General features: G+C 46.1%; 4 protein-coding genes, 1 long non-coding RNA gene and 3 pseudogenes across 6 annotated transcripts in view; 3 read left to right on the top strand and 5 right to left on the bottom strand.

Annotated features, from left to right (window-relative positions):
* LOC125534517 (uncharacterized) overlaps positions 1-299 on the top strand; it is a 1,339-nt pseudogene extending 1,040 nt beyond the window's left edge. Inside the window, exon 2 of the transcript XR_015615304.1 lies at positions 1-299. This exon is cut by the window's left edge and continues 652 nt beyond it. The product of XR_015615304.1 is annotated as an uncharacterized LOC125534517 (transcript).
* A 3,281-nt stretch (positions 300-3,580) lies between these two features.
* On the top strand, positions 3,581-4,187 carry LOC147987655 (uncharacterized; annotated as a pseudogene).
* Positions 4,188-17,888: 13,701 nt separating this feature from the next.
* Positions 17,889-20,527, bottom strand: LOC147987654 (uncharacterized). The gene is made up of 6 exons (XM_087540391.1): positions 20,461-20,527; positions 19,698-19,969; positions 19,370-19,582; positions 19,190-19,282; positions 18,954-19,058; positions 17,889-18,263 (listed from the first exon to the last, which is right to left on the bottom strand). Exons 1-6 carry the CDS (start codon positions 20,525-20,527, stop codon positions 17,889-17,891), a joined length of 1,125 nt encoding a protein of 374 aa, XP_087396517.1.
* A 4,084-nt stretch (positions 20,528-24,611) lies between these two features.
* LOC147987653 (uncharacterized) lies at positions 24,612-25,845 on the bottom strand. Its single transcript, XM_087540390.1, has 3 exons — positions 25,643-25,845; positions 25,472-25,559; positions 24,612-25,385 (listed from the first exon to the last, which is right to left on the bottom strand). The coding sequence occupies exons 1-3, from the start codon at positions 25,843-25,845 to the stop codon at positions 24,612-24,614; spliced, it is 1,065 nt and encodes a 354-aa protein (XP_087396516.1).
* Positions 25,846-26,573: 728 nt separating this feature from the next.
* Positions 26,574-28,191, bottom strand: LOC147987652 (uncharacterized; annotated as a pseudogene).
* Positions 28,192-49,456: 21,265 nt separating this feature from the next.
* Positions 49,457-50,687, top strand: LOC125540310 (uncharacterized). The gene is made up of 2 exons (XM_048703916.2): positions 49,457-49,815; positions 49,921-50,687. Exons 1-2 carry the CDS (start codon positions 49,720-49,722, stop codon positions 50,461-50,463), a joined length of 639 nt encoding a protein of 212 aa, XP_048559873.1. The 5' UTR covers positions 49,457-49,719; the 3' UTR covers positions 50,464-50,687.
* Positions 50,688-51,466: 779 nt separating this feature from the next.
* Positions 51,467-54,321, bottom strand: LOC147987651 (uncharacterized). Its single transcript, XR_015617702.1, has 5 exons — positions 54,293-54,321; positions 53,738-53,793; positions 53,599-53,650; positions 53,052-53,135; positions 51,467-52,212 (listed from the first exon to the last, which is right to left on the bottom strand). It is a non-coding gene; the product is annotated as an uncharacterized LOC147987651 (long non-coding RNA).
* On the bottom strand, positions 54,166-59,248 carry EOL1 (ETO1-like 1). Its single transcript, XM_048703915.2, has 5 exons — positions 58,427-59,248; positions 56,498-58,207; positions 55,961-56,252; positions 54,911-55,220; positions 54,166-54,565 (listed from the first exon to the last, which is right to left on the bottom strand). The coding sequence occupies exons 1-5, from the start codon at positions 58,561-58,563 to the stop codon at positions 54,345-54,347; spliced, it is 2,670 nt and encodes an 889-aa protein (XP_048559872.1). The 5' UTR covers positions 58,564-59,248; the 3' UTR covers positions 54,166-54,344.
* Positions 59,249-70,964: the final 11,716 nt, after the last annotated feature.

Genomic DNA, 70,964 nt, shown 5'->3' with positions numbered 1-70,964 from the left:
GTACATCTCCTGTAACCAACTACACCACACTAATTGTCTGATTACCTGGCTCGATTCATTTCAGGTTATATTTGCATGTATCAATGTATGGACGTGGCTAGCAAGCGCATGAGTATCAGGCAAGTTGTTCTAGATACTTTTCCTCGTGATTTCCAATGTTTTGGTGTTCTAGATAAACCTCATCAGTGACGGAATAGTAATGCATGCAACTTGAGTCGAGCAACGTTTGTGATTAGTCAAGCAATGGCGTTTTTCTTCTTCCAACTGTAGTAGTGGTGCTCAGTCAGTGACCGGATAGAAGAGAAAAGGAAAAACGTGACCCAATTGGACTTCTCATATTATTCTTATACGTCCGGACTGTCCGTGAACCCTCGTATACATCTCAAATATGAGAAGGATATGAGGGCTCGCGGACGCGCCCGGACATTCCGCCACGTAGGAAGCGACCCCATCCCAGACCATCTTTTCTTTTTTAATCATTATTTTATTTCTCTTTTCATCTCCATCAATCACGTGCAACCAGCCGAGCATATGAGAAAGAAAAATGAGAATTTTGGCTGCGCAGATGGACAAATATGGGCTTAAAATAGACACGCCCGGTCACTGACCGGACGCGTCCGCGATCGTTTGATAGATCGAATTAGAGGTACATGACTGAAGATGCTCTTAGCCAAGTGAATCGTCAAAAGGGGCACAAAATGTTAAACATGGCTTTTTTTTCTACGACACCACGTGAACACCTTTACATTGTGCAATCCTACTCGTATGTTAACAAAGAAAAAGGAATATGATGCGGCCACGACTAATGTCAGTGGGTTAAAGGAACTATTTTTTGTTACAAGAAAACAAGATGTTGCTTCATTTGATCTTTATGCCAACGAGAAGAAAAAGAAGTCCCTGGACGTGCATGTATTGAAGGGAGGTTATTTTTTTATGAAATAAACACGATATGTTTTTCAAGGGTAGACACCCGTATCAAATTTTGAAGGGATCTTTACAAAACCTCTGTCTTGCGATTTCTCTTCGTGGAAATTGTTTTGCGCGTGAGTACCTTCGTCGAGATTGGTTTTCTCATATTGGGCCGCAAGGCTCAAATCCTCTACCCTGTGTACATCGCGTGCGCGGGTAAGAGGTTGCTGCTACTAAAGGTGTTGTGTCGTGAAGGATCGGGCCGCAACAAAAGATCGAATCTCGCCACGAGGTTCGGTCCTTATCAGTTGGTATCAGAGCAAAGGTTTTTCATGGTACAATATTTTTCTTCGAGTTCTATTGAATCTTTTACCATGAGGAAAGATTGTAGCTCGCAAATGATGATGTCGGCGAAGAAGGATTGATTGCGTGCCTTGCCGTGGTACCAATGCTTTACGCGTGTGCGTGTAGGGCTGGTGAGTTGTGCAAACTTGATGAATTGCTATTCTGGGATGAATTTAGTGAGTCAGACTATGGTTGATGCTTTGAACCTGCCGTTGATTGAACATCCAGAACCGTATGAGCTTTGGTGGAAGGACAAATTTGTCAAGATCATGCATCGCTTGGAGGTACGGTTTATTCTATGTGGATATGGTGTCATCGTGACGTGCTTCCTATGCACATGCATACTTGTTCAATACTGCTAGGAAAACCATAGACAGATAAAAGATAGTTGACATATCATTCAGTTGGAGAATTTTCTTTTGTTCGTGGAGGACAATTCGTACCACTTGATTCGTACACATCAGAGAAGTATATGGCTGATCGCAAGAAGCGGGATATTGCTCAAGCTACATCAGAAGTAAAGAAGAAGAAGCTTGAGGCTGCTGAAATTTTTCCATGTGTCGTTGTAAACAGCTCAGGTTATTGTTTATGAAATAGACACGATTTGTTTTTTCAGGGTAGACACCCATATCAAGTTTTGGAGGGATCTTTATAAAACCTCTATGTTGTGATTTCTCTTCATGGAAATTGTTTTTCATGTGGCTACCTTCGTCGAGATTGGTTTTCTCGTGCTGGGCCGCAAGGTTCAAACCCTCTACTTTGTGTACATCGCTTGCACAGGCGAGAGGTTGCGGCTATTGGTGGTGGAGTGTTGTGAAAGATCGGCCGCAACAACAGATCGGATCTCGCCATCGAGGTTCGGTCTACATCAGGTGGTATCAGAGCATCAGGTCGTTCACGACAATATGGAGATGATGGTGAGGGCATCGTCATTCAGTAAGTTAAGCTATGGATTTCAGTTGGAGGAGAAAGGTCGCTAGACCGGGCTTTTTCATACTCGTGTTGTGGTACAGGAGAGATCATGTGCCATGACAATTGACCACATGAGTTTGGTCAACGCTGCAAGCATCGAGATGGTGGAGAAGCTAGATCTACCAATGACACCACGAGCACAACCATACTTGTTTCGTTGGGGTCATGAAGAGCTCGGTGTCACACATCAAACAAAGGTACCGTTTTTGTTGGGAAAATATTTTTGCATGGTTTTGTGTGACGTGATTCCGGCACCGATGGTTTCATGTCACTTATTGTTGGGCAAGCCATGGTACAAAGAGCATGATGTTGTGTATGATTGTCAAACGCACATATATACCGTCAAGAAGGGTAAGAAGTACGACCTCGTGCCCATGGGTTTGGATCGTTTTATTGCTTGAAGGGAAGAGAGAAGATAAAAGAGCAAAAAGAAGAAGAAGAAAAGAAGGTCGAAGGTGCTAAAAATTTAATGGTCATCGTTCAATCTGCACATGAAGATATAACTGAAGAGATTGACTCGAAACCGAGGACCGTTTCGCTTCAAGGAGGAGAGGATGATGCGGTCACGACTAGTTTCAGTGGGTTAAAGGAACTATTTTCTGTTACAAGAAAACAAGATGTTGCTTCATTTGATCTTTATGCCAACAAGAAGAAAAAGAAGTCCTTGGACGTGCATGTATTGAAGGGAGGTTATTTTTTTATGAAATAAACACGATATGTTTTTCAGGGTAGACACCCGTATCAACTTTTGGAGGGATCTTTACAAAACCTCTGTGTTGTGATTTTTCTTCGTGAAAATTGTTTTGCGCGTGAGTACTTTCATCGAGATTGGTTTTCTCGTGCTGGGCCGCAAGGCTCAAACCCTCTACTCCGTGTACATCACGTGCCCGGGTGAGAGATTGTTGCTACTAAAGGTAGAGTGTCGTGAAAGATCGGGCCGCAACAACAAATCAGATCTCGCCACGAGGTTCGGTCCTTATCAGAATTACCAAGACGAATTCGAGAGGACAAAACTGTTGAGGACCACAAAGTCCCTGAAATCTACCTTGGAGGCCAAGGCCCTAGTCTAGCCATACGGCTATCATTTATGCCCAAAGTCCTATTTTAGAACTAGCATGTGTGTTCTCTGCATGGTTGCTCTGCATTGGAGGGTGTATACTGATCCACGGAAACAAAAATATCCTAAGTTCCCTTACTTGGAGTATTTTTGGTATCAATCAATTATGACCATTTGGATAATTATGTTGTAAAATGGGAATATGTACACATTGACATTTGAAAACAAAAAATATATTTAGTGTTGCCATACGTATTTGCGCACCGATTATGGCCATCCACCAACCAAATAGAAGTGATGGCTCGTCGGGGGAAGGCTAAGATCCAATGGATCACTGATGCGCAAAGTGTGGGGCGACAATGAGGAGGCGCTTGCCCATGCTAGCAAAGAAGGCTCAAGAGCTTCCAATCCTTTGCGACATCCAAGCTTGCCTCTTGTGGTACATTCCAGGTGAGGCCCGGACAGAGGTTCCCTGACCATCGCTAAAGGAAGAAAAAGAGATCCCGCAGCGGTACAATGAGAGGTTGGAATCAAAAAATCCAAGAATAAGCAGCAAAAGGCGGGATTAATCCAAGAGATGTTCAACAAGGCAAAGGACAAGGTTTTGGAAAGTCCAATGGTAGAAGTAGGGCCTGGAGATTAAGGTCGTGCTCAGTGACCTCTTCACCGGCGACAATCGGGGCTTTGACGACTTGCCCGATCACATGTCCCTTGTCCTCAAATGGATGGTGGAGAAGCACCTCATGAACATCAACGCACGCCTCGAGAAGATCCATTCAGAGTCAGCACCTGCATTGTCCCTAGCGCAACTGGTAGATGTGACACTGGCTATTGCTGCCACCTATATTGCATAGGTCAAGTTTGCTACAATGGTGCCAAAGACCGAGGTAATGTCAATGATTAATCCTACAACTATGTTGTCACCACTTCCTCTGATGACACAAACTACTTTTCTCCAGGGAGACATGGTGCGAGTGCCCAATGATGTCCAGATGGTTGGTCCTCTCGCCATGGATCCATTGCCTCCTCCAATGGTGGATATGTCGCCTTATGATGCTTTTGATGCTCCCATGACCCAAGATCGACATCCCCACCATGGTAGCTACCCTGACGCGTACAACAGCCGGAATCCGCCCCTACTAGCAACTATGTGCCATCTTCATCAAGGCAGCGATATTTTTCTCATTGTCGTTAGAACCACCCTTCGAGTATGTCAAGAGGTTCTTCCATGTACCTATCGTGTGATCAACATGTAGAGTGTGGCGGTCGACAGACCTACCAGTTTCTTTAGTTTATTTTGTGTAACACCCACAATGCGGCTATATCTCCCATGTGTCGGGGCACCACTTAGAGGCATAGCCGCATGGTAGGCATGTCGCAAGAGGGGTAATCTTTACACATCCCATGTACTGAATAAGAAAGGGATAAAGAGTCGGCTTACAGTCGCCACTTCACACAATACATAAATAATCCATACATCATCCAAGGTACAATCAAAGGTCCGACTACGGAACCAGAATAAAGAAAGACAACCCCAATTGCTAGAACCCCGATCATCCCAACTAGGCTCCTCTACTGATCATCTGGAAAAGAAACATAGTAACGGCCCGAATCCTCGTCGAACTCCCACTTGAGTTCGGTAGCGTCCCCTGCACTGGCATCATCAGCACCTGCATCTGTTTTGAAGTATCTGTGAGTCACGGGGACTCCGCAATCTCACACCCGCGAGATCAAGACTATTTAAGCTTAAGGGTAGGAAAGGGTAGTGAGGTGGAGCTGCAGCAAAGCACTAAGCATATATGGTGGCAAACTTATGAAAAAGAGAGCGAGAAGAGAAGCAACGCACGGTGGAGAAGCTAAAAGTGATCAAGAAGTGATCCTAAAGCTACTTACGCTCAAGCATAACACAAGGCCGTGTTCACTTCCCAGACTCCGCCGAAAAGAGACCAGCACGGCTACACACGCGGTTGATTCATTTTAATTAAGTTAAGTGCCAAGTTCTCTACTACTGGATATAAACAAATTCCCATTTGCCCATAACCGCGGGCACGGCTTTCGAAAGTTCAAAACCCTGCAGGGGTGTCCCAACTTAGCCCATCACAAGCTCTCACGGTCAACGAAAGATATTCCTTCTCCCGGGAAGACCCGATCAGTCTCGGAATCCCGGTTACAAGACATTTCGACAATGGTAAAACAAGACTAGCAAATCCGCCCAATGTTCCGACAGATCCCGATAGGAGTCGCACGTATCTCGTTCTCAGGGCACACTGGATGAGACATCCTACGAGCAAAACCAACCCTCATGTTGCCCCGAGGTGGCCCCGCAGTCTACTCGGTTCGGACCAACACTCGGAGGAGCACTGGCCCGGGGGGTTTAAAATAAAGATGACCGTTGAGTCTGCAGAACCCAAGGGAAGGTATATGGTGGTAGATAGGCAAAAAGTAAAACCAAGGTTGGGCCTTGCTAGAGGAGTTTTATTCGAAGCGAACTGTCAAGGGGTTCCCATAACACCCAACCGCGTAAGGAACGCAAAATCAAGGAACATAACACCGGTATGAGGGAAACTAGGGTGGCAAGAGTGGAACAAAACACACCAGGCATGAGGCCGAGCCTTCCACCCTTAACCAAGTATATAGATGCATTAAAGTAAATAAGATATAGTAATGATATCCCAACAATAACCATGTTCCAACATGGAACAAACTTCAACTTCACCTGCAACTAGTAACGCTATAAGAGGGGCTGAGCAAAAGCGGTAACATAGCCAAACAACGGTTTGCTAGGAAAGGTGGGTTAGAGGCTTGACATGGCAATATGGGGGCATGATATAGCAAGTGGTAGGTAACGTGGCATAGCAATAGAGCGAACAACTAGCAAGCAAAGATAGAAGTGATTTCGAGGGTATGGTCATCTTGCATGCAAAGTTCTCAGAGTTGTCGAAAGCTTCATCCTCGTTAGCGTACTCAAAAGGTTCCTCGATCACGTACTCGTCTCCCGGCTCTACCCAAATCAATAACACAAGCAAATGACCAACAATCAATCACGGTGCATGCACAAGCAACATCATGCAAAACATGGCATGATATGCAAGACATGATATGCAATGCATATGCGTGCTTCGGAAGGGAAAGAATGATCAAGGCATCAACTTGGCAAACCAAGTGTGCCACTGGAAAGTTGATATGATTTTGGTCGAAATCGATATAAAGATCGCCGGAAATGGATGCACGGTTTGCAAATGGCAAGCAAAACAAGAAAGGCACAATTGTGCGATTAACATCACAATGCCATCTAGAATGCCACAAGAAACTAAGCTACTGCACTCCAACATAACAACAAAGTATATGGAAGTTATTTACACAAGATGCTTGACAAAACATGAACACTAAGCTACGGCTAAAAGACGCAAGAGCGGGTTCAAACAAGCATGGCAAAAGTGCAAAAGATATCAGCTTCACAGACTTAGTGAAAATACTAACTTGCCAGAAATAACATCAGGAATCCATGTTTAGAGCAAGCAAACAACATGCTACAGAAACATATCATAGCAAACAAAGGCATGGCATGAATCTACTAAATGCATAGAACAAAAGTCCCTTACTGATCATGAGCCAAAAAGGCACAGAAGATATGATGGCACCCATGTAAACATAGCAAGTTTTATTAACGGTTTCAGACTTAGCAGAAATCAGAGCATGGCATAAATAGAATTATGAAGGCATCTTTGCGAGCTCAAATCACTCACCCCAAAGCATTGCATGACAAAACAAGCATAGCATCAACAAGATGACATGTTCATGAAGCTAACCATGGCAAGAGCAAGTTCATAGCATGCATGGATCACTAGCAACAACCATGGTGTTGGGGATATGACTATCAGGCATGACCCGCCCAGGAGGGGCCGGGTCAATAGCAATGGCGGGTTAACTAAAGGAATCCCGAAGAGTACACAAAGTGACGGTTTATGATAAGGTTTGTAGTAGGCCAAGGCCCAGAGGCGGCTTAAGGCCCATGACTATAAACCGCCATGTATGATAAGGCTTGTAAAGTAAGGCATGTAAAAGACATCACCGAGCCGGACACGTTGTATGAGCCGGCCGGGACTCTGTAGGCCGCAGGGCGACAACCCGTGTATATAAGGGGACGACCCGGCGGTGGCTTAGGGCAAGAAAGAACAGATCAAGAGCCAAGCTAGCGTATTCCGCTCCTTGGTCATCGAAACCTAGCAATACCACAACAACTGGACTAGGCTTTACCTTCACAGCAAGGTGCTGAACCAATATAAACCTCTCGTGTCCTTTGTCCTGATTAATCCCTTTAAGCTTCCTAGTTGCGATGGCTCCACGACTAAGTCCTTTCACTAGGACATCTGTCGTGACAATTCCACGTCAGTTGGTGCCCACCGTGGGGCCAGCGCACGTTGGATTTGAGTTCTTGAAGGGTAGCTTCGAAGGGTTCAAGGGATACATTGTGGGCCGGATGACCAAGAGTCGTCGCGGCAAGCTCTACATCGACGACGAAGGCTGGGGCCCTGATGCCGGCTCAATTGAGTATGGGTAGCGGGTCCCCTTCGGCGAAATCCACGTCTTCATCGGCCGGATCGGCGAGCCGGGTCCTGAGTCGTACATCTGCACCGACCCCATCGAGACGGCTCAGCGTGTGAGACCCGCCCGGACTCAGCCCGCCATGAAGCATGCCTTCGTGGGTTGCATCCATGGAGGGGAGTTCTCTGGAGGATCTGCCGATGGCGGTGAGACGACCATCTATTCTGACGGTGAGTCGTCCACAGGCGAGACGGATTCATTGTATCAACTACAAGATGGCGGGCTTGGGGGTTGTTCCGATGGCAGCAGTATTCCGGACCCCATTGAGCTCCCGAACGGAGCGGGGGTCTTTGTGACTGGTACACATCCCACACAAAACTCTACAGCTGCGGCAGCAATAACCTCCAGGACGGCCGCGACTGGGTCGGGAGACCCGGCGTGCCCGCCGGCTCAGGTGCTGATGGATCTTATGGATAAGATGATGGCCCTGTTGACCGCCGTGGTTGAACCGGCGGATAAGGCTAAGCATGATGCGGAGGTGGCACGGCTACGTGAGGAGGTAGCACAGGCCAGGGAAAACTTGGCGGCGGAGGATGTCAGGATGGCAACGGAGCGGACGACTTTGGACGCCCGGGCTCAGCAACTTCAATCAGAGGCTTTTCAGCTGACGATGAATCTAAACGCATGAAACGAGGTCATGAGGAGAAGGCACCAGAAGGCTCAATCACGACTGCCTTTGACTTACGATCCTAGGAACCTCTTCCACACACCTGGAGCCGGTCCCAGTAACTCGCCAGAGGGAAACCAGATTACAACACCCGAAGCTGGGGTGCCGGGTCAGCCGCGGGCTATGTAACCCCCTCGTGTGAATACTGCTCCATCTCATTATACACCGACGCCACTGGGTCACTTTCCTAGCCCTCTGGAGAATCTGATCGCTGCTTCGGCGCGTTTGGCGGCTTTCCCCATTGAAGGCGACTCTCCGACGGCGATCAAAACATGAAGAGTCAGAGAACTTCTTCAGACGGCTCTGGCACAGTAGGAATCATACTCATATAGTCGAGACAGAATTCATTCAACCCCTCGCCCAAGCCGGAGCCCAAGCTATAGCAGACATATGGATTCAACGGCCGTGTCAAGCAACTCCCAGCGCCATAACCAGCCGCGCAGGTATGACCCGGCGTGTGATGGGGCTCTTAACTTGGCTGACCAGGAGAGGATTCGCCAAGAGGTTGAGCGGGCAGCTCAACAGGCAGCTGAGCAGGCGGCTCACCAAACTTTTCCGGTTTATCTGACGACCTCTGTTGAAGCACGTGTGGCCACAAGGACAGGAGGTGTCCCTTGCTTAGTGCCGGCTCTACGTAATGAGCGTTTACCAAAGGATTTCAAGGGGCCTCGGAAGGTGCCTAATTATACGACTGACTTACAACCCGGGGCATGGATCGAAAGTTATGAGATGGCCATGGAATTGCTGGAGGTCAGTGATGCAACGATGGCCAAATACTTTACCATGATGTTGGATGAGACAGCTCGCACTTGGCTGAAGGGGTTGCCCCCCAACTCCATCGGCTCATGGGCAGAGTTAAAGGCCCGGTTTATTCAGAGCTTCAAGGATACATGCAAGCAACCCATGTCGATTGTGGATTTAACTAGTTGCAAGCAAGAGGAAGGTGAATCCACGACCCATTGGGTGCGCCGGGTAAAGGAGATAATACATTCATCTGATAAGATGGATGCCGGCTCCGCGGTCTTAATGTTGCAGAAAAATTGCCGTTTTGAACCTATGGAACAGAAGCTGGGGCGGCTCAAGCGTGATTGCAATGACATGGGCCAGCTGATGGCGGCTCTGGTCAAATACGCCGATTCTGACAGTACCAAAGATCCCGCGTCCGACGAAGAGAAGACAGGGAAGGGAAAAAAGAACGGCAACGGCAAAGGTCATCAGCATAACGCGGCAAATCAAGGAGGTAATAATAAACGTAAGCTTGACGGTAGTCTGGAGTTTGTGGCTAACACTAACGCACAAGGCAACAATCAACGGCGTAAGGGGAGGCTACCTCCTCGGTCAGGTGGGTCAGGTCCTACCCTTGAACAGTTGCTAAATGAACCCTGTCCAAGACACGACACCCAGGAGAAGCTGGCCACCCATCCATGGAAAGATTGTACGATCATGAAGGCGTTCAAGAATTCTAACATGTTCGATGGTAATCATGGGCCTGGCAACGGTTCAGGCAGTGGCGGCTTTCATGTCCCGGGCGGCGGCTCGGGCAGTGGCGGTTTTCATGGCCAGGGCCCTCAGGGCAATCAAGGCGGCTATAATCAGCAATCTGGCCAAGGTAGTCAACAGCAGCAGCAATCCAGGTATCAGAGTAACCCAAAGCAACTAAACAGTGGGCAGTACCACATGTTCACCACCAGTTTATGCAAAAGGGACCAAAAACTTCATAAGAGAGCTGTGAATGCGGTTGAACCGACGGTTCCACGTTATTTGAGATGGTCTGAGCAGCCTATTGTGTGGAGTAGGGAAGATCACCCTCCCCGGGTCGATAATCCGGGTCACCTGGCTTTGGTGGTGGCCCCTCAGGTTGGTGGATACAAATTTACTAAAGTACTCATGGATGGAGGCAGTAGTATCAACATTCTCTATTATGAGACATTCCGTCGCATGGGGTTGACTGGCAAAAGTCTAAAGACATCCAACACTGTTTTCCATGGAGTAGTGCCTGGTAAGTCGGCATACCCAGTTGGTAAGATTGAGTTGGAAGTAGCCTTTGGAGATGAGAATGATTCTAGGGCGGAGAAGTTAACTTTTGTAGTGGTCAAAATCAAAATCCCGTATCATGCCCTGTTTGGACGGCCGGCTTATGCAAAATTCATGGCACGGCCGTGTTATGTTTATCTGCAGCTCAAGATGCCGGGTTATAAGGGCACTATCATAGTGCATGGAAGTCGGAAGATAGCTTTGGAATGTGAAGAAGGTGACGCTGCTTACGCCGAATCTGTTTGTGCGGCAGAGGAATTGAAGTTTTACAAGGATAATGTCGACCCGGCGGACATGACATCTTTGAAAAAGCCAACCACGGAACATGAGCTGGCGCTGAAGTTTAAGTCCGCTCACGATACCAAGATGATTGATTTTGTGCCTGGCGACTCATCCAAACAATTCATTATCAGTGCTAACTTGGATCCCAAATAGGAAAGCGCGCTCATCGAGTTCATCCGTCCGAACGGGGACATCTTTGCATGGAAGCCTTCTGACATGCCAGGTGTACCGAGATAAATCGCTAAGCACGCTCTCAATATTGACCCCAAGTTTAAGCCGGTCAGGCAGTTTCTTCGGCGGTTAAACGAGGAAAGGCGTAAGGCTATTGGAGAAGAGGTGGCCCGGCTCTTGGCGGCCGGGTTTATTGTTGAAGTTTTTCACCCAGAGTGGTTGGCTAACCCGGTGCTTGTGCTCAAAAAGAACGACACTTGGTGTATGTGTGTGGATTACACAGATTTAAACAAAGCTTGTCCGGCTGATCCTTTTGCTCTCCCTCGTATTGATCAAATCATTGATGCTACGGAGGGTTGTGAGCGTTTGAGTTTTTTGGATGCTTATTCTAGCTATCATCAGATCAAAATGGCAGTTAAGGACTAGGAGAAGATGGCTATCATTACTCCGTTTGGAGCCTTCTGCTATGTGTCTCATGGCGGCTTATCGCCGTGAGGTTGACGATGTTGCTGGACACTTCAAGGGTTATCAGGTGGAGCACATTGACCGCAGAAAGAATGAAGCGGCTGATACTTTAAGCCAGTTGGGATCTCAGCGTAAGCCGGTACCGCCTAACACCTTTTTAGATGTTCTGCATAACCCTTCTGTCAAGTTGCCTCCAGAAGAGGACTTGGCTACTCCAGACCCAGAAGCACAATTGGTGGCAGCTCTTCATGTCATTCCAGATTGGACAGTGCCATATTTGGCTTACATGACCCGGGGTGAGTTGCCGGAGGATGAGACCTTGGCTCGACAGATAACCCAGCGGTCTAAGTCAATGACAATTTCCAATGGTGAGTTGTATCATCGCAGTGTCACCGGAGCGTTTCAACGTTGTCTCTCTCCTGAAGAAGGTCAAGAAATTCTTCGTGAGATCCATGAAGGAGATTGTGGCCATCATGGCAGTTCAAAGTCTCTTGTGTCCAAACTTTTCGTCATGGTTTTTACTGGCTAACGGCTCACGCTGATGCGGAGGATCTGGTCAGTAGGTGCGATGGGTGTCAAAAATTTGCACGACGAGCGTACGTGCCAGCTCAAGAATTGCGGATGATTCCAATCACTTGGCCGTTTGCAGTCTGGGGGCTTGACATGGTTGGACCTTTCAAAAGATCTAAAGATAAGAAGACGCACCTTTTGGTGGTAGTGGACAAGTTCACAAAATGGGTTGAGGTAGAGCCAGTCAGTAAGTGTGATGCGGCCACGGCGGTTCAATTCATGAAGAAGGTGATCTTTCGTTTTGGCTTTCCACATAGTATTATCACTGACAATGGCACTAACTTGTCCCAAGGAGACATGGAAGAGTTCTGTCAACGGGACCATATCCGGCTTAATGTTTCATCAGTAGCTCACCCCCAATCCAATGGTCAAGCTGAGCGAGCCAATCAAGAAATTCTAAAAGGTCTAAAACCCCGGCTTATGTTTCCTTTACAACGGACGCCGGGTTGTTGGGTGGAAGAATTACCCTCTGTGATATGGAGTATCAATATTACCCCTAACAGGTCTACTGGTTATACGCCTTTCTTCATGGTTTATGGAGCAAAGGCAGTTCTGCCCAGTGACATCCGTCATGACTCGCCCCGCGTGGCGGCTTACGTTGAAGCTGATAACGAGCAAGCTCGACAGGATGTGCTTGACTTACTAGATGAGGAGCGAGACTTGGCAGCAGCCCGATCAGCAATTTACCAGCAGGACCTACGCCGTTATCACAGCCGTTGGGTTAAGTCCAGAACCTTTCAGGAAGGTGACCTGGTGCTCCGGCTCATCTAGGATTAGTCTGATGCACAAAAGCTATCCCCACCTTGGGAAGTACCATTTGTGGTCAGCAAGAACTTAAACAACGGGTCATACTACCTTATCGATGTTCGAGAGCACCAAGACTCACGTAAATTAGAGGAGGAGACCCACCGGCCGTGGAATATTGCTCATATTCGGCCTTACTACACTTGTGCCACCGGCTCTCATAATGTACATACTTTAACGATGTATATATTATGATAAGTAATAAAGCAGGACCTCTGTCCTTTTCATCTTCAATGATCATATGTCTTTATTATTTTTAAACGACCAGTTGGGGGCTGGTCGCATTCGAATCTAGCTTAACCCTTTTGGTCCGTCTCATGATCGTATTCGAATCTAGCCGTTAAACCTCATGGTCACCAGGGGGTTTCCTGTTCAAACATAGGTCGTATTCGAACCAAAGAGAACATAGCTGTCGTAACCCTTTTGATCGGCACACTGCCAAACTCACTAGGGGGCTTCCCGATCGTATTCGAATCATATCTCAACCCCTTTTGAGTCCGACGTTGATCGTATTTGAATCAGCATCGTTAAAAAACTATCAAGGTCATTTGGGGGCTTCCTGTTCAAACATAGGTCGTATTCGAACCAAAGAGAACATAGCTGTCGGTACCCTCTTGATCGGCGCAACGCCAAAGCCACTGGGGGCTACATGATCGTATCCGAATCCTAGCTTAACCCCTTTGGTCCAGTTTACTTATCGTATTCGAATCATAAGCCTCCAAATTTTTCTTAATGCTTGGTTTACATTATTTGAAAGATACTCTTTTGTTTTATTGGTTTTTTGTTGTCTCGAATCTAACTGTAAGGTTGGTTTCAATTTAAACCGGCTTGGTCCTTTGACAATAAGTTGCCAATGTATAACAATCATCAGGCATATGGAGTATTGACTTATAAAATGATTGGGTTATCACCCTTACTGTCCGGGTCATACAAGCCGGCAGTTCAGAATCAAAGAACACATGTATGACATTGTCGTTCATAAACAGACTTATTTGTGTTTTTTTGTTAATCAAAGGCTTTTTTAGCCTTGTTTATCACTACTAGGGAAAACCCTAGTAGTAGCACGGGATAATTGCTAGTAGTAGCGTGGGGGCTGCGCTACTGCTAGGGCACTATAGCTAACTTTTAGCAGTAGCGTGGTTGCCACCCGCGCTGCTACTACTTAGTTGTAGCACGGGTCAGAGCCCCGTGGTACTACTAACTAATTCAGAATTAAAAAAATAATTGTAGCCATGGCGGCTGCTTCTGCTCGGCGTCATCATCCTCTCCATTCATGGCTGCTACTGGTCCTGGAGGGGATGAAGTTGTTCGTGGTGATGGTGCTTGCCCACCCAACTTGTGCCTGCAGCTCTCGTCTACTGTTGCTACAAAAGAAGACAAAATTATTAGAAAGGGAAGAGAGAGATAGAGAGCAGTAGGAGGAGGAACTCACCGGTGGCCGCCGGAGTTGGTGTCGACGCCCGAAACCCTAGATGAAGCTCGGTGACATGCTGCTGCTTGTCGTGGGACCCTTGACCCGGCGAGGAGGTGCAAGTGCTTGCGTCCATGGTGGATCTGGTCGCTGCCTTGTGGACGACGCTCTGCTGGTTTCCCTCTCCTTCCAACAGCGGAGAAGAGGGAGGATGGAGGGGGAGGGGAGGGGTCTGTGAGAGGAGGTCGCCGAATTTGTGAGTGGCGCCGAGGTGCGAGGCCGGCAGTGGTGCTAGGAGAGGAAGGGAATGGTGAGTGGGAGGAGAAGGGGAATCAGAAGAGTGTGGGTTTGGATTTGGGCCTCCGCACGCTATGTGTACATATGTCTTGGTGGGTCGATAGTAGTAGCGCGGTTTTATACCCCTCGCTACTACTATGGCATGTCCCTGGTGGGCACAGTAGAGACCACTTAGTAGTAGAGAGGGTTATAAACCCGCGCTACTACTATCAACTTAGTAGTAGCGCGGGTTTATACCCCCCGCTACTACTATGGCATGTTCCGGGGGGCACAACAGAGACCACTTAGTAGTAGCGATGGTTATAAACCCGCGCTACTACTATCAACTTAGTAGTAGCGAGGGCTATAAACCCGTGCTACTAGTAAGTAGCAGCAGTGAGGGGTATAAACCCACGCTACTAGTAAGCGTCTGTCTATAAGCTTTTCCCTAGTAGTGTATCTTTACATCTGGTCCTGATTATTCCACTATGGTAGTTTCATAGTTATGTATTGGGTGTTTTGACCCGTCCAGCGATAAACCGCCAGGACAATTTTTCATCTTTTACATACAGGAACAGGTTTAAACATTGCAGATGTGATAAAGGATATAATGCATATATTGGCATGATGGGTAAAACAGTCATACACAACATAATATGCACGACGACATAGGCAAAGCATGCAGTTTTCAAGCTAACCTATTACAAGGCATTGAGAGCCCAAAAGGTTAAAATTGTTCTCTCTTAAGCAGTTGTCAAGCTAAGGCCGGTTCATTAAGTCTTGGCCGGATTATTCGGATGTTATGACTCCTCCCTCGCCGGTTCACCTCCCTCCACTGGTTGGAAGCTGGGCTTCGACCAATCAAAGCCATCCAGAGCAACGAACACAGCTTCATCATCAATTAGACTAGTCGGGTCAATTTCTGGGGCAAAGGTGTGTTGGCGAACCGGCGGGATAAGATCTGTCACTTTATATGAGGGAGTCACCATCTTCTTATTATCAATGTCAAAACCCAGCTGATATTTATCAATGTTGGTTTCCTCGCCAAGGATGGTAGCATGAGGATGAACTCCCCTCACACAAGCAACAAAGTTATCTTGATCAAACGGAGTCTCGTCTTCCTTCAAGGGAGGGTACCCCTTGGCTACGTCCGTTGGGTCTACCTCCGGCACCCAGGCTTTGGAGCGGCTTAGGGCAGTTAGGGCTCCGGCTCTTGCACAAGACCGCTTGACCTCTTGGAATCTGGCGGGTAAAATAGATAGCTTCTTCAAAACGTCACTCAAGAGGTTGGGTCCTTGGTTGGCTGGGGAGATAATAGCAAGCGCTCGTTGAGCCCAGTATACAGTTGCTCCACCAAGGTGTAAACCGCCTTGAGTTTTGTCACGTTGTTTTGACTCAGATTGTTACTCTGTGGACCTATGAGTATTTTAAAAAAGGTTAAGCAGGCGGCTTATATTTCTGGCAAAAATAGAGTGTAAGTAACTAATGCAAATGACTCACCAAAGATTGCGGAGACCATTTGAGACACACGGTTTTTTAAGCCGGTGAGCTCTGTCGTAACCTCCTGGAGAGCCGCCTCCGCTGTATCAGCAAGGTTTTCTCATCGGCCCAGGAATTCTTCTCCGCATCAAAACTGGTCTTCAGTTTTTCACCTTCAGAGAGGCTCAACTGGAGTTTGGAGTCAGCGTTCTTTATCTCCGCCTCTTGATCCGCCAGTCAGGTCTTTGCATCAGTTAATTGAGAGCCCAATTCAGTTAGGGCGGTCTACAAACATGCACAGGTGTGTTAAAGTTTATTTCAATAAAGGTTATCATGATTAAAGTCCTAAGTGCTTTGCAACGCAACACCACTCGGCACTTGGGGGCTAATGTCTGTCAAAGCAATTTAAAAAAATGCAAAATGGTTCTTCTATGCTTAAAGTCCCAAGTTTTTTACAAGTAACAACGCTTGGCACTTGGGGGCTAATGCATGATATTAAGAAAGTTTTTTCATGTTGAGCCGGATCACACTATTTGTTTGGACTAATTCAAGACAGTTATGAAGTCAAGTACCGGCTCATTCATGGTAAATTAAGCCGGCCCTTGGGGACTACAGGTGAAATTTATGTTGGACTTACGGAAAATCTAAGACAGAGCATCAACCTATATCACAAGTCTACAGATCATTTAGGTTCATCATAATCCGGAGACTTGGGGGCTGGCAGAGCATATGTAAGCTAGTCAAAGCCGGAGAACGTACCTCATATTTCAGTTGCAGTTGCTTGACCATCTTAATTTCCGAGTCACGGCTGGAATGCACATGACTGAGGTATCTAGACAGCACGTCACTAACATTCAGGTGAGCATAGTGAGAGACGTCAAACCGCACCTTCTGCCTTTCTAAAGCCTCTTGTTTGCACTACAAGAAAGTCGTTAATCTGTGACAGTAACTGTCCGTCACAAACATGCAAAATACTATCAAGGATGGCCGGGCGTGACGGTCCTGAAATCCGTCATGTATATCGCGTCATAATTTTCCCACCCGCCCATCCTTGACGGATTTTCATTTCCGTCATGAATTGTGACGGTCTGTTGCCGTCACCGATCTGACCCCCGGCCCGCCCAAGGCCCGATCCGCTGTGACGGACTCTTCCGTCATGGATTTACATGATGTGTAGAAAGATGAGTCCCATGTGGCATCTCCCGCAATCTAACGTGGCGCCAGCGTGGAGCTGATGTGGCGCCAGCATGGAGCTGATGTGGCGCCAGCGTGGAGCTGACGTGGCGCCATGTCAGCCGATGGCATTCGGCCCAGTGTGGTCTGGCCCATTTATTTTTGTACATCCAAGCCTATGGGCCCATTTTACTGCAGCTGGTTGGCCTGTTTGTTTTGGGTTGGTCCATAATCATTCACACTCTCGTTGGCCCATTTGCACGTGTTCAATATGCACATCAGCCCATTAAAATTATGCGGCACATGTGTTTTTTTAGCCAGAAAGTGTGTTTCGAGGCCACTTTATTCGGCCCATTAGTGTTTACTCTACCCAACCCAACCCTTCTTTGTCTCTACACAGAATCGGTTTCCAAGCCTAAGAGCTTACATCTCCAGATCCATCACAAATACAGAAAAGAGGAACAACATCCCAAATCACAGTAACATTGACCTTGCATCTCCAAATCCAAGAACAATGGAGCAGCAAAATGCAACCAGTTTGCATCCAATAGTGTGCAGTTTGCACAGCAAAATCATTACAAAATAAGAAGGTAGGTTCTAGCAGTATATCACATTCACACAGCTTCCATGTATCAAGTAGAGACGACGGCTGATCTTGGACAAACAACTTACCCTTGAGTTGATCTTGCTTGCAACTGACTTAGCAAAAAGTCTAGTTTTGCATCCATCTCATCTTGCTTCTTCCTGTTCTCCTCATCTCTCTTCCTGTGCTCCTCGTCTTGCCTGATCCTTGCTTCTTCGGACTCCTTCAACTGCTTGGTCAAGGTGTCAACAAGAGCCCGAAGCTCGACATTGCCCCTCTTTGCCAATTCTGCTTGACAGTTGCTATCGCTAGATCTCGCATGGACATGCTGGATCCCCACATGCTGAAGAAACCTTGGATTCTTAGTGTGGTTAGCAAGCACTTCAGCTACAGCCTTGGTCGTAGAGTTTGATTCTTGTCCATCTTCTGTAGGCTGAGAGGCCTTGTTTTCCCTCTCGGTCTAGCAATGCAAGCAACAAACATGGTTATAAGACGGCTTAAGCACAAGTAGAGAAGACAACATCAGCAAGCTTACATGCAACGTCTTTGTAAGGAAAGCTATCATGCATCCTTTACAACTAGACACTTGTGATAACAGTCAGATTAATCTTTTTTCTGTGCGGAGGTGATTCAAATTATTCATATATACTATCATCTACAACAAAGTGGACTATTTCCTGAATTAACTAGAAGTGAGTAATATTCAAATCAAATTATTTCTGGAAGTCAATCAATAATATATATATATATACACACTAAAAATATAAGACACCGGGGATGGCCAAAACTACAATATATAAAGCCAAATAATAGATTAATAAAAAAATTCTGTAATTTTAGGTGGCTGATAGGCCACATGTCAAAGTGATTATGCGCTTTTATTAAAGTCATTTCATCTAGCCATATACTAAATCAAAACTGATGTTTTTCAGTCGCATCAAAACTTATCAGTTGTATGAAAATAAAAAGGGTACAATCATATAGGACAGGCTATTACAAGATAGTTAAGTGAACATGTTAACATTTTCAATTAAGATACACTGACATTTGATTATCAATTTTCAATCTGGTGGAGTAACTCAAACAATATTAGTTCTAGTACGCAAAAAGGTAAAAATTGATGGTTGGTAGTCTTTTGAAGCTGACTTACAATTGCAGCTTGGACAACATCGGTGTAGCTTTTCTTTTTCTTGCTGTAATGGCACTCCTTGAACAAATCCAATGCAGTGGGTTCTTTATCTTTGTATTTGTCTCCCTGGAAACAACAAATATGAAGGCAAGGGAGCATCATACACAGTTACTACATGGATTCAAGAGTTTACATTAACCTATGGTCAAGAATATTTCTCATGACAATGCACATCCAGAGCCACATGTTTGACTTACCAGATTATCACAGTGCACAGGGTAGCTGCGTGAGCCAGTGGTTTGGTGAAACTTAAGTTGAGCTCGATTATTTTTGTTAGTTTCACATATCCCCTACATCAAGAGACCAAATACATGTAAGGCAAAATTTCTTGATTATCATGTAGAAGGCGAGAGATTGGTCTCGAGGAAGAAACATACCATCTTTTTGGGATCCTTCCAGCTTTCCACTAGCTCATTCCACTGCTCATCGGTCATCGAGGGGACAGGAGACGTTCTCATCACCAAATGGAGTGGGTGAGGGTCAAAATACTCTTTCTTGAGCCTGTATCGTTGTTGGCGAGTTGCACGTTTCAGCATTTCAGTACAAGCCTTCCTAACTGGCACAACATCAACGTCCATCTGAAACTTGTTCTAGTCCGATGAAAAAACATGTGTAAGTATCATGATTGCACAAAATTGACAAAATAGCACAAAATTGATAGTTTGATAGCCATTTGAGGGAGGAAGGCCTGGACTTTGTACTTACACCAACTTTTCCTACAAAGTTCCTGAAGATCCCATCTCGGACATGTCCATCTGGGTCCTTGTAATCCTTCCAGCGCTTAAACACGGGCATATGGTGTCTAACTGTGACGTTGCATTCAGTTGCGAACTTTGCAGCAAGAAGAGGTGCCTCCGGCCTTAACTTCCCTTCTGGAATGACAAGCGGCAGTTTGCCCTGCCGGCGTCGATTGATCCTTTCCAGACCTTTTCCCAAATTGGGGCCCCTTTCCCTTGGCTCCTCATAGGATTGTGGACCTGAAAAGAAGGTAAAATCAAGAACGGATACAATTGAACCGCAATTACACGTATAGAAGTGTACTAATAAATGGAGGACATCGTTTCAAAATGTGTAACTATAACAACAGGAAGTAAGCTCACAAAAAAAGTCAAGACAATATACTAGTAACCATATGGCAACAACAACTAAATGGAATATTGCATTATCTATCATGTTGGTGTGTTTCTGACTGTTACAAATGCACAGGTTAACTGGAACGGAAGACAAGGTTCGAGCAGATTTCAAGAAGGCACAGGTTAACTAAATTGTCCTTATTTAAATACTGTGATATTAAGAAATGAGCAATGGAGTTGTCCTTGAGAATATCATCATCCCGCAACACTGGAATGACTCATAAAAAATCATGCACACATATGGTATAAATTAAGACAGGAAGATGTATAGAACAATATATTGAACAAGAAGTTTAACTCTAATAGATGCTAGAAAGATTCAGGTTATAACATGCCTTCAGAGTTATTGTTAGGTTGGGTTTGCTGATTTGGCTGGGCACTATCACCAGTTTCGTTGGCCATCTCATTTTCGTCATCACAATGGGCAATGAGATCAGCTCCATTGGCAATCCAGTTGTCATCATCACAATGTCCAGGATCATCACCTTTTTTGAAAAAAGCATATAGTGAGAGTATGTTCATCATGGAGCTAATAGCCTAGGCTAGTAATTCAAAAGAAAAAATCATGAACATGATATGATAATAATAGTAAGGAACTTGCCTTCAACACCATGGTCATCAAAGTTGGGAACAGTTTCTTCAGCTTGGCGGACACAAGCCATGGAAGCAGTTGGCTTATGGATGACACTTGGTGTCTGCTGTTTAGGATCAGACATTTCCTCACTTTGAATACCTCCATCAGCATCTTGTGATAGAGCTTTCTTCGACCTTGTGACTCGTGGATTAGTTGGGAGGTCCGCATGAACTCTCTTAGGAGGTCGAGGCTTGACTCCACCAGGGGGCATGGCAGCAGATCTTTTCTTACTAGTTTTCTGACTAGTCTTCTTACAGTCCTGACAGATATGAAAACATGGTTTAATCAACAAACAGTAACAAAATTATGCTGCACGGCAAACAAGCAACATATCTAAGCAATGAATGACTAGATTGAGGAAATTAGCACCTTAGAGTTTGAGCTAGCAGCAGGTGTGGACTAAAGTGCTTCTGTCTCATCTACTAAACTATCATCGGATGACTCTCCTTCACTGGTATTGTCCTTGTTAGGATGGTACTCAGCTTCAGAATCATCACTACTATGCTTGGGTTTATTTTTTTCAGGTGAAATGACAGTTTTGGCTGCAAAAAATGTCGATAGTGCAGGAATTCCGAGTGCTTGCAGCCTTGAATTGTTCCTTATGCATGTTCTGATGCGCGACTCCTCCAAAGGGTGCAGCGATGGTTCTAAGATGAGTGAACACATGAGCACGAATTACTATGTGTATAATCTGTAGTTAATAACAAAATACTATTTTGTGATCAAGTTTGTAACAATATGTGACCCAAATCTACACTTGACAGCACAAGACCCTTTTTTCATAGGTATGGCAAGAACTCTAATGGACCAGAATCACTAGCAACTTAAATCAAACACAAGAAAACAGCTTTTACCACACACCCATTAGACATACATATGCATGAATAGCAAATAGGCAGGCGTGGGGTGGGTTAAGAAGATTATACCTGCTGTCTTGGGTCCTCGGTGTTTCTTCGCTGCAGTCTTCTTCCCCATCAGTGTGGTGCAGAGGTCCTTGAAGCGGCGCAGTATGGTCGCAGCAACGGCTTGTTCTAGGGTTTGGTGGAGCGGAGAGGAGGGGGAGGGGTTCTGGACCGGCAGTTGAGGTGGGGTAGCGACCGGCCGTGGAGGCGGAAGAGCAAGGGGAGTCGTGCTCGGGAGTGGCGCGGTGTGGTGGCGGTGGCGGCGGCTGCTTACTCTAGGGTTTGGTGGAGGCGGATGGTGGGGGAGAGGGGGTCTTGACCGGCAGTGGAAGAGCAAGGGGAGGGAGGGGATCCGTGCTCTGCAGTGGAGGTGGACGAGGAATGGAAGATGGGCTCGGCGGTGGAGGAGGTGAAGCCGTGGTCGGCGGCGGAAGAGGAAGGGGAATAGGATGGAGGGGATTTGGCGATACAGGGGGAGGGAGGGGATTTGGCTGGTCGTGCGGTGGGGGTTAGGCATTTGTGTGTGTCAAATTACTAATAGGCCCTTCATCTGGTACTGGTGGATGAATGCATATGTGTAATTTTGGGGAACATTGCTAGGCAATAGCGTCAATTCGCGTTGCGTTATTTTTTTCTTGGCGCGGTCGCGCGGCTGGAGCGAAAACTGTAACGTGCGTGCGCGCGCTTTTTGCCGCCGAGCCAAATTTAGAACATTCTAGAGCATATAACACAAGATTATTATTTGTTGTTGTAATTAGTAAGACATATATTTAATTATGCACTATTATTAGGAAATAATTACTAGAATGAGCAAGACATATGCACCAACTTTTTTACAAACCATAGGGGAAAAGATGACATAGTTTAAAAAACGAACCGGACCGGCGGCCTCACCGGTTCGATTATCAGTTTGGTTTTTTAAATTATGAGCGCGGGGACTACCAACTCCAATAAACTTGGTTACAAACGCACCTCGACGTGAAAAAGCCTTTGTATCATCGAAACAAACAACTTGCTGATTTGGCCATCTCCATCTGAGTTGATCACATGGGGGTGCAGGACGTCGATACGCGTCGACCGATGGGCGGCATGGGCTCCAGGGTGGACGGATGGAGAGCTCGCGAACGGAGCACGTGCTCTTGGAGGCTTTCAGGGGAGCCCGCGTTCGGTGTTGAGGAAGACGAGTTCCCGCTCGCTAGCGCCGGGGAGTCGATTGGAGGAATCGGACGACCATGTGACTCTGCAGGACCCGTGGACGTCCTATGAAATTGGAAGCTTGAGCATGGATGCCTGATCTGTCAATTTCTGATACGACTGCATGCCACATTCAGCCATGAGAACAGCTCACTCATGCTCCTCAGGGTTTCAACCAAACAACCCCTATGTACTGATTGCTACTATTTGGTTTACGAAAAAGGGTTTCCCCTGCTTTATATTATAAAGCACCAACACAACATCGAAGCATCCAAAACAAACGCACACCACACAGACCCAAGGGAAGATACATGAATGCCGGGCACCGATACACAACCTCAACAACACCCGAGCGTCCATGGGTGCATGCCCGCACCACCACCATGCCGCCCGATTGCTACTATTTGGCGCAACCTTATCAGTGGATCCTATTTGTATCTTGTGCTATCGGACAGGGAAGGAAGCCTGTGACATATGCTATCGAGGAATGTGCTATTTGGCACATATTGGTGCCGAATACAATTCAAATGGTGAGGGGAGTCCACGGCATCGAGTGTCTGGTTATAATAGGTCGGCCCATCTAGCTTCACCCCTCTTCGGTTTTGTGAAGCTTCTGTGGATTTTGGTTGGTTCTTTGTTTTCTTTTGTTTCCTCTTTTTCCTTCATGTTTCTCATTTTTTTAAATTCATGAACATTTTGAAATTTGTGAACGTTTTTAATTCATGATGTTTTTCAAAATTCGTGATATTTTTTTAAATCCATGAACTTTTCAACGTTATGCTTTTTTCGAATCATCAAAAATTTTTCCAATTCATGTACCTTTTAAAAAAAATTGAGAACATTTTTAATTTTCTTAACAAATTTTTAATCGGTGAACGTTCTAACAATTTGCGAACTTTTTACTTCAACATGTTTTGTGTACAGGCAGATTTACGTTTTTAATTTTCTAAAAATTTGAGAACATTTTTAATTTTCTAAAATGACCAGAATTACGTTTTGGAAGATGGCATCTAAACTAGATACAACAAACTTGATTTTAGGCCATATTATGAACATACATGAGCCATATGAATTTCAGAAATAATTTGTGTACCTGAATAGCCAATGACAGCACACAAATGCCATCCTCACAACAGCCAGTACAGAGATAATATATTGTCAGGCATACAAGAAGGATTACAACCACGGTGACTTCGTTAACACACTGACAGACTATAACTCTGATATGGATCACAACAAGGATCAGCGGTCATTGGCCAATCAAGGCAAACAAAATATAACTCCAAATACAACTCTGATACGGGTCACAACAAGGATCAGCGGTCATTGGCCTATCAAGGCAAACAAAATATAACTCCAGATACAACTCTGTTACGGATCACAAGAAGAATCACCGGTCATTGCCGTATCAAGGCAAACAAAATAAAACTCCAGATACTACCATTGTAGATGACAGGAGCCAAAAGCACTGTACAGACCAACTTAAGCTTGCAGCACAACCTTTTTTCAGCATCTCCTTCTCAGCCTTGTCAACAACGCCTGTCGAATATTTCAAATTTAGAAGTGCATTCAAACTGTACATATGCAAAAAGAGACGATGTACTGAACTGAACAAACTTGTAGTGCATAAACACCTCAGTCTCCCATGTACTATATTGAACAAGCATGTAGTGTGTAAACAGCAACAGGATATTGCAGTAGCAAAGGAAAAAATTATGCAACAAGAATGAAGATAGTACCTTCTACACTAAAACATCTACTCGTCATCGCTGTCGACATCCATTGTGGCACCTCCTTCGTCTTCACTGCAATACTCCAAACCTGTGTCATCTTCTTCATCTTCATCGCCACCTTCATACACTTTTGTGGATTTTTCTTTCATCAAACGAGCAACGACATCAGCTTCAAAAGTAATGCCTTGCTCATCATCTCTATGCAAAGGCTTCTCAGATGTATGGTCAGAAACTGATGTTCTCCTATCCTCCTCTTCACAACACTCCTCCTCTTGATATGCAGGACCACTAAAAGGTACACCCTCAGTTTCACTAATATTGAACAGATGCCTATGGTCGAATGTTTGCACAACTTGCCAATTTTTCCCATACTTCGTGTCCGGCAAATAAAAGACCTTACTAGCCTGAGTAGCCAGAATCAAAGAATCGTCCTTGTACCACAAACTTCCAACATGTATGCTTTTGAAAAAACCATCATTTTTAAGTTCAGTCTTCTTTCCATCAAGTTTAAACCAGTCACATTTAAACAAAACAACTGACCTATCTTTCAAGTTATAATCTAACTGAATGATCTCTTTCAAGGTTCCATAAAAATCTATGACCTTACGGTCATGTTCACCTTCGGTCATGACTCCACTGTTCTGCGTCCTCTTGTTGCTATCACGAGCAACAGTGCTAAATCTAATCCCATTCACTATGCACGATGAGAATTTCCGGACTCTCCGATCAGGACCACATGCCAAGGAAAATAGATCTTCATCTACCTCTTCGCCAACCTCATCTCGCAGCCTCATCATCTGCAACAGCACACAAACACATACATTAGAATCTGCAGTGAAATTTGACAACCAAAGATTATAACTAGACGTGAATGAAAACTAACATAGTTCCCGAACCATGTCTGAAATTTTTGTTGAAGCTCTTTATCACTGTCCGGCAACCGTTTTCTCTTTAACTCATCTCTGAACATACTGTAAAATAAAACAAATTAGTCTCGAGATCACATATGTACAACACAATGCAACAAGCACAAGTTTCAAAAGTGACAACGTACTCGATATATTTCTTAGCTTGATCACAATTGTTCAACACATACCACACCATCTGGTCAAAATCTTTTTGCTCATGCACATATTCATAGTCATATCCTGAAGTAAAATTAACTCCATGCCCAAAAACGTCAACACCATAGGCTTCTTCATCTGAATAACCTATATTTCTTGGTTTCCGATTAAATATTGTTTCAACATCATCCATGTACCTGGAGCAAAATGTCAGGCATTCATCTGCAATATATGCCTCAGCAATCGAACCTTCTGGTCGCGCCCTATTCCTCACATAGCGCTTTAAAGTATATAGCCTTCTTTCAACTGGGTACATCCACCCATATTGTACGGGACCTCGAAGCAATGCCTCTTCAGGTAAATGTACGGCAAGGTGCACCATCACATCAAAGAATGCAGGCGGGAAAATTTTCTCAAGCTTGCACAATATTACAGGGATTTCCTTCTTCATTTCAGCCAAGACATCCCTATTAAGAGTTTTGCTGCACAGTTCTCTGAAAAACTTGCCTAACTCAGCTATTGCTTCATATATATCACTGTCCAAAAATCCTCTCATGCCAGCAGGTAAGATTCTCTGCAGAAGAATGTGACAATCATGTGTTTTCAGGCCTTGTACCTTGGTTCCATCAGCACTTGTGCATCTTGAGATGTTGGAAGCAAACCCATCTGGAAACTTTAACTCTCGTAAAAATTGACAAAATGCAACAACTTGTTCTTTGGACAAGGTATATCGGGCCCGAGGCATCACATATGAGTCTCCCTCCTTCCTCAATTACAACTCCTCTTTAATATTCAAATCTTTGAGATCAATCCTAGCATTAAGTGTGTCCTTTGTCTTACCCTCCAGATTCAGAATTGTCCCAACGAGGTTTTCACAAATGTTTTTCTCAATATGCATGACATCAAGATTGTGTCTCAGCTTCAACTTTGCCCAATACTTCAAATCCCACAAACAAACCCGCCGGCCCCAAATTGGCACATGATCCTTCTTGCTGCCCAAGTCAGAACGCTTCCTTTTTCTACTTTCTTGTTGTCTCCCAGGTCTAACCTTCTCCAATTCTGCTTGCAACTCTTTCTCAGAGAATTTACCTGGCTCATCATTGCTTTCATGAAGACCAACAAATTCATTGTTTCTCCGCAAACGATGACCCCTTGGAAGGAAACGATAGTGACCAATATACCCAATTTTACTCCTTAGGCTGTAAGAAAGTGGGTGTTTGTCACAATGAATACATGCACAATAGCCTCTTGTGGTACGCCCTGAAAGAGTGCTCAGAGCTGGGTAATCGTGAATGCACCATAGAACTACAGCATGAAGATCAAACATTTTTCCACTAAGAGCATCATATGTACGTACACCCTCCCAGAGCTCAAGTAATTCTTCCACAAGTGGTTGTAGAAAGACATCGAAGTGCTTGCCAGGTGATTTGGGACCTGGAATCAGCAGAGCCATCATAAAATTTGACTGATCCATGCATGCCCAAGGTGGAAGGTTGTATGGTATAACAAATACAGGCCACATACTATAGGTTGTGTTAAAATTTCCAAAAGGATTGAACCCATCAGTGGCAATGCCAAGCCTAAAGTTTCTGACATCTTTTGCAAATTCTGGAAATTTTTCATCGAAATCTTTCCATGCATCACCGTCTTTTGGATGACTCAGTTCCTTCTCATTGGGCTGCCTCTTTAGCTCATGCCATTGTGCTTCTTCTGCGCCTTTTTTGGAAAGAAACATCCTCTTTAGCCTAGGCACCAATGGAAAATGCCTCAACACTTTCTGTGGAATCTTCTTTCTAGCAGGGTCTTTCCACCTTGATAGGCCACAAACTGGGCAATTGTCATGATTGGCATATTGCTTTCTGAACAGAATGCAATTATTGAAGCACACATGTATAGACTCATACCCAAGGCCTAATTCCTTTAGAAGGTTCTTTGCTTCCTTATACGATTTTGGGAGCGTATTGGGTTCAGGGAATGCTTCAGCTAATAGCTTCAAAATTTCAGTAAATGCACTATTCGGGATCCTATGGTATGACTTCAAGTGAAGAAGCTTTACCACAAAGGAGAACCTTGAAAACTTGGTACAACCATGATAAAGCTGCCATTTTGCCTCCTTCATCACATCCTTCAAAAAAGACTCATTCTCAGAAGGGTTTCCACCATTGTTAGCATCTTGATTTTCAGTTTCACTCTGAGCTTGTTCTACTGCTGTGCGTAGGTCTTCAAACATCTCTTCAAATCGGTCAGCGCCGTTGTCACCATCCTCGGTGCCATGCACATCAACAGGATGTTCAATAACATCTACATCAAAGTCTTCTCCATGATATATCCAACGAGTATATGTACTTTCCATGCCATACATCAATATGTGCGTGTTCACAACGGTCTGATGCTGGTACTTATGATTAAGGCATTCTCTACATGGGCAAAGTATTTTATCATCCTCGCTGAATTTCTCTTGAATGAAGTTCATAAATTCTTTGACACCTTCAGTGTACTCACGGGAAAACAATGTACCATGAATCCAACGTCTATCCATCTGCATTGCAGAAAAAGAACCAATTCAATCAAAGGTTTACCCCGGCCATCAAATCAACATGTACAGTATACCAAACTAAAATATGTTCAGATTTAAAATTATACTGCTTCGCACTATAGTGAACACAGTTCATCAAAAGATTTTTTTTTCTTTCGTTGTGACAAAGGAACATACACCAGTTGACAAAATATTTCACTGATTATTCGACATTAAAGAGGTCTACAAATCAATACAAATCCGTAGCACACATTTACTAGTATGAGCTTGCCTACAAAATCTACGACTACTAGTATGTGAATAAGACAATGCATCGATTGATGCCAACTCAATATGTATGTGGATGAATGCACCCTGAAAAACATAATGTACATGGTTCACGTGTCACATCTATGGTGTCATGAAAACAAGAAAAATGGAACTAAAATCTCAAATGCTAACTACACTGAGATGGTATTTTCTGAATATGTATCTGCATCCATCAACACATTCATTAATTGGGTAATCTAACTACCTCAAATAACACACCATTAAACCTAAAGGGAAGAGGTTCACCCCAAATTCAGAAGGGGAAAATTGCAAAGCACAGTATTTAGTCAACAAATTCTGAAGGAGAGAGATGATTTCTGCTGGAGGCATACCGTTCGCTCCTGGCTGAGGTTGATGTTGGGAAAGAACGAGGGAGTTTCCAGTGCAGCAACTACGGGCGGCGACTGGCTCATCTGTGAGGCAATGGTGGGCGGCGGCTGCCTCGTGGGCACGGCAATGGCGGGCGGAGGCTGCCTCGTCGGTGCAGCAAGGGCGCACGGCGGCGATGCAAGAGGCCGACGGCGTCGTGAAGATGGCGCTGAGACGGACCACCCCGCCGAATCTAACCACCCTCGCCCGGGCAGTCAGCGGCGGCACTGGCAGCGGCGGCTGCGCCGGCCGATGGGATCTGGGGGATGTAAGAATCGGGGAAAAGAAATACCTAAGTCTCAACAGTTTTTTGTTACGGGAAGCAACATAATCCAAAATACCCTGTCATGTGGGGCATACAATGGCACCCACGTATAATCACACTTTTATTTTTTTGGGCAAAACCTATGGTCCGACCGACATGTGGGCCAAAGAAGGGGCAGACATGCCACATCAGCCGGAGCACAATCGGTGACGGTCTGGATGGTGTATATTAAAAAAAGTGATTGGCCTGACTGAGCCCGCTTGGTCGGTTCATGACAGTTTCCGTGACGACAGCCCAACGTCCGTCATGAAGGGCCTGCTATTTTTAGGCCCAACCACGGGTTACTAATCAGTGACGGTATTCATGACGAGGCAAGAAAAGCCGTCATAATCTGTGACAGATTCCAGGAACGTCAGCAGTAATCTGTCATGGATTACCAAGTTTCTTGTAGTGTTGGCAGAGTGACGGGCTAGTACAGTTGGGTTGCCCGGCTCAACGAATCGACTACCAGTAATTAAGACATCATTATTAGAAGTCGTCGACGGGTTAGCTGAGCTAGACGGTCCGACGGTGGATGGATTGAGAATGGTCTCATCAGCTGATGGCTCAGGAAAGTCGGGTTGAATGTGGACAGCAGGGTCTTGGTGCTTCAGATTGTTCAGGAGGAGTTGGTATTGCCGGTTCAGGAGCAGGGTCTTCCTCCGGTTAGCCACCTTGGCTTTCTTGGACTTTGCTTGACCGCTAAGAAGGATTTCATGAGTTAGTATAATGATGCAGACTTAAAGATGCAGAAGAACGATAATTTTCCTTACCCAGGGGCAGTCTTGAAAGCCGGGAATTGAGTTTGTGAAAAATCGCGAGAAGAGCGAGAAACCTCCTGCAAAAGTAAGATAAAGTTAAGAGAGTAAGGAAATAGATTCATTGATAAAAGCAAGAGACAAAGGTGAAAGAAACTTCTTTCTGGCGTTTTCGAGGAGTTTTTGGTAAGCTGGAGGGTAGTTCATTGTCGTCATTGGTCCGGGCCTAGCGGCGGCTCTCATGTTGCTGCTTTTTCAAAAGAAAATGAGGATCCAAATAAGCCAAAGGGTGTGAAAACCTTACTTTTCGGGTTACCAGTCGAGGTTTCGGTCTTGGCAAAGGTTCTAAGTCAGAGGAAATAGTTACCTCTTCTTCTACTGCCTGGCTAGCCCCCATGTCGTCCTGGCAATAGTCATTGTCAATAAGGTTGTTAAAAAATAGGCCAAGGGAGTCAAGGGCTACCTTCGACTCAGAAAGATCATCCAGCTTGAACATATCCGAAGCAGTCTTTTTCTTCTTGGACTTTCGGGTTGTCTTCCTGGCGGCTATGGCAGCGACTTTAACCTTCTTGGCGGCTTCATGATCATATTTGGCCTTCCAGAAGTCAGATTTGGCCTATAGGCAAATAACAGGTTAAAAGTCATGCAAGTATTTAACTACTGAAGAAAAAAGGAGGTCAAGGGGATTCACCTCTGGTGTCGGGTTAAGTTTGCAAAACGGATTTAATCCAACCTTACTGCAGTCCTCGTATTTTCCGTTCACGAGGATGGTTGACATTGCAACAATGTCCTCTTCAGTCAGTTGTACAGAGCTATGACGCAGAGGGTCATTTGGGCCTCCGCCGTATTTATACATCAAGTTGGACCGGCGGCTCAGAGGAATGACCCGCCATGCGATCCAACAATGGATCAGATCAACTCCGGTTAGGTCGTTTCCCAATAAGGCTTGAATCCTTTTGATGGAGGGGATAAGCTTCTTACGCTCAGCAGCAGTCAGCTTGTCAGGGAGCACAAACTTAGAGTCAAGACACTCCACGCGATAACCCGACAGTGGTTTTTCGTCAGCTGGCGATGTGTCTTTGCAGTAAAACCAAGTTCGGTTCCAATCCTTGGGATGGCTTGGTAAGACTACTAAGGGAAAGACAGCACCATGTCGGTGCCGAATCAAAATTCCACCAAGTTCCAAGCTAGGGCCGTTGGTGCATTCATTTTGGCGGTTCGGATAGAAATACTCTCTGAAGAGTTCAATGGTCGGTTCTTCTTGAAGATAAACCTCACAGAGAACTTGAAAATTGCAAATGTTGGATATGGAGTTGGGTCCAAGATCTTGTGGATGAAGCTTGAAGAAATGCAGAACGTCTCTGAAAAACTTTGAGCTGGGTGGTGAAAAACCCCGATTCATGTGATCAGTAAAAATGATGACTTCACCGTCTTTGGGGTGAGGCCGTTCTTCGGCTGGGTCAGGAGCACGATAGGACATAATATTCATCTCCGGCAAATATCCGATGGTGACAAAATCTTTCAAAGTGTCATTAGTAACTGTGGAAGGGACCCAGTTGTAGACTGTTGGCGCTTTTGACGGCATGATGAAAAAGGACAATCTGAAAAGAAAGTAATTTGCCGGTTCAAATTAATTGATGGAGTTACATGTTAATGATTATAGTATAGATGCATAATGGCGGCTTAAGTAAGGGCTAATGATATATAAAGGAAAAATGAGACGGCATGATAAGCCGCCATGACTAAAGATATTCAAAGGTTGCCTGAGTCAGAATTGGCTAAGTGCTAAGATAAACAAGTTTCACAAGTTGTTGCTATTATTTTGGATCAAGATGGTTCAAAAAAGGAAAATAAATCTAGACCTAAAAACCAGCACAGAGGAGTCCATCAGTTCTAAGGAGGCCTTTGTACGAGAAAAAGGGATCGGCTAGTGTCTGGCATGGATGCAAAACAACTACCGCATGAGTTCTATACTTCCTTTAGATCAAAGGAGGATGCGGTGGAGAAACTACAAAGAAACCGCGACGAACGGTGAAGAACATATAAGAAACTCGCAAACCCTAAATGCAGATCTAAGGTATGGGAAAGCAGGGACTTATGAATGCAGATCTACTGCGGAGGATCGCCGTCGCTCTCTGGACAAGCTCAGGGTGATGCAGCGGCCGAGGTTGAGGACGACGGTGAGCGCTGCAGCGGCGGTGGAGCTCGAGTGAAGGATGGGTTGCGAGAGGAAGAAGGAGAAGACTGAGGAAGGCCGGTCGTACCTATTTATAAGGGGATAGGTGAACAGGCAGGCGTGAAAATCAAGGAAGGCCAAAATAATGATTATCCAACTAAACGGACGCCTCGATTTTCGGAAGACATTTAAGATAAGGATCCGTTAGAAGATGACGTTGTGGCGGTTTTCCGAAAAATCCGGAGATGATGTCATGGCAGGTTACAAGGCTTTCGCAGCAGTAATAGATGGACTTTTTCTAAGTGTTGGAGGTTGACAAGAACAAGGTTCGAATCAACCTGGGGCCTAATGTTGGGGATATGACTATCAGGCATGACCCGCCTAGGAGGGGCCGGGTCAATAGCAATGGCGGGTTAAATTAAGGAAGCCTGAAGAGTACACAAAGTGACAGTTTATGATAAGGTTTGTAGTAGGACGAGGCCCAGAGGCGGCTTAAGGCCCATGAGTATAAACCGCCATGTATGATGAGACTTGTAAAGTAAGGCGTGTAAAAGACGTCACCGAGCCGGACACGTTGTATGAGCTGGCCAGGACCCTGTATGCCGCAGGGCGTCAACCCGTGTATATAAGGGGACGACCCGGCGACAGCTTAGGGCAAGAAAGAACAGATCGAGAGCCAAGTTAGCGTATTCCGCTCCTTGGTCATCGAAACCTAGCAATAGCACAAGAACTGGACTAGGCTTTACCTTCACCGCAAGGGGCCGAACCAGTATAAACCTCTCGTGTCCTTTGTCCCGATTAACCCCTTTAAGCTTCCTAGTTGCGATGGCTCCACGACTAAGTCCTTTCACTAGGACATCTGCCGTGACAATTCCACGACACATGGCAAAATTGATTAACATGTAAACAATCTGCCAGGAACATTTTATAGCAAAAGTAGAGCAAGATTAAGACATGCTAGGGCACTCCATAATTGCAAACAGGGGCATGGATGGATAGAGCATAACCATATGTCCAAAACACCCTTACTGAAGATACTCAAAACAAGCATGGATCTCACTGTAGCATCAAGTTTACATGGCATAAAAATAACAACAGAGTAAGGACTTGGCAAAATCCTAAGTCCCTGAAAACAGCAATATTACGAAGCCTAGTTTGCAAGCTTGTCCTAGTCACCACATAGATCACAAAAATACATGGCAAGCACCCCTGTAAAGATGGCATGACATATATCAAAACACATGTAGAGCTCATGCCCATATGAAGCACACATCAAAAGTGACAAAAATGACAAATCATCATAATCTGATAAGTAGCAGCAGTAAACATTTTATAGCACTCTTGCATCAATGGTTAGGGCATCAAGATGAACTCAAACAAGCATGCCACAATGGAATGAAATGAGGAGCGTCTCCCAATGAACATTTTTATATCTCATATGCATCAAACGGAGCTATGGTCACCGAGATACAAGGCAATGAACAGGGCATGAAAATTTATCACAGAAAAAGACTTTGAGGAAAATCGGGGGTCAACCTTCCAGATCTAGGGTTAGACCGCGGGCACGGAAAACGAGGTTCGCCGAGGAACATCACCGGAGTAGAGGACGGAGTTGGCCGGAGTTGAGGAGGCTCGCCGGAGGACGGTTCGGTCCGGATCTGGCCGCGCCCTTGCCGGATCCGGTCGGGGCCGGGGTCGAGGGAGGTGGTGCTCGGCGGATGCGCGGGCCGGGAAAGCTGGCAGGCGGCGGGGCCGGGCGACGCTCGGTGGAAGGAGCTCGGCGAAGTCGGCAGGCGGCGGCCGGCGAGCGTCGCGGTGGAGCTCCGCAGCAGGGAGGCGCGGGATCGGGCGGCGGGGCTGTGCGGGCGCGCGGGCCACGGCGGCGTAGGACGGCGAAGGGCCACGTGGCGGGCGGCCACTGGTCGGGCGGAGGTGGAGGCGGTGGCGGACGCGTTCGGCTTCGCCCGGACGTGTCCGTCGACGCGTGGAGAGGGCGAGCTAGGGCTAGACTGCAAAAAAAATTCGGAGGGGATCACATATTTATAGCTAGGAGGAGGTAGGAGTGTCCCAATGGAGTGTAGTTTTCGCCCACACGATCGTGATCCAACGACGGAGGACATGCGAGTGGTTTGGATGGGTTATTGGGCCGTTTTGGAGGGGTGTTGGGCTGCAACACACAAGAGGCCTTCCTGGTTACCCGGTTATCCGTTGGAGTATCGAATGGACTCCAAATGGAACGAAATTTGATAGGCGGTCTACCGGTGGTGTACCAAGGCTGCTTGGCAAATCTCGGTCCATTCTGAGAATTTTTAACACCCTCTCGCGAAAAGAGACAAAAGGGGGTACACCGGTGCATGTCGGAGTGTCGGATTGCAAAACGGACAACGGGGAATATGCTCGGATGCATGAGACGAACACGAATGCAAATGCGATGCACATGACGACATGATATGATATGCATGACATGAACAAAATGCAAAACGAAGACAAAACCCAACCACGAAGGGAATCTCATAACTTAAAGCCGGAAATGGCAAGAGTCGGAGTTATAAATATGGCAAGTTACATCCGGGGTGTTACAACACTCCACCACTACGAGAGGATCTCGTCCCGAGATCTAGGACAGAAAGAACTCCGGATATTCAGAACGGAGGTGGTCCTAGCGTTCCCAGGTGGCTTCTCGGTAGGAATGGTGTGACCACTTCACTTTCAGGAATTTGATAGACTTGTCGCGGGTGTTGAGCTCGGTTTCTTCAAGAATAGCAACGGGATGCTCATGATAAGACAGGTCTTCTTGGAGATCAATCTCTTCGAAGTTGATGGTACGCTCAGGAGTCTTGAAGCACTTGCGAAGCTGTGACACGTGAAACACATCGTGCACGTTTGCGAAGTTGGACGGAAGATCAAGTTGATAGGAGAGATCGCCTCTTTTGCCAATGATCTTGAAAGGACCCACGTATCTAGGGTCAAGCTTCCCTTTGATACCGAAGTGACGAATACCTTTCATTGGAGAGACGCGGAGGTAGACATGGTCTCCGATCTCGAAAGCCAAGTCACGGTGCTTGCTATCATAGTAACTCTTCTGGCGCGATTGCGCGACTTTGAGATTTTCACGGATGACTTTACACATTTCTTCGGCTTCTGTGATTAAGTCATTGCCAAGAAGTTGGCGTTCACCAATCTCTGACCAATTGAGAGGACTACGGCACTTTCTGCCATAGAGAATTTCGACTGGGGCCTTGCCCGAACTCGCTTGGAAGCTGTCGTTGTAGGAGAACTCGGCATATGGAAGACAATCTTCACACTTCATACCGAAGGAAATGACACAAGCCTTGAGCATATCTTCAAGGATTTGATTGACTCGCTCGACTTGGCCACTAGTTTGAGGATGGAAGGTTGTGCTGAAGCGAATGTTGGTGCCCATGGCCTTCTGGAAGGAGTCCCAGAACTTAGAAGTGAAAATGCTTCCATGATCTGAAGATATCAATTGCGGAATGCCGTGTAAAGAGACAATCCTAGAGGTGTATAGCTCTGCCAACTGAGCTGTTGTGATAGATTCTTGGATTGGAAGGAAATTAGCCACTTTAGTAAGCTTGTCGATGACAACGAGGATAGAATCATTTCCGCGCTTGGACTTGCGAAAACCAGTCATGAAGTCCATCTCAATATGATCAAACTTCCATTCTGGAATAGCAAGAGGTTGGAGGAGACCAGCTAGCCGTTGGTGTTCTTCTTTCACCCTTCTACAGACATCACATTCATTCATGAATTGAGCAATTTCTTGCTTCATTTGAGTCCACCAATATGAGTGCTTGAGGTCATGGTACATCTTCGTACTTCCAGGATGAATGGATAGAAGGAAATTGTGCGCCTTGTTCATAATGACTTTCCTTAGATCACCTTTAGGAACCACAATTTGATCCTCGAAGAAAAGAGTGTCTTTGTCATCAATGCGATAGCACTTGTACTTGGGTTGGCTCTTGGCAATCCCATTTTTCACCTTCTTCACCATGGCATCAAGAAGTTGTGCCTCACAAATTTGATCTTCCAAAGTAGGAGAGACTTGGAGGTTGGCAAGAAAGCCTCGAGGAACAACTTGGAGATTCAGTTTGCAGAAAGCTTCACAAAGGTCCGATTGGAAGGGCTTGAGAATTAAGCTATTGCAGTAAGCCTTCCTTCTCAAAGTATCTGCAATGACATTGGCCTTGCCTGGAGTACATTTAATACTCAGATTGTATTCTTGAATTATTTCGACCCAACGAGTCTGCCTGAGGTTGAGGTTGGGTTGAGTGAAGATGTACTTGAGGCTCTTATGGTCAGTGAAGATGTCCACTTTCCTTCCCAACAAGAGATGTCTCCATGTTAATAGAGCATGGACAACTGTCGCCAACTCGAGGTCATGAGTGGGGTAGTTCCTTTTGTTGGGCTTCAACTGACGAGAGGTATAAGCCACAACTTTCTTATCTTGCATTAACGCAGCACCGAGACCTTGCAGGGAGGCATCAGAGAAAACTTCGAATGGTTTAGATTCATCAGGAGGATTCAAAACAGGAGCTGTGACCAGCTTCTCTTTCAGGGTGTTGAAAGCAACGTCACTCTCAGGCATCCAGACATACTTGACATGCTTCTGGAGGAGGTTGGAAAGAGGCTTTGCAATCTTAGAGAAATTCTCAACGAATCTTCGACAATAGCTTGCAAGCCCAAGAAAACTGCGGAGCTGCTTGACATTCTAAGGAGGTTTCCAATTCACAATTGCAGACACCTTCTCGGGATTAATATGGATGCCCTTGGCGGAGATGATATGGCCAAGGTAAAGAACTTCGTCAAGCCAGAACTCACACTTGGAAAACTTCGCATAGAATTGATGCTCTCTGAGTTCGTCGAGTACCAATCACAAATGCTTGGCATGATCCTCCTTATTCTTGGAAAAGACCAAAATATCATCGAGATACACCAAGACAAAATCATTTGTGTAAGGGTTGAATATGAATTTCATCATGCGAGAGAACGTTGGAGGAGCATTGACAAGGCTGAAACACATGACAGTATATTCATAAGAACCATAGCTTGTTCTGAATGATGTCTTGGGGATATCTTGTTCACGAATGCGAATATGATGATAACCCATATGGAGGTCAAGCTTGGAGAATACTTTGGCACCTTTAAGTTTCTCGAAAAGCTCATTGATGTTGGGAAGTGGATACTTGTTCTTTATTGTCTTCTTGTTCAATGGACGGTAGTCGACGCAGAGTCGTTCCGTTCCATCCTTCTTCTTGACAAAAAGAACACCACAACCCCATGGGGATGAACCCGGTCTGATCAGACCCATATGCTCTTTTTCTTCGAGTTGTTTCTTCAACTCCTCTGGTCCAAGCTTGTAAGGACGCTTGCAAATAGGTTCCGTGCCAGGCTCAAGATCGATAACGAATTCAACTGGCCGGTGAGGAGGCATTCCCGGAAGCTCTTCTAGAAAGACGTCTTGATATTCATAGACGACTGGAATCTGAGAGATGGCATTCAACTCGCCCTTCTCATTGAGAGAAAATAGCCGAATGGTTTCATCACGAGCGGCATAAATGATCACTTCCTCGGAAGTGTGTGTCAGCTGAATTTCTCTGGCAGCACAATCAAAAAGAGCCTTATGCTTAGAAAGCCAGTCCATGCCGAGAATTAGATCAATATCCGAGTCACCAAGAACAATTGGAGAGGACAGAAATTTATAGTCTCCAAACTGGACAGAGACATCGGGAGCAACCAAACTAGAAGTCATAAGCTTTCCCGGAGAAACAACTTGCATGACTTTGGACAAAATCTCTGTGTCAACATTGTGCTTCGATGCAAATGGGAATGACATGAAAGAATGCGATGCACCAGTATCAAAAAGAACTTTTGCAGGAATAGAGTTAACTGGAAGGTCACCCATGATCACTTCTGAGGAATCCTCTGCCTGAGTTGCGTTCATCATGTTGACCTTAGCATGCTTGGGATTATGCTTGACCACTGCATTGCCGGTAGATCTCATAGGAGGAGGAGGCGGAAGGCGCCTTTGGTTGAAGCATTTGTTTGCATAATGCCCTTTCTGCTCACACTTGTTGCAAGTAACCTCTTAGAGCGGACGGTGATAAGGAGCACTTGACCTTGGAGCATGAGACTGAGCTTTGTTCTGATAGCTAGCCTGGGTTGGGTGGGTGGGAATATCCATTGCCACCTTTGCTGTTTTGTTGATAAGGCTGACGAAACGGAGGAGGAGGTAACCAGAACTTCTGTTGCTTAGCTACCACTTGAGTTGAAGAAGAAGATTGAACTGCATCCCTGACTCTCTTCTTAGATGCCTCGCACTTGAGCTGAGCAGCTTCTTGCTTTAGTGCCATGTTGTAGAATTCATCAAACTTAGTCGGCTCAAGAAGCACGAGAGCTAATTGCAGATCTTCTCTAAGGCCACCTCTGAATTGATAAATCATACTCTTTTCATCAGGGACGTCTTGTTTAGCGAAGCGAGCGAGTTTCTGAAACTAGATATTGTATTGATACACGGACATGCTGCCTTGCTTGAGATTGCGAAACTCCTCACGCTTGCTCTCAGCAACACTTGGTGGGATGTGATGAGCTTTGAAGTCTCAGCGGAAATCATCCCAGGTAATCACACGACCTCCTCTGGAATCTCTATATTGTTGATACAACTCACCAGCTTGGTCTTTGAGTCGAAACGAAGCAAACTTGACAAAGTCCTCAGGCCTGACATTGCTACACTTAAAATGTTTGCAGATATCCACGAGCCAGTCGTCGGCGTCTGTAGCCTCGACACAGTTGCTGAAGGACTTCGGCTGGTTAGCGAGGAACTGGTTTAGGGTAGCAAACTGAGGCTGGGGTTTTCCTTGGTTGCCTTCCCCTTGGTTGCGCTCTTGCAAGAGTTGCAAAAGCATCTGAGTGTTGGCGTTGGTGGCTGCCATGACATCTTGCCATGCCTCCGGAGGTGGAGGTGGTGGCGGAGGTTTCGGATTCTGACACGTTGGAGGAGCCATCCTGGAGAGGTTGACATCCGTTAGCATCTTGAAAGACATATATTCAAGCTGAATCAATGGATCGAAATTGCAACATAAAGTCTTCACAATAAACATTCGAACAAGGATGAACGAATGAATTCCAAAAGTAAGTCATCACACTTCCATAAAGTTGAGAAGCCACATAGATAAAGGTAGATGAATAAATCAACAAGGTACGAATATGAACAAATAATTGGTAAGCGTTACCCAATCACAAACCAAATATCTGCGGGAAGAAATACTAGAGCTACATGAATTCCCACCTAAAACTCCCGAAACTTTCTGGTTATGCAATCAGCTGTTGGGGATACAGGGGAAGCATAATACCTCACACAAAACTAGCAAATCCTACATCCAGCTGTATCCATCCTTCAACACATAACCAAGAAATCTTTGGAAATCATGTACCTCAACCTTCGAAAAGCATCTGTTATACGAGTTATGGCAGTACTCCTGAACTCCCGCCCCAGTACTAGGTGGCATCGAGATTATCTCACCAACAACTGCATAAAAGAGATTTTCGATGTCGGCGAACTCAGGTATTCCAGAACTACAACGATAAAATTGTGACGACAACACCTCGGAGCTCAACTCCCCGGGACACTGCCACAACCCCTAAATGTCAGGAGGCACTAAGAACAATGTTCTCGTCACAAAACCATCGGAACGATTCCAAGATACCCGTGTGATCCTAAAAAAATCTTAAATTTGAGGAGAGAAGAGTCAAAACTCTATGCCAGGAGGCCTCACCAGAGCGACGAAGGGACTGAGGAGTAAAAAGAATCATACTCTCCGATATATATAATCCTAAGACTCAAAACATTTTGTTCTAGACTCAATAACATCAGGGATTCGATCAAGCAGGGGGCTCCTAAGTCGGGGAAGGCTCTGATACCAACTTGTAACACCCACAATGCGGCTATATCTCCCACGTGTCGGGGCATGACTTAGAGGCATAGCCGCATGGTAGGCATGTCGCAAGAGGGGTAATCTTTACACATCCCATGTACTGAATAAGAAAGGGATAAAGAGTCGGCTTACAATCGCCGGAACCAAAATAAAGAAAGACAACCCCAATTGCTAGATCCCTGATCGTCCCAACTGGGCTCCTCTACTGATCATCTGGAAAAGAAACATAGTAATGGCCCGAATCCTCGTCGAACTCCCACTTGAGTTCGGTAGCGTCCCCTGCACTGGCATCATCAGCACCTGCATTTGTTTGGAAATATCTGTGAGTCATGGGGACTCCGCAATCTCACACCCGTGAGATCAAAACTATTTAAGCTTAAGGATAGGAAAGGGTAGTGAGGTGGAGCTGCAGCAAAGCACTAAGCATATATGGTGGCTAACTTACGCAAAAGAGAGCGAGAAGAGAAGCAACGCACGGTGGAGAAGCTAAAAGTGATCAAGAAGTGATCCTGGAGCTACTTATGCTCAAGCATAACACAAGGTCGTGTTCACTTCCCGGACTCCGCCGAAAAGAGACCATCACGGCTACACACACGGTTGATTCATTTTAATTAAGTTAAGTGTCAAGTTCTCTACAACCGGATATTAACAAATTCCCATTTGCCCATAACCGCGGGCATGAATTTTGAAAGTTCAAAACCCTGCAGGGGTGTCCCAACTTAGCCCATCACAAGCTCTCACGGTCAACGAAGGATATTCCTTCTCCCGGGAAGACCCGATCAGTCTTGGAATCCCGGTTACAAGACATTTCGACAATGGTAAAACAAGACCAGCAAAGCCGCCCGATGTTCCGACAAATCCCGATAGGAGTCGCACGTATCTCGTTCTCAGGGCACACCGGATGAGACATCCTACGAGCAAAACCAACCCTCAAGTTGCCCCGAGGTGCCCCGCAGTCTACTCAGTTCGGACCAACACTCAGAGGAGCACTGGCCCGGGGGGGTTTAAAATAAAGATGCCCCTTGAGTCTGCAGAACCCAAGGGAAGGTATATGGTGGTAGGTAGGCAAAAGGTAAAACCAAGATTGGGCCTTGCTGGAGGAGTTTTATTCAAAGCGAACTGTCAAGGGGTTCCCATAACACCCAACCGCGTAAGGAACGCAGAATCAAGGAACATAACACCGGTATGACGGAAACTAGGGAGGCAAGAGTGGAACAAAACACCAGGCATAAGGCCGAGCCTTCCACCCTTAACCAAGTATATAGATGCATTAAAGTAAATAAGATATAGTAATGATATCCCAACAATAACCATGTTCCAACATGGAACAAACTTCAACTTCACTTGCAACTAGCAACGCTATAAGAGGGGCTGAGCAAAAGCGGTAACATAGCCAAACAATGGTTTGCTAGGAAAGGTGGGTTAGAGGCTTGACATGGCAATATGGGGGCCATGATATAGCAAGTGGTAGGTAACGCGGCATAGCAATAGAGCAAACAACTAGCAAGCAAAGATAGAAGTGATTTTGAGGGTATGGTCATCTTGCCTGCAAAGTTCTCAGAGTTGTTGAAAGCTTGATCCTCATTAGCGTACTCAACAGGTTCCTCGATCACGTACTCGTCTCCCGGCTCTACCCAAAGCAAGAACACAAGCAAAGGACCAATAATCAATCACGGTGCAATGCACAAGCAACATGATGCAAAACATGGCATGATATGCAAGACATAATATCCAATGCATATGCGTGCTTCGGAAGGGAAAGAATGATCAAGGCATCAACTTGGCAAACCAAGTGTGCCTCTGGAAAGATGAGATGATTTTGGTTGAAATTGATATAAACATCGCCGGAAACGGATGCACGTTTTGCAAATGGCAAGCAAAACAAGAAAGGCACAATTCTGAGATTAACAGCACGATGCCATCTAGAATGCCACAAGAAACTAAGCTACTGCACTCCAACATAACAACAAAGTATATGGTAGTGAGGTACACAAGATGCTTGACAAAACATGAACACTGAGCTACGGCTAAAATACACAAGAGCAGGTTCAAACAAGCATGGCAAAAGTGCAAAAGATATCAGCTTCACAGACTTAGTGAAAATACTAACATGCCAGAAATAACATCAGGAAGCCATGTTTGGAGTAAGCAAACGACATGCTACAGGAACATATCATAACAAAAAAAGGCATGGAATGAATCTACTAAATGCATAGAACAAAAATACCTTAATGATCATGAGCCAAAAATGCACAGAAAATATGATGGCACCCATATAAACATAGCAAGTTTTATTAACAGTTTCAGACTTAGCAGAAATCAGAGCATGGCATAAACAGAATTATGAAGGCATCTTTGTGAGCTCAAATCACTCACCACAAAGCATTGCATGACAAAACAAGCATAGAATCAGCAAGATGACATGTTCATGAAGCTAACCATGGCAATAGCAAGTTCGTAGCATACATGGATCACTAGCAACAACCATGGCAAAATTGATTAACATGTAAACAATCTGCCAGGAACATTTTATAGTAAAAGTAGAGCCAGATTAAGACATTCTAGGGCACTCCATAATTGTAAATAGGGGCATGGATGGATAGAGCATAACCATATGTCCAAAACACCCTTACTGAAGATACTCAAAACAAGCATGGATCTCACTGTAGCATCAAGTTTACATGGCATAAAAATAACAACAGAACAAGGACTTAGCAAAATCCTAAGTCCCTGAAAACAGCAATATCACGAAGCCTAGTTTGCAAGCTTGTGCTAGTCACCACATAGATCACAAAAATACATGGCAAGCACCCCTGTAAAGATTGCATGGCATAGATCAAAACACATGTAGAGCTCATGCCCATATGAAGCACACATCAAAAGTGACAAAAATGAGAAATCATCATATTCTGATAAGTAGCAGCCGTAAACATTTTATAGCACTCTTGCATCAATGATTAGGGCATAAAGAAGAACTCAAACAAGCATGCCACAACGGAATGAAATGAGGAGCATCTCCCAATGAACATTTTGATATCTCATATGCATCAAATGGAGCTACGGTCACCGAGATACGAGGCAATGAACATGGCATGAAAATTTATCACAGAAAAAGACATGGAGGAAAATCGGGGGTCAACCTTCTAGATCTAGGGTTAGACCGCGGGCACGGAAAACAAGCTTCACCGGGGTACTTCACCGGAGTAGAGGACGGAGTTGGCCGGAGTTGGGGAGGCTCGCAGGAGGACGGTCCGGTCTGGATCTGATCGCGCCCTTGACGGATCCGGTCGGGGCCGTGGTCGAGGGAGGCGGCGCTCGACGGACGCGCGGGCCGGGGAAGCTGGCAGGCGGCGGGGCCGGGCGGCGCTCGGCGGAAGGAACTCGGCGAAGTCGGCAGGCGGCGGCTGGCGAGTGTCGCGGCAGGGAGGCGCGGGCTCGCGCGGGGCGGCTTCCGGCCCCGCGGGCCGCGACAGCGGAGGACGGTGGAGGGCCACGTGGCGGGCGGCCACTTGTTGGGCGGGGGTGGAGGCGGTGGCGGACGCGTCCGGCTTCGCCCGGACGTGTCCGGCGGCGCGTGGAGAGGGCGAGCTAGGGTTAGACTGCGAAAAAAAATTCGGAGGGGATCACATATTTATTGCTAGGAGGAGGTAGGAGTGTCCAAATAGAGTGTAGTTTTCGCCCACACGATCGTGATTCGACGACGGAGGACATGAGAGTGGTTTGGATGGGTTATTGGGCCGTTTTGGAGGGGTGTTGGGCTGCAACACACAAGAGGCCTTCTCGGTTACCCGGTTATCCGTTGGAGTATCAAACGGACTCCAGTTGGAACGAAATTTGACAGGCGGTCTATCGGCGGTGTACCAAGGCCGCTTGGTAAATCTCGGTACATTCCGAGAACGTTTAATACCCGCTCACGAAAAGAGACAAAATGAGGGTACACCGGTGCACGTCGGAGTGTCGGAATGCAAAACGGACAATGGGGAATATGATCGGATGCATGAGACGAACACGAATGCAAATGCGATGCACATGAAGACATGATATGATATGCATGACATGAACAAAATGCAAAACGAAGACAAAACCCAACCACGAAGGGAATCTCATAACTTAAAGCCGGAAATGGCAAGAGTCGGAGTTACAAATATGACAAGTTACATCCGGGGTGTTACATTTTGCTTGATTATACATTTTTGTTCTCAAAGCCTTGGGCCCATTTTCAAAGTGCCAGTATGTTCCATGAATTGGCGCTGAATTTTGAAATTTCTTAGCGAAGGTGTTTCCTTTTTCGGAATCCAGCGTTTTGCTTCGTCGTCGCATGTCGTCAAAAAGTACTCGTCAACACTGTCTGGGCCAACAATTTTAAGTTCAAGTCATAATTAGTGATCTCCAAACAAACAAACAAAATTGTGCACACACCGACATAGAACCACACGGGCATCCATGCACTGGTATGTGCCCATGCTTCAATCCTGTTGGCACGCTTTAAAAATAAACATGCATAACACACAACACAGCAAACCGTAACCTAAACTAAAACCTTGATCGCTGTCATCCTAATCGGAAAGATGTGTATTTCACAAACCTCGTTTTCAGGATCCTGGGAAAGCTCGCGTGGATCGGTGGCATATCATGCTAATTAACTATTAATCTGTGTTAGCATGACAAATCCATCGCGCTCCCACAGTAGATTAAGCAGTTGATGAGATCCATGACCAGCAGTTGTTCTTGGAGAGATTAAATTAGTTGATGAGATCCATGACCAACAATTGTCCTTTCCTTGATGCGTGTTGAGTGTTGACCAGTATATGGCCGCAACTAGTCGTCATCCTTGCTCCTACATGCGCACAAATTAATATATTTTCGTTCGTTGTATTAATAAGTATACTGATGGTAAGTTGTAACAAGAAATTAACAAGTTGATGGCCGGGCGAGAGGGGAAGTAGGAGGCGTGCGTTCACGTACCAGCCGTTCGAGATCAAGAGCACGGCCAGGATAACAGTCATGACTCATGAGCGCCATTGTCTAAACGCAGCTTGTGATCGAGCTCATGATTAAACTAGTCTCAATCATATGCGGTTGCGGTTGTGGTTCCCATCGCCTGCAGCGCTGAGTCGCTGTCGCTGCAAACGTTGGTCGGCAGGACACCGTTTTCTTGTATCATCTCACTTGTGGTTCCATTCCGAACGTGAGCCTTTCGTCCAAAAAAAGCACTGTGTCGTCTGAATTCGTTGTGGTTATCACTACCTGCTTTTCTTGGCTTTTTGTTGAGATCTCTAGAACTGCTTCCGTAGAACATTTTATGACAAGTGTCACTTTTTATGGTGTGTTTGGTTGGAGTAATGGAGTGGAATGGGGTGAGCTCCGCATCTGTTGGTGCCCATTCTAGTGTTGGTTGAGGAGGCGGAATAGAATGTATTGGTTCCACCTAGAGGGATGTACATGGAACCACGCTATATTGACCGGACCCTCGATCCTCGCCTGAATTAGCGCCACATGACATGGAGTTTCGTCTAGCCCTATTCCTCCCTCTACAAAAGTGTTTCCCTATCGGATTTTGGCATCGACCACGGTGCACCGCGGGGGTTGTGTGGTGATCCCAGACGACGGTGGTGGACGGGGGATCTAAAACCAAATGTGGAAGACGCAAATTCCACTAGATAGAACCATGATATCCCATTTCATTTGGTTACTCAATCAAAGACACCCAAGGTTCTCGTCCTGGTGCCCATTTTAATTCTTTCTTTAAGCCCTCTCGTCTATCAATAACATGTAAAGTAGTACATTAATCCCCATGACCAGCAACAAGCATTTTGAGTGACCTGAGCATGCCGTCATCATCTCATGTCCTTCATCGGAGGCAGGCAGACCTTGTTATAGTAGGTAGTCAAAAATTCGTTACGGTAAGGTCTCATAAGATCAACGCACCAGAACAGCAACCGTCGTTGACAACAATAATCTTATATAGATGGGCCATATACAACAACTGAAATGATTATCGGTTGAATCCATGTCTCCCAGAGGCAAACACCGGCTGGATCCAAGCAGATACACTTGAGACTACCGCCAACTGGATCCAAAAAGATCCGTCGAAGACACACCTTCACATGCTCTCCGCCGGCTCTAAGCGCACCACCGTAGCAGGAATATGATGGTAAAGACAATATTCTAACTCTAAGACACCGCCGCTGCCTTATCACCCTAACCAACGCATTAAAACTACCTAAAGAAAGGACGGGATCCCTCCCGCCGAAGCATGGGAGGTGGGGGTGGGGAGGGGGCGTTGCCGGCAAATATGTGGCCGATGTAGTGAAAGCCATTTTATCTTCTCCGTCACAGGTAGAGAAACAACGCTTTAACGCCATCTTAATTCATACTCCCTCTTATATTAGTTTACAGAGAGAGTATTATTTTTTTTGGACTGTAACTAGTTTGACCTTTATTCTTTAAGAAGAATTTGAGCTCAGTTGCAAGCGAGCTGGTATGTAAAGCACGACATACCGGACTGAACGTTCTCTTCCGATCGATCCACATCCAATGCAGCATTATTTATTTTGTGCGCGCCCGCACGGGTGGGGTTGACGGAGCTGAGAATTGGAAGGTTGCACGGCTCTGTAGCCAGTCAAAGGTGAGGGAGCTGTTGACGTCCGTGCGTTGCCGAAAGTGCATGCCATTTCTCTATTGAGCCTCGCTTGCAGTCGTGGTACTGCCCGTGGCTAATCTTCTGCCGACACACTCAACTCACGTTTACACTGGACTGGATCCATCCCCGCAGCAAACATATTGAGTGTATGTATAATGATTGTGCATGCACGCCCTTACCATTTTGGTTTTGCTATTTCTCGGACGATAAGCCTACGATAAACTGTCCGTTAGGAAACCATAGTACGTTGATGCGAAAATTTATAATCATGCAAAATACAATGGGATTGGAAGAATTTGATCATATGAATATCGATATCAACATTTAAAAACTATTTCTAGGGCGACTACGACATTCTCAAAAATTTCTCCCCTTGGGTTCCACTACGTCGCCCCCGGCTTCTTCATCACGACCTACAATGTCCCTATGTTAGCATCACTGTGGCACTTGCTTCTTGCCCTTGTGCTCACTCTGCACACTATACGCGGTGTCTCAAATTTCCCCCCGCTTTATTACACTACATCACCCCGTGTCTAGAATTTGAAAATCATTCTGGAAAAAAATGATTAAAAATGAGATTTGTTGATCAAAAAAATTGAATTTAGTTTAGACGTGGCCAGAAAGAAATTTCAAGACAATTTCTTTGGTAGCCCTTGAAATCACGGAATTCCAAATGAAAAGTTTGTGAACTTTTTAACTATGCCCCCACTTGATTCTCGCGGTACTCTCTGATAATGTGTCACCCGACAAAGATGTCTATCTTGTAGATAACCAACATAATTGGTTGAGCCGTGTCTATGCATTGAAACTTGCAAGAGTGAGGAGAATCGAAGATCACAAATCAGATGGTCATTTCTTGTTGCATTTGCTAAATTTTAGTTCCCTGGAAAAAAGTGTGGTAGTCGATTTGGATGAAGATGTAGAATACATAACCTCGAGCTAGAAACAAGGGCGCCACGGTTGGCCGAGGCGTTAACTTCGGTAGTGAGTAGTAGGCTATGTCAGGTTTGGGTAGGGTGTGGGATTGTTGGAGACAACTTTGATGCGGGGATATTCAGAGGGATGGTCGAGGGCGGCAGTGCCGCCAACTATGAATTGAGTGGGGTAGGCGGTTCGAGAGGGAAATCGCGAGGAGGAATATCCGGAGAACAAGGAAGCACAGTCAACTGTTGGATTTCATCCGACAGTGCTGGAAAAATCAAATGATTTTTAAAATATAAAAACAAGCAGAGCTAACGGTGAATGCATGACCCCTTTTTGTCCATCTGTCATCCTTGATGTTTCCTGTCGGGATTTGTGCAATACTAGGAAGAATCGAGATCACACCATACGACTATATAACATCATCATGAACCAACATGTGGTTAGATGGTTAGGAGGACAGTGGTATCCCCAGCACACCAAGGTTCAAGTCCTATATATACTTAATGTTGGTGTTCTCATTATTCCTGTTTTTATTTCAGGCTTCCAGCGATGTTCGTTCAGTGAGAGAAGACGTTCCCATCGACTTTCGTAAAATCTCAAAATGCTATGTCGGCTCAGTCTCATAGAGGTGCTCATAGGGGTAGAGTATGCGTCCGTGCCTTCATAAAGGTGAGTGTCTGCTCGTGTATGTGAGCGACTTCAATTGTACTATGTTAAAAAAAGACTATAACACCATCAATTTAGACATAAGAAAAGTTTGATATATCTAGAGGTGGTCAAGAGTTGATCCTTAGCATGAGAAAGATTTGGCCAAATTCATTGTTTTGACATTTATTCGTTAGTTTAGCACAATCTGACCCTATGTGCAAAATTATTTCGGATCTAGCCCTTTTTTTTACCGTCATAGTCTTTGGCGATAGGGTAACACATCATACCGCCAAGGCCTTTGGCGATAGGACCTACCTACACTGTCACCTATGTTTTTGCGAAAAAGAACCTACCGCCATAGTCTATGACGATAGAATGTGTTACCCTACTGCCATAGTCTATGGCGGTATGGTCTTCATTTTTGTTTTATTGCATGTGTGCTTCTATTATAATTACATGCATGCCCCTATCACTAAAAACCATGACGTAGGAACTTTTTCACATTATACGGACGTGACAGTGTAAGTAAGTCCTACCGTCATACCGTCCAAGGCATTGACGGTAGGATGGGCTACCCTACCGCCAAAGACAATAACAGTAGAAAAGGGTCAGATCGTGCTTAAGTTAAGAAAAAGGATGAAAACAGTGAATTTGTCCACCCGGGACAAACAAAACCCACGACTGTGACAGCGCCGTAGCCGTCGCATGGTGCGGGTGGCCCCGCCGCGAAGAAAAAGCCGCACCGACCATGTCCCCATTGTCCTCTCTCCCCCGAGATGACACGCCCCCTCGCCTAGCTCGCCAACCTCCGCCGGGCCCCGCGCCGCGTCACCCCGACGCGACCAGCACACGACGACGTGCGCTCGCCCGCCAGCTCGCGTCCGTCCCCATTAACGCCGATCCGCCCCGTCGGCCGACGTTGTCACGCACGCACAACACACTGGATGCTTGAGTCGCCGTCACGGCTCGTCCGACCGGCGGCGACGCCAGATGCCGCTGCGACGATGCCCACTCGCCGATCACGTACAACGTCGATCACAGTATCTTAGCACAGTGCCGCGCGTGCATGCTTGTCTGGAGTGGACTGGGCTGGTACCAGCGGCAACTTAGTTCTCCGGCCGTTCGTCCATGCCGCGTCACCGCGGGACCCGCCGCCGCGCCGGCTTCTATATATAGGACACCCCATGGGCACACGGCCTCGCATAGGTTACCACTAGTAGGCCACGACCAACCGCTCCCGTCGCCCGATCCATCATCTGATTGCCGCCGCCGCTTGCCGCCCATCGGTCCAGCTCACACTGACCGCTACGTCTCCTACCTCTCCTAGCTAATTGCCTAGCTACTGGTAGAGCTAGCTAGCTGGTGATCACCACGCGCGCCCGCCCGCAGCTCGTTTTAAGCCGGCCGGGTCGGACACGGCATGCGCTGCTCTGCCCGCACGGCAAACGATGGCTCCAGCTTCCGCCTCGCTCCTGCCCGCCGCCGGCGCCAAGCGCCCTTTCGCCGCCCCCGACGCTGCTGAGCAAGAGCAGCCACTCGCGCAGGTCAGTCTCTGCTCTGCTCGGTGCTCACTCTATCTCTCTCTTCTCCGGCAAGCGGCGCACGTACGTACGTACTGACGCGCGCGTCCGGTGAACTGTGGTGATCAGGAGAGCGCGGTGACCAAGAAGAACGGCGAGAGCCAGCAGCAGCAGAAGCTGGAGTGCCCGCGGTGCAGCTCCACCGACACCAAGTTCTGCTACTACAACAACTACAGCACGGCGCAGCCGCGCCACTACTGCCGCACCTGCCGCCGCTACTGGACGCAAGGCGGCACGCTGCGCAAGGTCCCCGTCGGTGGCGCCTGCCGCCGCGGCTCCGGCAGCAGCAGCAAGCGCCGCAGGTCCTCCGCCGAGCCCCACACGCCCTCCTCCGACTCGACGCCACCGCCGCAGCCAGACCTGCCGGACACGCTCCCCCAGCTCCCTGTCTTCCCGTTCCTCACCGACGGCGGCCCCGTCTTCCTGCCGCAGTTCGACCTCGGGCTCGGCGGGTTCCCGTGGACGGCATCGTCAGTCACAGACAACCTTTACGACAGTCTCGCGCCGTGGGCTGCCTGCGACGGCGCGCTCGCCCCCACCGGCGCATGGGAGGACTTCGGTGGCCTCGAGCTCACCTGGCCACCGCCACCACCCCCGGCGGCCGGCAACTGATGATCGGCGTCGTCGTGACAGTCGCCGGCGCGTTCGAGGCTCCTGTTTTATCATCGCAGCCTCGATCGATCAGCTAGTTGTTGCTTACCTTCACCAGTTTGCAGTGTGTCTGTCTCCTCTGCTAGGAATTAATGTACTCATGCAGCTCCATGGATCTTCACTGTGTTTCTTTCTTCTCATGCTTAGGTATAAATGAATGGTGTGGCGATTGTTGTTTGAACCAATGGACCATCATCAGTCGTGTAGCAGCAGGGAGGAGGACGTAACTTGGTCCGTGCAGTGATATAATATTATACAGTATATATTCACAATAATAAATGGTTATACGGTGTGGTTGCTCAATCATTGGTCACTGGCAAGAAAAAATAGTGGGGAACTACGTAATGTTATTTTGATCATGAACTTGCACAAGCTATCTAGTATTCTGTAATGTTACTCTCAAGGCACCAAAACAGAGAGAACTTTCAACAGAGTGATCTCAAAATAGAGACTTTCAACGGTCATTTTTCTACCACGCAAGCTACATACCATGCCTCGATCCACCGTTGAATGTGTTTAGTGATTCATGCGTCCCAATTTTGCTGATATACGACGAAACATCAAGATACATCCTCAAACATGACAAAACCCAATAAAAACTGTATACTACATAAAAATCTAACAAGTACTCTTATTTTACTAGTAGTATATACACGACGAAAGATACAGCCCAAAAAAATGAAGAAAACAACATAAAAGTAGGTAAAAATCTGACAAGTACTCTCTTATTTTACCTGTACATAAAAGGACAGAAATGTTAAAAATATGACGTCCACTGGCTAAGCATGGCAAATCACACCTTTTTTGCCAATTTCTTTTAACAATCACGGCAAATTCTAGCAAAAAAAACTGAACATGGAAATTGCCATTAAAAAAGGTTCATTTGTCATGCTTGAAAAACTGACGTACCCATCAAAAACAAATCTGATGTTCGCCAGTTATCAGAGTCCGAAAAGAAACATCATGATGCACACAAAAACTGAATGAAATATTATGTAGTAATACTTTAACAAGACAAATTTTGACCAAACTAGAAAAAAATGGTGGACGCATGCATGCTAACCAGTCCCCAGAACTTTCAAATAGTTGAGATTCTAGGTGAACTGGTGAAGAAATAAAAGATATCTACACAGTAAAGAAACCAACAGCCCCCCGCTCTTACACTAGCTTTACACTCGAACAGGGAAACCAAAATTCTGGAACACTCTGATTTCTCCTCCTCGTCCTGCAGTGACAAATACCAAACCCCACGCAGACAGGCGCTAGATAGCCATGACTACGACTGCTCTTGGCAGACGGTAGTTGTTCGTCGGGCAAGGATGGGGACACTGCTTCAACTGGATGATAGCTGGTGTTTTGTGCTTTGAACCAGCTTCGCAAACTCGGCTCCCGGTGTATCTGTGAGCAGTCCCATTCGGTTCATGCTCACCGTGTTGTACAGGAGCTTCAGGGACAGAGTTCACTGCACCGTCCGAATCGCTGTGTCTGGCTGTTTGCTGCTACGGCACTCAAATGATACCAGGCCATGCGAGTTCAACAGCTACATCATGGACTCCTGCTCCTGCTTCTGTTTATGCTTGGACAGGGACTGTTGCCATGTTCCAGACATACACATTTAACACATGGGAGTCCTCACAGGCACACACAGACTACAGATTTCCCCTCTGGAGCTACAGATGCTGAGATTTGGCTTCCGGTATTGCTGAACCCCTGTTCAAAATATCAAACACAAAGTGAATGCAAAGACCCAAACTAACACTAGTGCATTGCTCTGTTAGAGTTATCCTTGTTTTATAGGTCCAGTTTATGTTTTATTGTACTGCATAGTTTAATTGTCATATAATTTCATTAGTAGGTTCAAGGAAAATTGCATGTGTTGCTTCATGACACAGGCGGATCAGCAGCAGGAGAAGCACAGAGATAGAAAGAAGCCTGTGCGGCGGCAGCAACGTGAGCACATCCGCAAGTTCGTACCCGAGGGCAACCATGCAAGTGCTCTTGGAGTCATTTTGTGTAGGCGCGTGTTTCAGTGAACCAGGAACGAGCCCAATGAAAATGCGGCCTGGACGTGCAAGTGGCGTGTATACCTGTGTTAGTCAGCTAGATTGCATGGAGGTTGTTAGTGTCAGCCGGCTAAATGCATGCTGTTTTGGCTGCGTTGTGCAGCCGTTGCGGAGATGCTGCACAAGTGGAGAACGTGTGCATGAGTTTAAGATCAGGCCAGTGTGGCTTGGGGCATTGCATGTTTCGCTATTTAAGCCATTGTATTCGCTATTTAAGCCATTGTATCCGGTTCATTTGTTAGTGAGAAGAAAGAAACAGAGAAAAGGCACAAGTCCTGCGGTGCCCCAAATCTCCCTCTGTGTGTGTGCGTGTGCGTGTGCGTGTGCGTGAGCGTGAGCATGCGCGTGCGCGAGCAACAGGTCACCACAGATTGAATTACACAGAATAACATTGTTCATGTGCTCTAGATTTGCAAAAAATAAAATTGTATTTTGATCAGCAAACATATCCTAGACATTTTACAATGAAGGAGAACGGAATTTTACCTTTAAATCTGTGGAGAAGCTCATCGCCATTACCAACACGGATTCTTGACTCTGCAGAAGTAGTCAGGACTCCCAAGGAGCTTCCTGGAGCAAACTGCTGAATGAGATACAGATGCTTAGATGGTATTAGTGGCATCACATTAACAGATAATTTTAGAGTCCGGATCTCAAAAAGGCTAAGCATGAGTGTTTCTTAACAGAGTATTAAGTTCCCTAATGCATCCACTGCAAAATTATGTACATGGAAGCCAGTAATCTTCTTCTGGACAGATTTCCTTTTTCCTGATTCTTAGATCTGTTTGACTTTTGTACTGAAGCTTCCTTTTGCAGTCATCAATGAAATCGAAAACTAGATAACATCACTACATGTCTAAATATTAATGTTTCATATCAGCTTACTATTACTCCCTCAGTCCCTCCTTACCAAAATATAAGATGTTTTTGCACTTCAATTTGAACTACAAAAATATCTTATATTTGATACAGAGGTAGTACTCAATTGCAAATAACATCAACAGTGCTTTTAACTATGATTAGAGTGACATACCAGTTGTATCAAATAAATGGCAGCTTCCCTTGTGAGATCCCACCATTGCAACCTTCAAAAGTAACAGGGAAATGCAACATAAGTTCATCTAGTGTCATGGTCACTACATATGTTCACTAACAAGGAAAATAAACTATACCTGTCCATCAGAGGAATAACATGCAGCGGTAACCATCTCGTGCAGATCATTCCAGTCTTCAACCATATACAACTATTAGCAGTGTATTTTACCAGTTTACCGACCATGAAATCAGAAATGATATCCAAGTTTCAGGCCCTAACCATGGTTAATCACGCAAAAACAACTACTTTAACTATCTTTACATCTGGAGACTGAGGATCAACTAATAGTGTTATTTAGCAGTTTACAAAACATGAAACTGGTAGCACAATGGACAAATCAATCTGCATGTTGCAGCAGATTCACTACTAAGTACTAACACAAAAGAAGTGGATTTTACAGCAGTGCAAAAACTGATGGACACAACAGCCAGGCCTTCGGTTCAATGCATATTGTTGCATGCTGAAGCCTATTGCCCAGTTAGTGTTAGCCAAGTGACACAAGTGGAATGTAATATTTTCCATATAGCACGTGGCTTAATTTTAGTCGGTTTGATGATCACAATCCTTACAGCCGCACTAGATACCATCAAAACTAAAAATTACTGCTTGCTGTGTATGGTACAGAACATACACTGGTATGGGTTTTCGCTATGGGAGCCCCTCCTGTATGTACAACAACGGGCTCAGGGTTCTTGGCTGTTCACCCGATGATGAAGCTCGAGCATTTCCTGGTGGTTGGGGTCCACGGAAAGTGCTGCGCGGCAGTCCCGGAGGGCGCCTGAGATGTCACCCACGTGCTCGTGGAAGGCCGCACGCAGATGGAGCAGGTTCAGGTCCGCCTTAAAGGCAATTGCCTTAGTCAGCTCTGAGATGGCATCTTTCTCCTTGTGGTTGTCCATCAGAACTGAGGACCAGATCATACAGGAGTTCACATCAGCATAAAGGGGGCATGAGAACTTTAAACAGATGAGCTAATTCAGGAACTAAATGAAATATATGGTTGTTGCACCAACTGATCAGGTTGAGCATAGAATATGGCAAACAACATTGACTTATCACTAGCCCATGTTAGGAACTGGGTAGTTGGTTTGTTAAAGTACCAACAAACCCTCTCTGAGAGTTGGGCGCAGATGAGCTACAACCAATAACAAATTGAACTACTTTGACCAGAATTTTATATTCAAAGTTTCAACCTTCTTTGATACTGGTGATCTAAAACTAGATATGCTAGGCAGGTACAAGCGCTTACCAGCAGCACGGTATCTGTAGGGATAGACCCGGAGGGGGTCAAGTTTGGTGACCATCTGCAGATCAGCTTTAGTTAGATCCCGGTCACAATACTCAGACCTCTTCTCGTACGCTGATGCATTGCTCCTGGCCTTCTCTATCAGCTTGGTCATTTCCTCGAATGCACCGGTCCTGTTATTCCTAAGGAAATGAACCCTGGCAAGGCCTTGATGAGCTCTCGTGTGGCCAATCTTTAAAGCGTTAATGTAGCATTCAGCTGCCAAGTCCAGATTCCCGCAATCCACATAAACACTCCCAAGGTTATTCAAAGCCTGTAAGATGTGAAACAAATATATGTGTTAGATGCTTCTTGTCTGGACATTTCAGCCTAGAAAGTTACAGAATCATCTATATACGAACTTGGATCTAGCTGTGCTAAAGAAAAAGTTTTCAATTAAGTAGCTTAATTCATGTAGCAAAGAACAAAGGCAGGTAGCTAAGATGATTGCAAACATGATGAAATTCATCTGAGCAGCTACTGAAGCCAACAACCCACTCCATATGGGAAAAATGGCATTCTATACCCTGGATGGTATGGCATGCTCTAACTTAGACAAGAAGATATCCATTTGACAAGAAATCAAATCACTCTTGGAGTACCCTCAATAGACCAGTTAATGAGTTGCCATGTTAGGAGCACCAGGACAGCCATTTTTTAATGGTAAGTGCACCATTCCCATTACTCAATGTAACAACGAATATGACATCCTAACAAGGGCTATGTATAGCAACACCTGATCTGAATCATAAAGAGTCACCTATACATTTAACAAATGAGGAAATGCACATGCATATACTACACAAAAGGAATAGGTAGAAAAGTCAACAAAGTTCCACTCCGTAATTTGCGAGCCTGGGATAAAACCCTCCTTTGCTACATAAGTATTTACGGTATAAGATCTGTGGATCTCTATATAGCAATATGTCACAGGAGAAACAAGGCAGCAAATCCTTATCATGCATGGAATGTTTATCCAGGCAGATCTGAGAAAGAGGTGTAGGAAAGTCTTACCTGGCCCTTCCTAAGTCTATCTGAGGGACACCGTAATGCATCTTCAAGAAGCGATACGACTGTTGCTGAGGTTGACGCCTCAAGACTCGAATCAGCTAAAGCATAAGCTTTTAGAAAGAAGGCCTCAAATGATCTCTGTATGGCAATCGATGCTTCCGCTTTCTGTAATCCTTCCTCGCAGTGGCCAGTATCATACAGTATCCATCCTTCGTAAACAAGTCGTTCATGTTGGCTTGCCGCATGCTCACGAGCAAGCTGCAAGCTGCGCATTGCAGCCTCGGGACAATTTAATCTGGAAAAAGAACAAAGACAATTGCATTAGTCCTAACATATACTGCCAAAGAATTAGATCATGGAGGAAGCATGTGCAACTATGCTGATCTGTGATCAGCCATCTATTGAATTAGCATTCCAAGACATGCCAGGCATGCAAACCATGTGATGTAGCATCTACAATGCCAATAATTGATAGACTAACAAACTGCATTATGCCAGATATCAATTATTCTGTGCAATAACATAAATTAATTAAGTTACCTGAGAAGCAGCAAAGATTGTCTGAAGTACAGTACTCCCTTAGCAGCATCTGACTCCAGCATTTGATATATGACCGAGAGGGATCCAATATCATCCACAGAGGACCACCGATCATAAAGCTGCATCCAGCAATCAGCAGTCGTCCATTGCTCTACATTCTCCATTACAAGCGTACGCAGCTGCTTCGCAGCCACCCGACCACCAATCATACGATAATCTGGAGCAAGCGTGAGGATTGCCTGTACATCGCATAAGGCAGCTCTGTAGTCCTCTAGAGCAAGGTAGCAACAGAACCTTAGCTCTAAGCATTCCAGGACCAGCTTGAACCCCAGGATCCGGTTAATCTCCATCAGGGCAGCTTCAACACTTTGCCTTTTCATCAATGATGCAGCTCGAAACATATAGGGGTATGTAAGGGTAGGATCCAGTTCAGTAGCCTTATTGAGATTCTCCAACTTGCTGTCACCGTCCAGATATAGGGCTCTCTCTTGATACATCCACCCAAGAGGCCACCGAGATGACATGACAGAGTCAAGCAAGTTGAGAGAATAATGTTTATTACTCCTCAGAGAGGCCAATCTAGCCAAGCCCACTACCGAGTAGACATGACCAGCGGTAAAGGCGGCATTGAACAGGCGCTCAGCCTCAGCATGATCTTTCCTTAGCAGCCTCACGCAAGCCAATTGATGCAAGGCCAACTGCTTCTGTCTAGAATCTGATGCTGAGTCAACCAGCTTCTCCAAGAAGCTTACAGTGACATCTGATGTTGCACTGATGCTCATGGAGACTTCACCAAGAAGGCAATATAGGGAGAAAGATGCATTGCCAGCCATAGTGGATCTCTGCTGCTTATTCGCGGAGGAGAATATCCTAACCACTTGCTCATCATTCAAGCATTCTGGAAGCTCATTCAGGAGCACCTGCAAGCATGACGCGGCAAGTATGGAACAGCCCAGCTCAATAGCACACTCCATGTAATCTATGGCATCTTGCCTGGAAGAAACAAAAGAAGCAAGTTTTTGCTCGCAAGCATCCTTGAGGCCCTTGCAGCAGAATTTGTTAGCAAAATCAAGCATCTCCAAAATAGATTCTGCTGACAAATACGGTAGTCTTCCTGATAGGCTGAATTTACTGATGGCCCGCATACCAATAGGCGAGATGCCATTCCGAGACATGTCAATGACTTCAAGATGCGACTCCTTAAACCCACCGTTAAGCATCGCATACAGTGGAGTTGACAAGGCCGCCAGCTTCCGCCTATCGCATGCAATCATGTCATCCCTTATCCGGAAATGAACCACAGGGGAGCCCTGGAACTCATCAGATTCATCGTCATAGCTTATCCCATGCGACTCGGCGGAGATCTGCGAGACGAAATCCAGCAGCTTGAACTCTTGAGAGCACTTGCCGCACGAGCCAAGAAGGTCCGATATCGGCTCCTCTCCTCTCTTCTCGTACTTGAGCCATGCCCCAAATATGAGCTTCTCGTGTATCGTGCTCGCCTTCTCCCAGGCAGCCTGGAGGCTCCTTCGCGACAGCTTGGCCTCACCCAGCCCGCGGAAAACCTGGAACTGGAGCAGGTACAGGCACGACTTCTCATCGGGAGGGCAGTACTCCAGCTCCTCGTGAATCTGGGCCAGTATGTCGACGTAGTCAGCGGGCTTGAAGTGCGGGAGGACCGGCGGCTCCGGCATTTTCATCAGAGATTCTCTGCATCCCAAAGACAAGGAAAGACACTTGAATCAGCTGGCTCTTCACACCAAAAAACATCTAGCAGCACTAAAAAAAATCTGAATTTTGATGTTCACCGCCCCAAGACCAGACTAATAATTAACCAAGGTACTTATAACACAATTCAGCAGCAAACAGAGCACTTGTACTGCCTTGCTGCAAGGAAATTAGGGATGGTGGGGAGGCAAGAAGGCTTACATCGAGGAGGAGGAGGAGCTGGAGTGGCCAGTGAACTTGGAGAGCTTCCCTTTGTCCATGGGCAGCCATGAGTGGGTGGCGGACTGGAGCTTGGTCTCCTTGCAGGAGGTCAACTCGGAGAAGAAGAGCTTCCTCATGGCACATAAATACCACGGCGAATCAGAGCCGGCCCCCGTCTTCTTCCTCCGAATCTGCCCAAACCCCTGGCAAGAACCGCCGCAGATCTTCCGAGAACCCAACCACCGGGGGACGGGGGGAGAGGGAGGGGGGCGGAGGGAGGAAGGGGACGCCTTTAATGGCACGAGCGAGCCAACGAAGCAGCTAGCGCCCCCGCTGCAAGCGGCCAAGGGAAGAACTAACCACTCCCCCTCTCCTCGCCCTTTTTTAATTCGCACCCCAACCGCACCCGCACCGCCAGACCAAATCCGGCCCCGTGAGCTGAGGTGAGCTGAGCAAGCGAGCCGACCCACCGCACCAGCTGGGGGACGACGACGAACGGACAAATCGTCCTTCCAAGATGCGCGCTTTCCCTTCTTCCCTGGAGCGGAGCGGGAGGGAGGGAGGGAGGGAGCGCGGGCGGGCGCGGGGATGCGCCTCCGCACCTCCTTGGCGGCGGAATTGCCGGGGACCCCGGTCGCCGCGGGGCCTGCTGGGCCTCAGGCGAGCCCTCCTCGATCTCCGGCGGGTCGGGGCCGGCCGGATCGAGTCGAACCGGCAGCGGGGGACGTGGTGCGGCGGAGGAGGGAGAGCGGGCCGGCGGGGGAAGGGGGGAGGGGGCGGCGGCGACGGGGAGGAGAGGGAGAAGGGGTCGGGCTCGTCGCGGCGGGCGGGCGGGCTCAGTGCGTGCGCGGCTCCACTGGACCTCGGGCGGGGGTGGGGGTGGGTATCCGAGGGGAAAGGGGGGAGAGGGAAATACGGGGGTGGTTTGCTGCTCGCTCGTCCTTTTTTCCTGGGGAGTCTGAATTTCTCTATCTATTCTGCCAGCATCCCATGGCCATGTGTGCTGGTTGGCAGACCACCATGCAAAAGTGGAGATGGATCTCGTATTGGGGGAATAATCAGGGGAGATGACAAACGCAAAAGGCAATGGGGGCAGCTGAATTGGGCGCATGGGATGGGCTTTGAAGCTGACATGAACCTCATGGATGCCCACCCACCCGCACCCACACCCGCACATACATGTAGACAAAGTGCAAAAAGATTAGTAGGCTGGTTTGCTCATGTAGATGAGCAAGGGCCCAAACAGATAAAACTGAAAAATGACAGCGGTTCACAGCACTGCCTGTTTCCCCTCCACCGCCGGGTGCTTTTCGGCGCCGGGGAGGCGGTCGGGGCGTGTGGATAGGGTTGCCTTGGTCTTGGCTAGGGCTAGGTGTAAGTGTCTGATGGCGGCATCGAACGAGGTCTCCCTGTCATGTCCTTGCTCCGGCGATGCGACTCGGCGTTGGTGGAGGACGTGTGGAGTTTCGGTGTCGTATATGGCCGGTTCGTTTTGTTTGAATAGATCTGGGGTGGTCTAGCCCTCTTTGCCGCCTTCTAATGGATACTGAGCTTCGCCTAGGATTAGGCCTAGGTGTCAGGCCGACCGTAGCTAGGCAGTGGAGTCACTGACGGGGTAGAATAAGGTCACTTCCTGGTTCTGCCAGGGCGGGTCTGATGTGGTCCAGCCATCTTCGACGCCTTCTGATGCGGCATCAAGCTTCGCTAGAGTTAGATCTAGGTGTTAGCCGATGGTGGCGGGGCGGTCGCTTCAGCATGGAATCGGGTATCCCCAACGTGTCCTCACTTGCCGCTACAACCAGTCGTACATGTCCTCGGCCGGACCTTGAAGAACCTCCTATGCCCCTGCCACCGCCAGCGAACTAGGGTGTGTGCCTTCGGGCAGAACCGCTCCTTGTCTTCCCATTCCTCAATGACGGTGTCGTCTTCCTGTTATAGTTCAACCTCAGACTCAGTGCAACACACTAAAATTGTTGGTACATACAATATACTCCCTCCGTTCTGATTTACTCGTCGTGGTTTTAATTCAAATTTGAACGGAGGGAGTACAATAAAATAGCTCGTTCTAGTTCCCACAGCTACGATAGACAAGGTTGTAAAATAGAAGTTTATTGTCAGACAGGGATGTGGACGCAAAGGTCTGCTGTGTCTGAAATGTATATGAATGTGGATGATCTGAATACACCACTATCTGGGCAGGGGGGGTGGTTACTGATACATCCATTTTTCATCTCTATTTTTATTATAACTTACTCTTTACTTAATGATATTTTGCACATTATTGCTCGATTCTAATGTCGTTTCCCCTTCAATTTGAATGAAACACACACAGAGGAGAATTCTCAGGAATTACCATATGGCGGGAAAACAAGGCTAAAAATGTACTTGTAGAAAAAGCAGTTTATGGAACTCCAAAAATAGCCAGAAAATCCCGTAAATTATTTTGGTGGAAAGAAGCTTGGAGCTAGAAGATGGACCAGAGAGGGGCACAGGGCCTCCACGCACCCTGTCCGAGCCCACCTAGGCCACGTGGAACCTTGGCCAATGGCCACTACCTCTCGTCACCCTTGGTCTATATTTTTCTCTTGGTCGGGGATTTGTTCGCCACTTTGAAGAAAACACAGAGCTCTGTTCTATTTTTATATAAGAATAAAAATGTCAGGTTCAACTTCTTTCAAACACTCCTTTATGCTTTTCAGGAAATTCTACATTATTTCCGATTAACAATATGTCATTCACATATACTTATCAGAAATGTTGTAATGCTCCCACTCACTTTCTTATAAATACAGGCTTTACCGTAAGTCTGTATAAAACCATATGCTTTGTTCACTTTATCAAAGCATATATTCCAGCTCCGAGATGCTTGCACCAGTCCAGAGATGGATCGCTGGAGCTTGCTCACTTTGTTAGCACCTTTAGGATCGACAAAACCTTTTGGTTGCATCATATACAACTCTTTTTTAAGAAATCCATTAAAGAATGCAATTTTGACATTCATTTGCCAGATTTCATAAAATACGGTAACTGCTGACATGATTCGGACAGACTTTTAAGCATCGATATGAGTGAGAAAATCTCATCGTATTCAACACCTTGAACTTGTCGAAAACATTTTACGACAATTCGAGCTTTGTAGATAGTAACACTACTATCAGCGTCCGTCTTCCTCTTGAAGATCCATTTATTCTCAATGGCTCACCGATCATCGGGCAAGTCAATCAAAGTCCATACTTTGTTCTCATACATGGATCCCATCTCAGATTTCATGGTCTCAAGCCATTTTGCGGAATCTGGACTCATCATCGCTTTCCCATAGTTCGTAGGTTCGTCATGGTCTAGTGACATGACTTCCAGAACAGGATTACCGTACCACTCTGGTGCGTAACATACTCTGGTTGACCTACGAGGTTCAGTACTAACTTGATCTGAAGTTTCATGATCATCATCATTAACTTCATCACTAATTGGTTTAGGCATCACTAGAACTGATTTCTGTGATGAACCATTTTCCAATTCGGGAGAAGGTACAACTACCTCATCAAGTTCTATTTTTCTTCCACTCACTTCTTTCGAGAGAAACTCCTTCTCTAGAAAGGATCCATTCTTAGCAACAGATAACTTGCCTTCGGATATGTGACAGAAGGTGTACCCAACAGTTTCCTTTGGGTATCCTATGAAGACGCATTTCTCCGATTTGGGTTCGAGCTTATCAGGTTGAAGTTTTTTCACATAAGCATCATAGCCCCAAACTTTAAGAAACGACAGCTTAGGTTTCTTGCTAAACCACAGTTCATATGGTGTCCTCTTAACGGATTTAGATGGTGCCCTATTAGCTGTTGGGGAACGTAGCAGAAATTCAAAATTTTCCTACGTATCACCAAGATCTATCTATGGAGAGACTAGCAACGAGGGGAGGGAGAGTGCATCTACATACCCTTGTAGATCTCTAAGCGGAAGCGTTCAAGAGAACGGGGTTGATGGAGTCGTACTCGTCGTGATTCAAATCACCGATGATCCTAGTGCCGAACGGACGGCACCTCCGCGTTCAACACACGTACGGAAGGGAGACGTCTCCCATGCCTTGATCCAGCAAGGAGGAGGGAGAGGTTGATGGAGATCCAGCAGCACGACGGCGTGGTGGAAGTAGCGGGATTCTAACAGGGCTTCGCTAAGCGCTGCGGGAGGAGGAAGATGTGTCACGGGAGGGGAAGGGAGGCGCCAGGCCTTAGATTGGTTTGCTCCTCCTTTTTCCCCACTATATATAGGGCCAAGGGAGAGGGGGAGGCGCAGCCCTTGCCCCTTCCTCCAAGGAAGGGTGCGGCCAAGGGTGGGGAGGAGTCCATCCTCCCCAAGGCACCTCGGAGGTGCCTTCCCCCTTTAGGACTCTCCCCTTTTTCTCTTCTCTTGGCGCATGGGCCTCTTGGGGCTGGTGCCCTTGGCCCATATAGGCCAAGGCGCACCCCCTTCAGCCCATGTGGCCCCCCGAGGCAGGTGGCCCCACCCGGTGGACCCCCGGGACCCTTCCGGTGGTCCCGGTACAATACCGATGACCCCGAAACTTGTCCCGATGGCCGAAATAGCACTTCCTATATATAATTCTTTACCTCCGGACCATTCCGGAACTCCTCGTGATGTCCGGGATCTCATCCGGGACTCCGAACAACTTTCGGGTTACCGCATACTAATATCTCTACAACCCTAGCGTCACTGAACCTTAAGTGTGTAGACCCTACGGGTTCGGGAGACATGCAGACATGACCGAGACGTTCTCCGGTCAATAACCAACAGCGGGATCTGGATACCCATGATGGCTCCCACATGTTCCACGATGATCTCATCGGATGAACCACGATGTCGAGGACTTAATCAATCCCGTATACAATTCCCTTTGTCTAGCGGTATTGTACTTGCCCGAGATTCGATCGTCGGTATCCCTATACCTTGTTCAATCTCGTTACCGGCAAGTCTCTTTACTCGTTCCGTAACACATCATCCCGTGATCAACTCCTTGGTCACATTGCGCATATGATGATGTCCTACCGAGTGGGCCCAGAGATACCTCTCCGCTTACACGGAGTGACAAATCCCAGTCTCGATTCGTGCCAACCCAACAGACACTTTCAGAGATACCTGTAATGCACCTTTATAGTCACCCAGTTACGTTGTGACGTTTGATACACCCAAAGCATTCCTACGGTATCCGGGAGTTGCACAATCTCATGGTCTAAGGAAATGATACTTGACATTAGAAAAGCTATAGCATATGAACTACACGATCTAGTGCTATGCTTAGGATTGGGTCTTGTCCATCACATGATTCTCCTAATGATGTGATCCCGTTATCAACGACATCCAATGTCCATGGTCAGGAAACCGTAACCATCTATTGATCAACGAGCTAGTCAACTAGAGGCTCACTAGGGACATGGTGTTGTCTATGTATCCACACATGTATCTGAGTTTCCTATCAATACAATTATAGCATGGATAATAAACGATTATCATGAACAAGGAAATATAATAATAACCAATTTATTATTGCCTCTAGGGCATATTTCCAACAGTCTCCCACTTGCACTAGAGTCAATAATCTAGTTCACATCGCCATGTAATTAACACTCACAGGTCACATCGCCATGTGACTAACACCCAAGAGTTTACTAGAGTCAGTAGTCTAGCTCACATCACTATGTGATTAACACTCAATGTGTTTTAGGTTTGATCATGTTGCTTGTGAGAGAGGTTTTAGTCAACGGGTCCGAACCTTTCAGATCCGCGTGTGCTTTACAAATCTCTATGTCAATCTCCTAGATGTAGCTACCACGCTCTATTTGGAGCTATTCCAAATAACTGTTCTACTTGGAGCTATTCTAAATTGTTGCTCCATTATATGCATCCGGTATCTCTACTCAGTGCTATCCGGATAGGTGTTAAGCTTGCATCGACGTAACCCTTTACGACGAACTCTTTTACCACCTCCATAATCGAGAAAAATTCCTTAGTCCACTAGTTACTAAGGATAACTTTGACCGCCGTCCTGTGATCCATTCTTGAATCACTCTGGTACCCCTTGACTGACTCATGGCAAGGCACACTTCAGGTGCGGTACACAGCATAGCATACTGTAGAGCCTATGTCTTAAGCATAGGGGACGACCTTCGTCCTTTCTCTCTATTCTGCCGCGGTCGAGCTTTAAGTCTTAACTTCATACCTTACAACTCAGGGAAGAACTCCTTCTTTGACTGATCCATCTTGAACACCTTCAAGATCACGTCAAGGCATGTGCTCATTTGAAAGTACTGTTAAGCGTTTTGATCTATCCTTATAGATCTTGATGCTCAATGCTCAAGTAGCTTAATCCAGGCTTTCCATTGAAAAACACTTTCCAAATAACCCTATATGCTTTCCAGAAATTCTACGTCATTTCCGATCAACAACATATATTCATCAGAAATTCTATAGTGCTCCCACTCACTTCTTTGGAAATACCAGTTTCTCATAAACTTTGTATACACCCAAAATCTTTGATCATCTCATCAAAGCATACATTCCAACTCCGAGATGCTTACTCCAGTCCTTAGAAGGATTGCTGGAGCTTTGCATACTTATTAGCATCTTTTAGGATTGACAAAACCTTCCGGTTGTATCACATACAACCTTTCCTCAGAAAATAGTCGAGGAAACTATGTTTTGACATCCTATCTGCAAGATTTCATAAATAATGCAGTAATCGCTAATATAATTCCAACAGACTCTTAGCATCGCTACGAGTGAGAAAGTCTCATCGTAGTCAACTCTTTGAACTTGTCGGAAAACATCTTAACGACAAGTCGAGCTTTCTTAATGGTGACATTTACCATCATTGTCCGTCTTCCCTTTAAAAATCCATCTGTACTCAACAGCTTTACGACCATCAAGTAGTTCTTCCAAAGTCTACACTTTGTTTTCATATATGGATCCTCTCTCGGATTATATGGCCTCGAGCCATTTATCGAAATCCGGGCCCACCATCGCTTCTCCATAGCTCGTAGGTTCATTGTTGTCTAGCAACATGACTTCCAAGACAGGGTTACGCACCACTCTGAAGTAGTACGCATCCTTGTCATCCTACGATGTTTGGTAGTGACTTGATCTGAAGTCTCATGATCAAAATCATAAGCTTCCACTTCAATTGGTGTAGGTGCCACAGGAACAACTCTTTGTGCCCTGCTATACACTAGTTGAAGTAACGGTTCAATAACCTCATCAAGTCTCCACCATCCTCCCACTCAATTCTTTCGAGAGAAACTTTTCCTCGAGAAAGGACCCGATTCTAGAAACAATCCTTTATTGCTTTCGGATCTGAGACAGGAGGTATACCCAACTGTTTTGGGTTGTCCTATGAAGATGCATTTATCCGCTTTGGGTTCGAGCTTATCTACCTGAAACTTTTCCATATAAGCGTCGCAGCCCCAAACCTTTTTAAGAAATGACATCTTAGGTTTCTCTAAACCATAGTTCATACGGTGTCATTTCATGGTGCCCCTTTTAAAGTGAATGTGGTTGTCTCTAATGCCTAACCCATAAACTACTGTGGTAATTTGATAAGAGACATCATCGTATGCATCATATCCAATAGGGTGCAGTTATGATGTTCGGACACACCATCACACTATGGTGTTCCAGGCTGTATTAGTTGTGAAACAATTTCCACAATGTCTTAATTCTGTGCCAAATTCGTAATTCAGATATTCATCTCTATGATCATATCATAGATCTTTTATCCTCTTGTCACGACGATCTTTTAACTTCACCCTGAAATTACTTGAACCTTTCAATAATTCAGACTCGTGATTCATCAAGTAAATATACTCAACATCTACTCAAATCATCTGTGAAGTAAGAACATAACGATATCCACTACATGCCTCAGCACTCATTGGACTGCACACATCAAAAATGTATTACTTCCAACAAGTTGCTTTCTTGTTCCATTTTACTGAAAACGAGGCTTTCAGTCATCTTGCCCATGTGGTATGATTTGCATGTCTCAAGTGATTCAAAATCAAGTGAGTCCAAACGGTCCATTTGCATGGAGTTTCTTCATGCATATACACCAATAGACATGGTTCGCATGCCTCAAACTTTTCAAAAATGAGTGAGTCCAAAGATCCATCAACATGGAGCTTCTTCATGCATTTTATACCGATATGACTTACGTGGCAGTGCCACAGGTAGGTGGTACTATCATTACTATCTTTTGGCATGAACATGTGTATCACTACGATCGAGATTCAATAAACCATTTATTTTAGGTGCAAGACCATTGAAGGTATTATTCAAATAAACAGAGTAACCATTATTCTCTTTAAATGAATAACCGTATTGCGATAGACATAATCCAATCATGTCTATGCTCAACGCAAACACCAATCTCGATGGTAGAGGGAGCGTACGATATTTGATTAACCTTGGAAATACTTCCAACACATATCGTCATCTCACCTTTAGCTAGTCTTCGTTTATTCCGTAGCTTTTATTTCGAGTTACTAACACTTAGCAACTGAACCGGTATCTAATACCCTGGTGCTACTAGGAGTACTAGTAAAGTACACATTAACATAATGTATATCCAATATACTTCTATCGACCTTGCCAGCCTTCTAATCTACCAAGTATCTAGGGTAATTCTGCTCCAGTGGCTGTTCCCTTCATTACAGAAGCACTTAGTCTCGGGTTTGGGTTCAACCTTGGGTTTCTTCACTAGAGCTGCAGCTGAATTGCCGTTTTATGAAGTATCCCTTTGTTCCCTTGCCCTTCTTGAAACTAGTGGTTTCACCAACCATCAACAATTGATGCTCCTTCTTGATTTCTACTTCTGTGGTGTCAAACATCACGAACATCTCAAGGATCATCATACATGTCCCCGATATATTATAGTTCATCACGAAGCTCTAGCAGCTTGGTGGTAATGACTTCGGAGAAACATCACTATCTCATCTGGAAGACCAACTCCCACTTGATTCAAGTGATTGTTGTACTCAGACAATCCGAGCACAAGCTCAACAATTGAGCTTTTCTCCTTAGTTTGCAGGTTAAGAAAATTGTCGGAGGTCTTATACCTCTTGACGTGGGCACGAGCCTGAAATTCCAATTTCAGCCCTCAAAACATCTCATATGTTTCGTGACGTTTCAAAAACGTCTTTGGTGCCTCAACTCTAAACCGTTTAACTGAACTATCATGTAGTTATCAAAACGTGTATGTCAGATGTTCGCAACATCCACAGACAACGTTCGAGGTTCAGCACACTGAGCGGTGCATTAAGGACATAAGCCTTCTAAGAAGCAATGAGGACAATCCTCAGTCTACGGACCTAGTCCGCATAATTGCTACTATCAACTTTCAACTAATTTTTCTCTAGGAACATATCTAAACAGTAGAACTAAGGCGTGAGATACGACATAATTTGCAAAATCCTTTTGACTATGTTCAGGATAATTAAGTTCATCTTATGAACTCCCACTTAGATAGACATCCCTCTAGTAATCTAAGTGATTACATGATCCGAGTGAACTAGGCCGTGTCCGATCATCACGTGACACGGACTAGTCAACGTCGGTGAACATCATCATGTTGATCGTATCTACCATACGACTCATGCTCGACCTTTCGGTCTTCTGTGTTCCGAGGCCATGTCTATGCACATGCTAGGCTCGTCAAGTTAACCCCAAGTGTATTTGCTGTGTAAAACTGTCTTACACCCGTTGTATGTGAACGTAAGGATCTATCACACCCGATCATCACGTGGTGCTTCGAAACGACGAACTGTAGCAACGGTGCACAGTTAGGGGAGAACACTTCTTGAAATTTTAATGAGGGATCATCTTATTTACTACCGTCGTTCTAAGCAAATAAGATGTATAAACATGATAAACATCACATGCAATCAAATAGTGACATGATATGGCCAATATCATATAGCTCCTTTGATCTTCATCTTGGGGCTCCATGATCATCTTGTCACCGGCATACTCATTGACATGTAAGTTGTGATTCCTTTGACAAGAACATGATCAATCTCATACATCACATATATCATTCATCACATCCTTTTGGCCATATCACATCACATAGCATACCCTGCAAAAACAAGTTAGACGTCCTCTAATTGTTGTTTGCATGTTTTACGTGGCTGCTATGGGTTTCTAGCAAGAACGTTTCTTACCTACGCAAAACCACAACGTGATATGCCAATTGCTATTTACCCTTCATAAGGACCCTTTTCATCGAATCCGATCCGACTAAAGTAGGAGAGACAGACACCCGCTAGCCACCTTATGCAACTAGTGCATGTCAGTCGGTGGAACCTGTCTCACGTAAGAGTATGTGTAAGGTCGGTCCGGGCGGCTTCATCCCACGATACCGCCGAATCAAGATAAGACTAGTAACGGCAAGCATATTGAACAAAATCAACGCCCACAACTACTTTGTGTTCTACTCGTGCATAGAATCTACGCAAGAGACCTAGCTCATGATGCCACTGTTGGGGAACGTAGCAGAAATTCAAAATTTTCCTACGTATCACCAAGATCTATCTATGGAGAGACTAGCAACGAGGGGAGGGAGAGTGCATCTACATACCCTTGTAGATCGCTAAGCGGAAGCGTTCAAGAGAACGGGGTTGATGGAGTCGTACTCGTCGTGATTCAAATCATCGATGATCCTAGTGCCGAACGGACGGCACCTCCGCGTTCAACACACGTACGGAAGGGAGACGTCTCCCATGCCTTGATCCAGCAAGGAGGAGGGAGAGGTTGATGGAGATCCAGCAGCACGACGGCGTGGTGGAAGTAGCGGGATTCCAACAGGGCTTCGCTAAGCGCTGCGGGAGGAGGAAGATGTGTCACGGGAGGGGAAGGGAGGCGCCAGGCCTTAGATTGGTTTGCTCCTCCTTTTTCCCCACTATATATAGGGCCAAGGGAGAGGGGGAGGCGCAGCCCTTGCCCCTTCCTCCAAGGAAGGGTGCGGCCAAGGGTGGGGAGGAGTCCATCCTCCCCAAGGCACCTCGGAGGTGCCTTCCCCCTTTAGGACTCTCCCCTTTTTCTCTTCTCTTGGCGCATGGGCCTCTTGGGGCTGGTGCCCTTGGCCCATATAGGCCAAGGCGCACCCCCTTCAGCCCATGTGGCCCCCCGGGGCAGGTGGCCCCACCCGGTGGACCCCCGGGACCCTTCCGGTGGTCCCGGTACAATACCGATGACCCCGAAACTTGTCCCGATGGCCGAAATAGCACTTCCTATATATAATTCTTTACCTCCGGACCATTCCGGAACTCCTCGTGACGTCCCGGATCTCATCCGGGACTCCGAACAACTTTCGGGTTACCGCATACTAATATCTCTACAACCCTAGCGTCACCGAACCTTAAGTGTGTAGACCCTACGGGTTCGGGAGACATGCAGACATGACCGAGACGTTCTTCGGTCAATAACCAACAGCGGGATCTGGATACCCATGATGGCTCCCACATGTTCCACGATGATCTCATCGGATGAACCACGATGTCGAGGACTTAATCAATCCCGTATACAATTCCCTTTGTCTAGCGGTATTGTACTTGCCCGAGATTCGATCGTCGGTATCCCTATACCTTGTTCAATCTCGTTACCGGCAAGTCTCTTTACTCGTTCCGTAACACATCATCCCGTGATCAACTCCTTGGTCACATTGCGCATATGATGATGTCCTACCGAGTGGGCCCAGAGATACCTCTCTGCTTACACGGAGTGACAAATCCCAGTCTCGATTCGTGCCAACCCAACAGACACTTTCAGAGATACCTGTAATGCACCTTTATAGTCACCCAGTTACGTTGTGACGTTTGATACACCCAAAGCATTCCTACGGTATCCGGGAGTTGCACAATCTCATGGTCTAAGGAAATGATACTTGACATTAGAAAAGCTATAGCATATGAACTACACGATCTAGTGCTATGCTTAGGATTGGGTCTTGTCCATCACATGATTCTCCTAATGATGTGATCCCGTTATCAACGACATCCAATGTCCATGGTCAGGAAACCATAACCATCTATTGATCAACGAGCTAGTCAACTAGAGGCTCACTAGGGACATGGTGTTGTCTATGTATCCACACATGTATCTGAGTTTCCTATCAATACAATTATAGCATGGATAATAAACGATTATCATGAACAAGGAAATATAATAATAACCAATTTATTATTGCCTCTAGGGCATATTTCCAACATTAGCGTGAATGCAGCTGTCTCTAATGCATAATCCCCAAAATGATATTGGTAAATCGGTAAGAGACATCATAGATCGCACCATATCTAATAAAGTAAGGTTATGCCGTTCGGACACACCATTACGCTGTGGTGTTCCAGGTGGCGTGAGTTGCGAAACTATTCCACATTTTTTTCAAATGAAGACCAAACCCGTAACTCAAATATTCGTCTCCGCGATCAGATCGTAGAAACTTTATTTTCTTATTACGATGATTTTCCACTTCACTCTGAAATTCTTTGAACTT

This window comes from Triticum urartu, chromosome 2A (assembly GCF_056163025.1).
Source record: "Triticum urartu cultivar PI428250 chromosome 2A, HENAU_Tu73, whole genome shotgun sequence".
NCBI lineage: Eukaryota > Viridiplantae > Streptophyta > Magnoliopsida > Poales > Poaceae > Triticum > Triticum urartu.
Note: the sequence above shows the minus strand (reverse complement) of the source record. Positions and strands in the feature narration are given on the sequence as shown.

What these genes read in the sequence shown, in the direction of transcription:
- LOC147987653 (XM_087540390.1), bottom strand. Translation starts at nt 25,845, where the DNA reads ATGGATGATGTTGAAACAATATTTAATCGGAAACCAAGAAATATAGGT. An exon ending in CAAGCTAAGAAATATATCGA is followed by an intron (nt 25,560 to 25,642) that starts GTACGTTGTCAC and finishes TTTATTTTACAG; the next exon opens with TATGTTCAGAGATGAGTTAA. An exon ending in AGACATGGTTCGGGAACTAT is followed by an intron (nt 25,386 to 25,471) that starts GTTAGTTTTCAT and finishes GTGCTGTTGCAG; the next exon opens with ATGATGAGGCTGCGAGATGA.
- LOC125540310 (XM_048703916.2), top strand. Translation starts at nt 49,720, where the DNA reads ATGGCTCCAGCTTCCGCCTCGCTCCTGCCCGCCGCCGGCGCCAAGCGC. An exon ending in AAGAGCAGCCACTCGCGCAG is followed by an intron (nt 49,816 to 49,920) that starts GTCAGTCTCTGC and finishes TGTGGTGATCAG; the next exon opens with GAGAGCGCGGTGACCAAGAA.
- LOC147987654 (XM_087540391.1), bottom strand. Translation starts at nt 20,527, where the DNA reads ATGGCCAACGAAACTGGTGATAGTGCCCAGCCAAATCAGCAAACCCAA. An exon ending in ACCTAACAATAACTCTGAAG is followed by an intron (nt 19,970 to 20,460) that starts GCATGTTATAAC and finishes CCTTCTTTTCAG; the next exon opens with GTCCACAATCCTATGAGGAG. An exon ending in ATGTTGTCCAAGCTGCAATT is followed by an intron (nt 18,264 to 18,953) that starts GTAAGTCAGCTT and finishes TTGCATTGCTAG; the next exon opens with ACCGAGAGGGAAAACAAGGC.
- EOL1 (XM_048703915.2), bottom strand. Translation starts at nt 58,563, where the DNA reads ATGAGGAAGCTCTTCTTCTCCGAGTTGACCTCCTGCAAGGAGACCAAG. An exon ending in CAATCTTTGCTGCTTCTCAG is followed by an intron (nt 56,253 to 56,497) that starts GTAACTTAATTA and finishes TTCTTTTTCCAG; the next exon opens with ATTAAATTGTCCCGAGGCTG. An exon ending in ATAGACTTAGGAAGGGCCAG is followed by an intron (nt 55,221 to 55,960) that starts GTAAGACTTTCC and finishes CACATCTTACAG; the next exon opens with GCTTTGAATAACCTTGGGAG.